At 39.5% G+C, this 57173-nt stretch overlaps 6 protein-coding genes and 1 long non-coding RNA gene across 8 annotated transcripts; 2 read left to right on the forward strand and 5 right to left on the reverse strand.

Moving 5' to 3' along the window:
• Positions 1 to 1073: 1073 nt before the first annotated feature.
• Positions 1074 to 3178, forward strand: LOC115674048 (aspartic proteinase PCS1-like). Its single transcript, XM_030596368.2, has 2 exons — positions 1074 to 2240; positions 2393 to 3178. Exons 1-2 carry the CDS (start codon positions 1233 to 1235, stop codon positions 2732 to 2734), a joined length of 1350 nt encoding a protein of 449 aa, XP_030452228.1. The 5' UTR covers positions 1074 to 1232; the 3' UTR covers positions 2735 to 3178.
• Positions 3179 to 16470: 13292 nt separating this feature from the next.
• LOC115674084 (peroxidase 5-like) lies at positions 16471 to 18041 on the reverse strand. Its single transcript, XM_030596414.2, has 2 exons — positions 17680 to 18041; positions 16471 to 17391 (listed from the first exon to the last, which is right to left on the reverse strand). Exons 1-2 carry the CDS (start codon positions 17890 to 17892, stop codon positions 16624 to 16626), a joined length of 981 nt encoding a protein of 326 aa, XP_030452274.1. The 5' UTR covers positions 17893 to 18041; the 3' UTR covers positions 16471 to 16623.
• Positions 18042 to 20781: 2740 nt separating this feature from the next.
• Positions 20782 to 22281, reverse strand: LOC115674090 (peroxidase 5-like). Its single transcript, XM_030596421.2, has 2 exons — positions 21952 to 22281; positions 20782 to 21657 (listed from the first exon to the last, which is right to left on the reverse strand). The coding sequence occupies exons 1-2, from the start codon at positions 22153 to 22155 to the stop codon at positions 20890 to 20892; spliced, it is 972 nt and encodes a 323-aa protein (XP_030452281.1). The 5' UTR covers positions 22156 to 22281; the 3' UTR covers positions 20782 to 20889.
• Positions 22282 to 27158: 4877 nt separating this feature from the next.
• On the reverse strand, positions 27159 to 28638 carry LOC115674086 (peroxidase 5-like). The gene is made up of 2 exons (XM_030596416.2): positions 28291 to 28638; positions 27159 to 28014 (listed from the first exon to the last, which is right to left on the reverse strand). The coding sequence occupies exons 1-2, from the start codon at positions 28504 to 28506 to the stop codon at positions 27247 to 27249; spliced, it is 984 nt and encodes a 327-aa protein (XP_030452276.1). The 5' UTR covers positions 28507 to 28638; the 3' UTR covers positions 27159 to 27246.
• Positions 28639 to 33475: 4837 nt separating this feature from the next.
• On the forward strand, positions 33476 to 38573 carry LOC115673987 (FACT complex subunit SPT16). 2 transcript variants are annotated; one of them, XM_030596258.2, is made up of 3 exons: positions 33476 to 33602; positions 34383 to 34489; positions 35084 to 38573. In XM_030596258.2, exon 3 carries the CDS (start codon positions 35110 to 35112, stop codon positions 38308 to 38310), a length of 3201 nt encoding a protein of 1066 aa, XP_030452118.1. In that variant the 5' UTR covers positions 33476 to 33602; positions 34383 to 34489; positions 35084 to 35109; the 3' UTR covers positions 38311 to 38573. The 2 variants fall into 2 exon arrangements, with proteins under 2 accessions (XP_030452118.1, XP_030452119.1); XM_030596259.2 differs by lacking the exon at positions 34383 to 34489.
• A 3180-nt stretch (positions 38574 to 41753) lies between these two features.
• On the reverse strand, positions 41754 to 45330 carry LOC115674040 (glutamine synthetase nodule isozyme). The gene is made up of 12 exons (XM_030596354.2): positions 45164 to 45330; positions 44258 to 44297; positions 44047 to 44150; positions 43829 to 43877; positions 43627 to 43733; positions 43445 to 43532; positions 43088 to 43216; positions 42904 to 42978; positions 42763 to 42816; positions 42639 to 42676; positions 42360 to 42519; positions 41754 to 42225 (listed from the first exon to the last, which is right to left on the reverse strand). Exons 1-12 carry the CDS (start codon positions 45235 to 45237, stop codon positions 42073 to 42075), a joined length of 1071 nt encoding a protein of 356 aa, XP_030452214.1. The 5' UTR covers positions 45238 to 45330; the 3' UTR covers positions 41754 to 42072.
• On the reverse strand, positions 44432 to 45135 carry LOC130140501 (uncharacterized). Its single transcript, XR_008818488.1, has 2 exons — positions 44628 to 45135; positions 44432 to 44548 (listed from the first exon to the last, which is right to left on the reverse strand). It is a non-coding gene; the product is annotated as an uncharacterized LOC130140501 (long non-coding RNA).
• Positions 45331 to 57173: the final 11843 nt, after the last annotated feature.

Genomic DNA, 57173 nt, shown 5'->3' on the forward strand with positions numbered 1-57173 from the left:
CATAAAAAGAATGCTGTTTCGAACATAAATGATTATACAAAAAAAGTTAAGCTGGTTTAAACTGGATCTCTTCGATGTCTATGTTTGTGTTGAATATTTTCAATTTGGACATCCCTCCTTCTTGTTCGGTCGTGTTCTGCATTAAAGACACTTGAAGATAGGCCTAATTCCCTAAAAAAACTCCCAACTTTGGATCAAGTCCCAAATCTACTATGAGCTTTTTTTTGTCTAAGAAAAAACACCAAACTTTAGGTTTAGTCCCAAATCTGCCCCGAATTTTTTTTGTCTCAGAAAAATCCTAAACTTTAAGTCCAGTTCCAAATTTACCCCGAATTTTGTTTTGTGCAAAAAAAATCACAAAAATTCAATTTATTTTCAAAAATATACTCCGATGATCCAGTCTCAACTTTACATGGCACTTCCACGTCGATAACAAATCCACATCAACAAAGTAATGGAATTTTTTTTAGCAAAAAAAAAGTTCGGAGCAAATTTGGACTGAACCTAAAAATTAGGTTTTTTTTAAATTAAAAAAAGTTTTTTGGGGTGGATTTATTATCATCCCTAACTTTCATATTCTAGAATTGTTTTATTTTGGAGAATTTCAATAATTTTTATTTGGTTTGATTTGTTATCGAAATGGAAATATGACATCGGTTTGTACCTATTGCCCCATTACTTTGCTGATGTGGATTTGTTATGACGTGGAAGTGTCATGTCAAGTTGGAACTGGATCACGGGGATATGTTTTTGAAAATAAATTGAAATTTTGCTGATTTTTTTTACATAAAATAAAGTTCGGAGTAGATTTCGGATTAAACCTAAAGTTTAGGAATTTTTTTAAGATGAAAAAAAAATTTAAAGTAGATTTAAAACTTGACCTAAAGTTTGGAATTTCGTGGGGAATTCACCTCTCGGAGATATGGAAATTTCTTTTCCGGGAGCCAAAAAGCAGAAGGAGAAAGAAAAGTATAATCGGGCAGAGAGAGGCGGATACGACACACAAATCTCACTAGCGGCTAAAACGAAAGATCCGACCCGTCATTAAAGCCTAACCGCTCCGATTCAAAGAAACCGCGTCTTCCTTTTCCCTTGCTCTGTTTTTTCCTCTCCTTTGTTCCTCTCCGCTCTGCTTCCCCCCACCCCTCCATTCACGAGACTGCATAAATACTCATCCTCCCCTGTTTCACCCCACCCACATCTCTCCCTCTCTCTGTCTCTCTCCGGAAGCCATGGCTGTCCGCAGAAGCTCCGTCGTCGTCACCCTACCCTTCTTCTTGTTCTGCTGCTTCTGCTCTGTTTCCCTCTCGAAGCAAGAACAGAGCCACCATAACCAGAACAAGTCGTCGTCGTTCTCTCTCTCTTTCCCTCTCCAATCCCACCCTCTCCCCCACCACAAGCTCCATTCTCTCCGCCCATCTCTCGCCTCCGCCGCCGTGGCCGTCAAGTCTCCGTTCAAGTTCTCCATGGTCCCGGTCGTGTCCATCCCCATCGGGACTCCCCCGCAGACCCAGGACATGATCCTCGACACCGGGAGCCAGCTCTCCTGGATCCAGTGCCACGGCAAGGGCAAGAAGGCGGCGGCGGGGGGGGCGGCTGGGCAGCCGCCGTCGCCGTCGACGGCGACGTTCGACCCGTCCCTGTCCTCCTCCTTCTCGGTCCTCCCCTGCAACCACCCGCTCTGCAAGCCGCGCACCCCCGACTTCACCCTCCCGACGTCGTGCGACCAGAACCGGCTCTGCCACTACTCCTACTTCTACGCCGACGGCACCCTCGCCGAGGGCAACCTCGTCCGCGAGAAGTTCACCTTCTCGACCACCCAGACCACCCCTCCCCTCATCCTCGGCTGCGCCACCAGCTCCGGCGACGACAAGGGCATTCTGGGGATGAACCTCGGCCGCCTCTCGTTCCCCTCGCAGGCCAAGGTGTCCAAGTTCTCGTACTGCGTGCCCGCCCGCGCCTCCCGATTCGGGCCGTCCCCGACCGGGTCGCTGTACCTCGGCGACAACCCGAACTCCGGGGCGTTCCAGTACATCGGCCTCATGACCTTCGGCCAAAGCCAACGGATGCCGAACCTGGACCCGCTCGCCTACACGGTGGCAATGCAGGGGATCAGGATCGGGACCCGGCGCCTCAGCATACCTCAGACGGCTTTCCGGCCCGACGCGAGCGGGTCGGGCCAGACCATGATCGACTCGGGCTCCGAGTTCACCTACCTGGTGGATGAGGCCTACGATAAGGTGAGTGAGAATATATTTCATGTACGAGCTATACTCGTGTCCTCAATCAAAGTTCACGTTTTCGAAATTCAACATTCATTATTCCATTCACTGCGACGCGTAATCGTCTCAATTTTAACTGACGTAACTGATGCACCGATTCACTTGATTAGGTAAGGGAGGAAGTGGTGAGGCTCGTGGGACCGCGAATGAAGAAGGGGTACGTGTACGGTGGAGTGGCGGACATGTGCTTCGACGGCGATGCCGCCGCGATCGGGCAGTCCATAGGCGACGTGGCCTTCGAGTTCGAGAAGGGGGTGGAGATCGTGGTGGCCAAGGAGAAGGTCCTGGCCGAGGTGGACGGCGGGGTCCACTGCATGGCCGTCGGGAGGTCCAGCATGCTCGGCGCCGCGAGCAACATCATTGGCAACTTCCACCAGCAGGACCTGTGGGTCGAGTTCGACCCGGGCAACCGCCGAGTCGGCTTTGGCAGGGCTGACTGCAGCAGATCATAGGACCCCGGAACCTCAGCCTCGACGGCAACTTTTATGTCACGTGACGTGCCCATTTGGGGTTTATCCACCACATGTCACGTGATATAAGCGATGCCTGAATGAGTTAATCCCTCTGGAGGAAGGCTCGGAGTACATGGAAATTGACATGGTTTGTGCAGCCTAGGAGTAAATAAAGGGAGTGGGGTTTGTGTTGGACAATGATATGGAGGAGGAGATGGATGTCGTGATTAAAGAGGTTTGTCCTACAATCTGCAGATGGAAATTAAGACAACATGGGCCATGCAAATTGGCAAGATTAGTGTTGGTCCCCGCCCTTTTTTTGGGGGTTTTTTGGTGTGTTCTGTAATTGTATGTGTATCTAGAGTGACCTAGAGAGGGCTTGTTACAGCATTATATATATATGTGAATATGACAGTGTACAAGTAAAGTACTAATCTTGAGTGACATTGTTGAGCCTTTGTTGAGACACGAGCAATCCTTTGTTTTAATTCCACGGACAGGGGCCTTGACGATGTCATTTTGCGAGACGACTAGACAATGGGTCCTCGCTATCTCCCAAGCTCATATTCCAATTTTTATCATGAGATAATTACATTGATGGTTCTTGAACTTCGGTCGAATCTGTAACATGATTTCTGAATTTTTAATTTATCCAATGTGATCTTTAAACTTTTAATTTGTTTAATTTTTTTTTTTGATGACCCAGGGAACCCCCGCACGGCCGACAACCGGGAGGTAAACCCTGGGGGCGACACGTGCTAGCCACCACACACGTGCACCGGTTAAGTTTTAATTTGTTTAATATGAATATGGTCTCTAAACTTTTGAAAAATGTTCAATCTAATCTCTAGATTATATTAAAATATTCAATAATATTCCTAAACTTGAATAAATTAAAAAATAACATTAAATATTTTCATATAAATTAATAAATAAATTAAATATATATTTAAAATTTAAAATTTATGAATCACGTCATATATTAAATTAAAATTCATCGATCATATTAAAAATTACATTATACATATTACCAACGAGAACCCTTTGATTGATTGATGGGCATGTTTAGAATGGTAAAACTGCGAGAAGAACACGCGTCAACGGATGATTTTTGCTTTCTTGTACAGCTTGCGTTGACAGAGTCAAGGTGTGCAGAGTGATGAAAACGACGCTTCATTGTCTTCAAAGAAGAGAACAGAGATGACTGATCTCGGCAATATCCTTTAATTTAAAGCCAAGCAGAACCTTCGGAATAAGCTTTGGTCCAATCGGGTAGAAATTTCTCCTGAAATCTCGATCGCTCTTTGAATAGGGATTATGAACATGCCCTTACCTAGGTCTTACCGTTCGATTGATAGTTCTAAAGTCGAAGTCGTTGTGTTAAGTCGAATTGAAAGGTGCGTTTTGTCGGTGATTAAAAGGAAAGGGCGAGCAATTCGGTCCTACTCTTGAACTTTTAGGCTAATTAAATGAAAAGCCGGGTTTGAATTTTGTGAACACCCTCGATCTTGATCTGGGTTTAAAGGAAGGAAGGAAGCGAATATAAGCGGGAGCTTCATCAACATGCGTGTCTATACTATATGGTGTTCGAACATTGCTTAGCATAGAGTATAATTCGGTCGTGCTTCAGAAGGTTTTGAGTTCGATACTCCCACCTGGCTGGTGCATGTTAAGCAAATGTGACATCTTATTTCGAAAGGTTAAGCCCCGTTTGTTTACTCTTAAGTAAAAATAAAACGCCCTCTATTTTACATTCCCATCGAAAATTAAAGTATTATTTAAACTTTAACAAACTATGGAACAGTTGAGTGCGAGTCTACATGTTAATGTTTGAGTGTTTTTGAAAGTTTGAGGAGCTTCGAACTTAAAAAAGAAGAAGAAGAAGAAGTCAAGTGTATGAGGTGTAAAATTTAGATTAAGTGAAAAATAATGAGCCAAAGTCAATCCAGATTTTTTTTTTTAAAGAGACGCTTGCAATTAATGGACAGTGCATATAATGGCAACGAAAATGGACCTAAGCAGCTCATTAAAAGGCTCAAAGGGAGACTGGGGAAGAAACCCCCGGTAGGGTGGAGATATCTCCGTATAAGTTCTCTTCGTCTCTAGGGAAGAAAAACAACTAAAGGGAACTTAGAGGCCTATGGGTGGAGAAGATAGACTCCACTTAAGCTTCGGAACAATTATTTAAACTTCAACAAATTATGGAACAATTGAGTGTAAGTCTACATGTTAATATTTGAGTGTTTTTGAAAGTTTGAGGAGCTTCGAACTTAAAAAAAAAAAAACGTCAAGTGTCTCAGGTGTGAGATTTAGATTAATTGAAAACTAATAAGCAAAATTCAATCCATATTTTTTTGGAAAAATGCCACCAAAAACCCTAAACTATGTCACTTGTGACAGATTTACTATGAACTTTTTTTTATAACACGAAAAACCTCAAACTATGCCACTTGTGACAAATTTACCCTAAACTTTTTTTTGTGACACGAAAAACCCCAAACTATGCCACCTGTGACACATTTACCCCACATTACTTTGGCCCATGGGTATTTTCGCCTTTTTCCTTGTTCATTTTTTTTCTTTTCTTCTCTCCGACAGAGGAAGCCGGCGAGGGCAGCCCTCGCCGGCGTCAAGCTCGCCGGATCTGGCGAGGGCGACCCTCGCCGGTGTCGGGCGAGGGTCGCCCTCGCCCGACGCCGACGAGGGCAACCCTCGCCAAATCCGACCCTCACCCGACGCCAGCGAGGGCAGCCTCGCCCGATGCCGACGAGGGTTGCCGTCGCCTGGGCAGGCGACGGCAGCCCTCGCCCAACGCCGGCGAGGGTTGCCCCCGCTTGGGCGAGCGAGGGCAGCCCTCGCTGGCTTCCTCCGCCGGAGAGAAGAAAAGAAAAAAACAGAAAAAGGAAAAAGACGAAAATGCCCATGGGCCAAAGTAATGTGGGGTAAATGTGTCACATGTGGCATAATTTGGGGTTTTTCGTGTTACAAAAAAAAGTTAAGGGTAAATCTGTCACAAGTGGTATAGTTTGGTGTTTTTCGTGTAACAAAAAAAAGTTCAAGGTAAATTTGTCACAAGTGACATAGTTTAGGATTTTTGGTGACATTTTCCCTATTTTTTTTTAAGAGTTGCTTGCAATTAATAGATAGTGCATACAATGGTAACGAAACGAACATGATTGACATACTCTAGTAAATTATCTTTTCTTAAGTTAAATACCAGGAAAAAGATAAAGCACTTTTGAAGTAAATAAAGCGGGAATTAAGCCTTATTAGGAGCATTTAAAGAATAAAATCCAAATGCACTGGGCTGATGAAGGAGAGTGCGCCCTTAAAATTGATCGATAATATGCACTAGTAAGAGTGCAGATATCGCCTAACTTTTAAACCAGAAAAAAGGAGGAGAAATACCAAAAATTTATTGCATATTTAACCCGTGACCACTTCCATATTTTGAAAATACCCCATAGATAGCCGAGCTTTATTTTTTTGGAGACTACTTTGCATCTTCACATCAATTATCCTTGCGTCTCTATTTATGACAATGGCATTTTCATTTCCAAAAGTGCCCATCGCAAATTCTAAATCACGCCTGACCAAAACACTCAAAACCAACTAAAAATCAGATCACCCAATCACTAAGCAAGATGTTAAAACAAATTTGCAAAGAGCGGCAATTCGATCATTCGAACGTAGAACTTTGTTTAGACATATGTGAATGATATGCAAAAACAGAGATATGCAAATGGTCTGCGGATCGAAGACGAGACATGTCTTTTGTATATTCTAAGAATAGAAAAAGATAATTATAAGAAGATGGGAATGCATGGGAATGTCGAGGGGAAACAAGACATGACCTTAACAACTGCCAAAATGGACTGCTCCGCAACCTTTGATAGCGTCCAAAGGGGCAACTACTATCAATTTCAACTTTGGACACCTCAACGGGGCTCTCGCGGAATCCCCCTCATTAAAGTATTTCTTCTTCGGCGGACTTAAATGAGAAAGGGGATAACTACATACGTATATATCGCACACATAGCTTGTAATCGTCTAGTGTTCTCAATATTGTGCCTTGAAGAGAACTCGAACCTCCACGCTCTTTAGCACGAAATCTAGAGTCTTGCGTTGGGTACTTGGATTTCACGTTACTTTACACAGATTTATGGTGAAATCATGTAAGTTATAAATGCGAAGATGGCAGATGTTATGTTACTAAACATGATTTTGAATATCGGTCTTTGTATGTTTTAGGGTATAACTCTCTCTCTCTCTACATAAACAAGCTTTTATACTTAGATTCCATTTGTTTAGCAAAAAATGAATGATCCGAAAAACATTTTAGTCGATGAAAAATGCTTCATTGTCGATAACAATTTATATTTAAATATTTTCGTGGACGATGAAAACTTTTTTCGTTTCATTCAATTTTGTAAGTGATAAAAGTCATTATTTTTAAGAAAATATTTTCCAAATCTAGAAAAATAAATGATTTGAAAAATATTTTCCTGAAAATGATCGCTTGTGTATTGTTTGAAATTATTAATCGATGAAACATATTTCATTATCGATAATGATTTATGTCTAATATTTTCGTGGACGATAAAAACTTTTTTCTTTCGTTTGTTTTTATAAGAGATATAATCGATTGTTTTTAAGAAAATATTTCTCGAATTATTTATATTCTATAAAACATACGCACCCTAAATATAAAACTTGGACATTTGAAGTCGTGTGACAAAGCTCAGAAGTCTGGTATCAATTCATTCAAACCGGCCATATGTCTTACAGGCTGGAACCTGAACTTGGCCGTATGCCCTGTCTTATGATAACTGAGGCTGCGGTCCATTCAAGACTCTGTATAGTCCTCTATGCGACTTCCTGACACTCGCCTTATTAAACACTACGTGCACAAATCGATTTGGTTGCGAATTGAATGGACTCTTACTAAGCAAATCTGACTAATGATGTGTAGCTACTAGTCAACACGTGCATTGTTTTAAATAACTACCTAATAATATTCATCCTTTTAAACACTTGTTAAGGATTTTCGTTGCGACATTCGCATTCAATGACCATTATTTCTTATTAAAAATATTTGACTATTATCTTTTGACAATTAGGACATTTAGATATTAATAAATACCTTCATTTAACAGCTCAAAGTTTTAGAGTAATTGATAATGATCTTACAAAATTTTTCGGGATATCAGAACAGGAGTTCCGACTTCGGATTTTTCTAGACCCTCTTATCTATCTCTCTTATTATATATTTTCACACTCGGTCCTGAACCAAAGTCCAACGTTCGTGCAAAATAGAGGATTGGAGTATCTAAATATTAAAACATGCGTACCCTTTTTCTTTTTCTGTTTTTTACACGAAAGTTACCACGAAAATCTGACTTAAAAGGAGAACCCAAACAAGATCCTAGGTTCCCAGACAGATAGATATGCAATAAATGTGTGGAGGAAGACGACATTAAAGACAAAAGAGGCTAGGTGTCAAATGAACAAAGGAGTAAGTGGCAAAAAGATCTTTGCTTTAACGAGGAAAAAGGCAGGGGCCTCCTCAAAAATCACATGAAATTAGCTTCGAGTGATGGAAAGGAGAGAGCGTGGTTTTGAGATTTTTTTGGAACCATTTATTCCCGACATACTCACATGATCTTTTTATAGTAGTGAAAACAACAAAGTTTAACCTTCGATGCGATCGCCACTTTTTGTTCTTTCTTCGTTTTCTTTCGCTTTTAGCCCTTGAGGGGTCGGCAATTGCTGATTGGAAGGAGGTGCGAGCGTCCCCTCGACGTTGGCAAATCGATTGAATATCACTTGATTAGTCAATGCGCCATCGCCTTCAACCCACGTGAAAGCTTTTGCCAAGCTCATCTCGGGATGAGTTTAGCATTATCAGTTGATAAATCATTTGTAAATCACCTTTAACACGTGAAAGTTTGCCATAATGATGTTTAGGACCACCGACGTGACTGTTCATGATCTAATCCTCTCTCGATATTTATTGCCTAAAATTTCTCCATTTTAAGGTTGTTAGATTTTGATGGATGCCCCTTTGAGGTTAAAGTAATTAAAGAGAAAAGGAAAAAGTTTGATTTTTAGCACTTCAAGCTCTTATCGCAAACTATGTAATGAAAGTTGAATCCCGACCCTTTTTTTTCCGATGTTGTGAATAGTTATCGATATGGCGCTTAGGAGTATGCCAAGGAATTGGGAACCGTCCAGACTACCCGAAAATCGGACGGGACCGGCCCAGAACCAGTGGATTTCGGTCCGGTTCTCGGTTTCATGTGTGGAACCACCCACTTGGACCGAACAAGTAATATAATTATATATTTTAAATTTTTAAAAAATAAAAATCCTAAACCTAATCTAAAACTCATTCGAGCCTCATCTTATTTCAGACTGTTTCACTCTCATCTCGATCTCTCTCTATCGTCTCAATGTCTCACTCTCACCTCGGTGACTCGGTCTCTCCGTCTCCGTCTCTCGAGTCTCAACACACGGCCTTGACTCTCATCGATTCACATGGCCTCGACTGTCAACTTCTGTCGAGACTCGAGACTGGTTATTCAGTAGTTTCAGCATGCATTGTTGTCCTTTGATGGAACGATAAGTAGGCAAATGAAAATTCTTCGAGATTGATTTCAAGCTAGCAAGAAGGTTTTCTTAGCCTTCTCATAGTTGCCTGCAGTGGTTTTGTTGCTGGACTATGGTATAGTGTCAACGCTCCACTTGTTTTTTCACTTGCTGCTGTCTTGTTGCTTTGCTTGCGTATGCTACTCTTCAATAGACCGACCCATTTTCTGATTTGTCTAGGAAAGCTTGGTTGCAACCAATGGACAATTCCCGGTTTCAATTTTACAGAACCGGTCCTTAGTGGGCGGTTCCCAATTCTAAAGTGGAAACCGCCCACTCGGACCATGCTCACCCCTAATGGCGCTCATTAACGTCATTCTTTTATTAGTGCAAAAGCAATGTCATTATTAGTGTTTGCATCTATTATGGCGGAATGAAATGAAATGGAAAGGAGTGGAACGATAATTGCAATGTCTTTGTTTGGTGAGTTATGGGAATGGAAATTTTTGTGCTTCATTGTAAAAAAAAATGTTGTGGGAACGGAATTGAATAAGAATTATCTAATAATTTAATTTACACTGCACTTGCCTTACCCTTTACTTTTATTGATATGTGTAAAATAATATAATAATTGCTTATAAGTATAATCTAATAATATTCTTTAATTTGGAATTATTTATTTATTCTGATCGTATTATTCATTAGTTGCAATTTACTAACATACTTTAAATAATTAAATATAGTTTATAATAGATTCTTAGCTATAATGTATAGTAATCTAAATCTAAACATTTAACAATAAATTAACATTAATTTGAAATTATTAATTTAATTATTGTCTAATAGGGTAACATTAAATATTTCTAAACATTATCTAAAATGATTAATTTTTTAATATTAATGATGATTTTCATAATTCATTAGCTATTATTTCAAATGCTTAATTATCTGTAAATAATTCATATTTCTCAATTTATTATTTCTAAATTAGTTGAACATTAATTTTTTTATCTTTTATGTAGGAATAAGGAAAGGAATCATGATTCCTCTACTGATTTTATCAATGGAATGCCCATTCCACCTCATGGACACCAACCAAACATGGGTTGGATGGAAGAAGAGCATTCCACAACCAAACATGCAACAAGAGATGTGAGTGCGGCTTTGGCTAGATCCATGAAAAAATCAAAAGTCAAAAGCACATTTTGACTTTCCAAATAAGACAAAACTCCTTCAATTTTATAATAAATCACTTTATATATCAACTCTTACACAATTCGAGAGACTCGAAACATTTAAAATCCAATTCCCAATGCCAAAATAAAATTACGTATAAATGAAAGAAAAGTTCAAATGGAGGAGAAAGACAGACCAAAATTAGATATAATATGTTTTGCCAAAAAAGAAGAGAAAGGACCTGATTGATTCTTTTTAGAGTGGTTTGACAGCCTCAAATGAAATTTGAAAACTGGCGGTTGTTGAGCAGAAAAGCAAGAAGAAATTCTTTTTTGGCCAAATAACGTGTTCACATAAATATGCCCAAAACAGATAAAACGAGACAGAAGTTACAAGGGGACAAGAGCTGTAGTAGTGTGCTGGCTTTGCAATCAACATGAGGTTTGAGGCGTGCTCTATCGCAGTGTGTGTGTGCTCAGAATGAATACCTTTTCTTCGTTTCGATTAGTTAAGTTGAAGACCTAAGAAATAAGCATGTTTCGCAGTTGCGAAGATTTTGTGAAGCCAGAGCAAGCGATTTTATTTTTTGGTAATCCAAGAACATGACGGTAAATATTTTTTTGGTCGAAAGAAAATTTCATTAATATATCATAAGCAAATATGAGAGGAGCATAGGAAGCTTTCGGGCAAAGCAAATCCCAAATGAGCGGCAAAACAAAACAAAACCCAGAAAACAAAAGAGTATAACTTCAGTTATAAGCACACTTTTAATCTAAAAAAACAAGCGGGGGCGATCACAAACCATCATTGATGGGCACACGCAGAGATCTTCCGCTCCAAAAACTACGACTTCCAGTACGCGCCTAGATTTGGCGTCCTCAACACCATCGTCATATGAAGACAACAACAATAACATGTTGAACCACCATTGCTCGAACGCCTCTAAGAAAATCTCAGATCTAGATTTAAATCGAAAGAGAAAAGCTCTTAGATTTAGATCTACACCTAAATCGGAAGAGGAGATCTTCTACCGAATTTCGGAGAAGTCATGGAACCACGTCCCGAGCATCCAGCTGCCTGGACTGATGACAACATTCTCACAAATTTTTCAGTTGCAAACAGATTTATTCACTACGATGAGCAAAGAAAAGCAACAACAATGAGTGAAAGAAAACGTTAAATGAACCGAAAAAAGGACTCCAATGTTAGATCCGAAGAGCATAAAAAAGGGGAATCAAGGCCTAGAAAAGAAAAGCAAAGCAAAGCAAAGCAGGCTCTCATCTTTGATGGAGGGTTTTTTCGGGAGAGAGAGGGTTGCTAATATAGAGATTAGGATTTTTTTTAGAATTTGGGGTTCAAAAACACGATTGCGATTAGCCGGCTACTACAATGGAATTAGCATGGTAACTCGCAGCCATGACCCCCACTTGAATATGGTTGGACACGAATGCAATACGATCATTGGTTGCGTCTCACAAATTGACACAAAATTGACCCGAACATGAATAGTCTCAACCCATAAACTGTTAACTTTGTATCCCGTTCGAGTCATGTTATCATGTCATGTCATACATCGCCACCCATGCTCCAAACGGTTGTCAAGAGCAGAATAAATCGCCATTCCACGAGGGCCAAAATCTCCAAATGATTACTTATCATTGAGAGAGGGTAATTAATAATAGGTAGGATCTGAAGACCCGCGGTCCATGTGTTCCAAATTACGCAAATCTTGTCTCTATATCTCCTATGCAAACCTAGTGATAACTCGTTAAGCAAAAAATAAAGAAACTAATGATGAATCAACCTTTCATTATCCGATGCAAGCAATGAATATTATATTCTTTATTTGTTGAATTAATATGTTAATTTATTCATAAACCAAAAGGATATATATATATATATATATATATATATATATATATATATGTATGTATGTATGTATGTATGTATGTATAAGTACGATTTCCAGAGGGTTGTTTTGAGACTAATGGGGTTCGGTTTTAGGATATAGGGTGGGTAATTCCAAATCAGCCCAGCTGCCCGTGCTTATGCATGCGACTGTTTTGCTAATTATAGTAAAGCAAAGCTGAAGGATTTTTTATTTTTTTTTTTGGTAACCGAGGTGTCCAAGTCAGCTTGCGCGCACCTCGACTATTCCTCGGGGGAGACTAGCACAGCAACCCACCGCCATGGCCCCCCACTTAAATAACAAGTGCTCAGCTGGGGAATCGAACCTGGGACCAGTGCGCCTAACCACAAAATCCCAAGTACGCCCTAACCAACTGAGCTACCCATGGGTGGGTGCAAAGCTTAAGGATTTCATCCTTAAATTTTCTAAAAGGTCCATAAACACCCTAATATAATAAGGCCAATATAATAATTACATTTTTCCTAAAATCTTTAGATATTTATATCTTTAATAACTATATATATTGGGGGTGATCGGTTCCCAGTTCAGTCTAGTCTCAACCAGAAGCCGAGAACCGGACCTGAAGGACCGGTCCAACGGAATTGGTGGACGCCGAGATTATCAGCCAAGTCGATGGTCTAGCCAAGGAAGAAGTCGGAAAGGATGGCCACGGGAGGATTGGGGTGGGAGGCTAACCACCAGGCGAAGTGGAGGCGAAGGGCTGGAGTATGGGGTGGGGAGGGAAGGGAAGGGGAGGAAGAGGGTCTGGACGGAGGGGTGTGTGGAGAGGAGGGTTAAGGAGGGGGAGGTTCTTAGGAGTGACCAACATGGTGAGGGCGAGTCTACGAAGGGAGAGCTGGTGGGTGAGGTCTAGGTGCGGAAGCATGTGGCCCTGTGTTGGATAGGGGAATAGCAGTACGTGTGGATGTGGAGAGTCCATGGAGATGAAGAGATGTTTATTTTGATTTATCTATAAAAAAAATGGATTCGGTCCGGGCGGTTCGGATCCCATCCTGAAACTGGGAATGGAATGCTCGTCACCGGTTCCATTTTTATGGAATCGAGAATCGAAAATGCAACCTCTAGCCGTCTAGAACCGGCCAGTCCATCCGATCTGGGCAGTTTTCGGTTCGGGTGGTTCCCGTTAAACACCCCTAATACAAATCTTCAAATTTCTTAATTTAGACACATAATTACCATCCTCTTTACTTTTTGATATTCCATTTTAGAAAGAGTAAAATTTTTACTTCAAATGAAAAATAAAAATCGCCCTAAACATTCTTTCCACATTGATACACAAATCCCAATTCGGGTGTTCCTTTTTATGTGATGAAGATGTTGACCTCACTATCATAATCATCATAATTGCCAGTTCATCTTTCCACGAGAGGGCAAGTGGTCATGAGGGAGAGCGGAAGAGAGGTTAAAAAAGTACTAATTACCCAATGAGTTCAAAGTGAAATCAATCCCCACTTTGAAAAGGACATACGGTAGAGCCAAGAGAAGAGAGAAGAAGCGTCATGATGGATGGAAGAAGCCAACAAAAGAAGAAAGTGAGTAACAAAGTGCTAGAGAACAGCTGTGGCCAGAAGGCAAGGCGTGTGCTGTTGGAAGAAGGCAGAACACATTGACCAGAATATACAAATGAATAAAGAGAGATGGAGACAGAGGAAGGGGAATGCAGTGAAGGTGTGGAATAAAGCCGGAGCCAGATACGCACGCTTGTGCAATCTGGACAGCAAAAGATTGACGACCCAATCAATCAATCAATCAATCTGTCCCCGCAGGCCATTCCTACCGACTTCTTTGACGACCGCAAGATAGTCCAAATCTGTGATTGAAGAGGCCTTGCATTGGGAAATTAGGGAAAACGAGAGGATTGAAAGGGTGGGTGGAATTTTAAATTCTGGGGCATCTTTTTTCTCCCTCCCTCTCCAACAAATTCAGACTTAAGGAATCGATTCTTCATTAGAGAGTACATAGGATTTCGTATTTAGTGAAATGTTCCATGGTTTCGAGACTTGCCCGCCAAAAGTGAGTTTCCACATCATGAAATAAAATGAGTCGCCATCCATTGTGATTCTTGTATTGCCTTTGTCATCCCTTGTCGCCATGCTTCCTTCGTCTCTCTCGCCCCATAACTTTTTCTGAGATCGCCGTCCTCTATTGCAACTCTTTATTGCTCATCCGCCCATCCCAACCCGGCTTGTTCATCGTCGCCCTTGCTACATTCTTTGTTGGCTTCAAACCCATGGGTCAATTGCATTGTGACCCAATGTATCAAAAGCAGTACCGAAGGGTCGACTAGTATGCAGTTTAACTGGTTCAATTGGTCAGATCGGTGAAACCAAGCGGTGTGGTTATTTAAAGTATTTCTAAAACTATTTAAGTTAATATAATATATATATACTACATGATTTACATAAGCGTGTCATGCAACCAAGTTGGCAAAGTCATTTACGCATTTCAGAGAACATAGGTGCAAATCTCCCATGGTCTTTCTTTGTGTTTTTAGAAAAAACAATGTAGAAGATATGTTATAAACAATGTAGGATATCCGTAGCCCAGGTAGAAAACCTTGAGGGTTTGACTCTCTCGCTTATTATCACAACTCACATTTTCGCCATCACCCACCGTGAGCCATTTCACTCTCACCATCACACTTTATGCTGCAGTTAGAGGTGATCAGTGGCGAGTCCTAGCCGAGCCCGCCTCATAGGTCAGGTCTAATTTGTTGCCTAGGCTTGCCGAATAGCCAAAAAGAAAATTGGTATCAGATTGGGCTTTATAAGTGGGTAGTCTCGTTTCAACCAAAAACAAAGAGTTGGTAGTCTCATCCAAACCAATCCAAAATTGCCCTTCACGCCTATGTGATTCGAAGGGCTTTGTGCATTGCCCGGACCATGATCACATCTAACTACATCTCCTCGCATCCTGTCGCTTCTCTTTCACCGCGGCTTTCTGGCGTTGGGAGCTTGCCGCCTCTCTTTCGCTATAGCTTCATGGCCATGCACTTAACTTACCCTTAACCGGTGCCCAGCTGCTCATTAGAGCTCACGTTGCCGTGGCCACCGTCCGAAGGGGCTGCGGTCATCGGCATTGCTAGATTTTCCTTGGCTGAAATCATAGGTTCTTCTGTCGGATCATTTACTCTCCCGCATGGGCCTCATGCTCCCCGTGCATATTTGGCCTTGGTCCTTATGGCCTTTGGTTGTTTTGGGCCTCCGTGGCCTTGTGCTTATGTTTGTATTCCTTTCGGCTAATGTAGCTGCATTGTCTATGTACGTATGAGTACTAGTGGTAAAGGCCCAAATTAGTTATGATTAAGCTTTTGAAAAGTTCTGTTTGGGCATAGCCGAAATTCACCCATTGGGCCAAAATGGACGAGTCCGTCAGACCAAGTCGCCGGGCCATGATTGAGCTACAATTTTTTTATGGATAATGACCTAAACAGTCGTTGAACTTTCCTGAATTTTTAATTTGCTCAATATAGTCTCTGAACTTTAATCAAATATTCAATGTGGTTCCTTAACTTTTAATTTGTTCAAGTAGTCTCTGAACGTTTGGTACGTGTTCATTGTAGTTCCCGAACTATATGAAATGTTCAACGTGATCCTGAACTAATGGAAGGACTACATTGTACATTTTCATATAATTCATAGACTAATTTGAATATTTACCAAATGTTCAAGGATGAGATTGAACAAATTAAAAGTCGAGGGACCACATTGCATATTGAGTTAAAGTTCAAGGATCACGTTGAGTAAATTAAAAATTCATGGATCACATTGCACATTGGATTAAAGTTCAGCGATTACATTAAACAACTTAAAAGTTTAGGGACCGTATTGCACATTGGGCTAAAATTCAGGGAATGTTTATGTCATTATCCCAAAAAAGAAGTCCATTTCTATCGGGATGATGCACAGAAAAAGATGAAAAAGAGCAATGAGTTGTTAAAGCATTTAATGGACAAGCAATCATAGTAAAATATCATGTCAAAACAACAGCCACCTCACATAGAATTACTTAAAATCTGCAATTATCCTTTAATTTGTTTCCTTTGGAATTCTTTCAACCAAATCAATGGCAGTCCATTAGAATTAATACACACTTCAAGTTGCGAACAAAGAAACGATAATACACACTTGAAACAGCAATGAAAGAACGAAACAATATCGGATGAAAAGTCAAAGTTAAACCCAATGGTCTGTATCTAGTTCACCACCGTGCACTTCCTCCTAATCTCACCCTGGCTCCCGGTGAGGACATCGATAAATCCCATCTTCACCATTGCTGCTGCGAACTTGTTAGCCCATGCCCCGCCGTTATTTGCGTTGCTCCTCACGATATTAGCCGTCGAGGGGCTGTTAAAAAGGGTCTGATCAGAAGTCAATAGGCCTCGGTGGTTCTTCAAATTACTGTAGTACTTGTTGTCTAGCCTGTTCGGCGTGACCAAGTCCAATGGCACCGTGGGATCGCTAGCGCCTACGTTGTTCGGACACTTAGCTTTCAGTTCACTAGCCAACTCGGTGTCCATTGAAGGGTCTTGGGTGTGAGTGGCATTAAAGGTGTACAAGCGGCTCGAGAAGGAGGAGCAATGCGACACACCAATCGAATGCGCACCGGATAGGGTCACCATTTCGTCCAGAGAGAGGCCTTTTCTTGCAAAATTAGCTTCTAATTGTTGCGCATTGAAGAAGAAAGGAGGAAGATTCTGGGAGGGCTCATCTTCGAGTGAGACTAGCCCATCGCGGCGACCGGCTGGTACTGCATAGTTGATGCTGCCGAGTTTGTAGGCACTGTCGCGGGCCGCGAATGCAAGAATGTCAGCGCACGAGACCTTCTGTGGGCATAGAGACTCTAGCTCAGCCTTTGCCTCGTCAATGACTTCAAAACCTCGCAAGCTCGGGTTGTTCGCGGGGTGTTCCTTCTCTGATGGGTTTCCTGGGGTTGAATCCAGCAAGATCGAAGCATCGCAACCCTATTGTTGGATCAAAGAACGGCAAATTAATTAGCAGGATAGCTGAAGTGCATCTGCATGAGAAAGATTATTTTGGGACCGTTCAGTCAGACAAAACTTAAAATTCGTGGACCTGTGATAGAAATGTGAAATGTACTCCACACTCTCCCATCTCATCCATTTCTTTTGTACTAACAAAAACATAGGCATACGGTTTTTGCTAAAAAAAATGGTTTTCCTCGCATTACTATTTTTCCGATAACGAGATTATAACCACTACTTGAAATGTGTAAAGAAGTTCTTGCATACCCGAACAAAGCAATCATGGAAGTGCATTCTGATAAGCCCAGCACCGATGCCGGGATTTCTGGCCACTGCTTTGTTCACGGCTTTCCGGACGACGGACTCCGCAGACGGGCAAGTGGAGCGGTAGAATCCCACTTGGAGAGTTGCTGAACCAGAGTTCAGAAAGGTGATGAACAAGAACATGGCACAGAAGAAAGAGGTTCTCATAGTTTTCATTTCCAAAAATGAACCACAGGATAGAACCTGACAAAAATGGGTACTAATATACTGGAAAATCGGAGCGAGAGTGATGAAAGTTTATCGAGATCACTTGAGAGTGAGAGCTGGAAAGCAGATGATAATGATAGAGAGACAGAGAGAACAAACGAACTGATGAGGATGGCGAGAAAATGAAATGCTCAATGTGGTATTTATAGATAGGCACCGGAAAGTGACAATCACATTCCTCTTAAGGATGGCGAGAAAATGAAATGCTCAATGTGGTATTTATAGATAGACACCGGAAAGTGACAATCACATTCCTCTTAATAAAATATTAGAGGTTGGCGCTGATTGATTCGAAAAAGAAACCGTGTCGTGCAGCTTTGCTTGAATGAAGCAAGCATGAAAAAGAAGAAGAGGAAGAAGAAGAAGAAAAGGAGGAAGGTGCGTGAGTTTTGGACTTTGAACAGTTCTTCGTGCATGGGGTTTCCTTCATAAGGACAGACAAGAAAAGGTCTGTCCGGTTGTGCTCTGACTTTCAAAGATGTCAACTTCACAATTCTTGACTTCTGGTTCTGTGCTTGTACTTTTATGCATAATTGTTGATTACGGGATTGTACGTTGGTCAATCATGTTGGCTTGAGTTCTTACCTAATCTATTGGAACTCACGCCGCACCCGTGGTGATCATTTTACTATAATAAAATTGCCATGCACACACGCGTGTACAAAGGATTATTGCTGTTACTTTTTCAGCGAAAATTTCACTTTTGCACCACAACTATTAGAATACTAATATTTTGCAATATGGGTATTTATTTATATGGATTATAGAAAACTAAACGAAGTCTATCGGTTCGTATATGAATTAAAACATCATCATTTCTTATTGTTTTTCCAAGATGTCCTCGAATCTATCAGGCATTTGAAAGAATGTCGATTTTCTTTAAAGGACGAAAAAAATCACGAAATACGATGATATTATTTTCACTATCAATTAGAGTGAAAAAAGATTACTAAAAAGTAATTCCAATAAAAACAACCCATGTTAATTTTACCAAAACGTCTGCTATTGGTGGCCCTTGTCGCCACGCTTCCTTCATCCACCCAACCCTATGCGGCTTATTTACCGTCACACTTACTACATTCTTTGTGGCCTTTCAATCCCATTGGTCAATTGCATTGTGGCCCAATGTTTTAAAAGTAGTATCGAACGGTCGACTAGTATGCAGCTTGATTGGTTCAACCAATCAAATCGATAAAATCTAGCGATTTGATAATTTAAAATACTTCTAAAACTATATAAGTTAATATAATATATACCGAAAAATTTACATAAGCGTGTCACACAGCCAAGTTGGCAAAATACGTTGCCTCGGTAGAAAATTTTAAAGGTTCGACTCTTTCGCTTATTATCACGGCCTAATACCCTAAAAACCCCCAACTTTAACTACTGTCCCAATCCTACCGTCCAATCTCAATTTTACCTTAATTTTTTTTAGTCTCATAAAAAACCACCATTTTTTACTTGAGTTACAAATCTACCCCCATTAACCCTCCGTCCAAAATTTCTCATTAACAACTGACAGATAGAAAACTCTCAAGCATGAGCTGCTAGAGCGTCCCAAGTGTCCCGAGCGCGAGCTCTCTGACCATGAGAGATGAAACACTCCCGAGCATGAGAAATTGAAGACCAAGCACAAAATCGAAGATTCCCGAGCGAGATCAAAGAAAGCCTTTCTTAAGAGTAAAAGCAATTGAATAGGGCAAGTTTTCCCACGGGGCATTTGGTATGGGGCAAGATCACTTAATCACCAGTATGTATATTTTTTAAAAGTACATATTAAGTACAAGTTGCATATCAAAATTAGATTGTTATATCATGTAATCTATTATAATTAGTTAATTCACTTAATTTAAAAAAGAGCACGTTGACCATGCCGACAAACAACCCACATCCTTAAATTGAAGAGCCATTATTGCATGACCCTAGTGCATATGAGCTCAATACACATGGACCGTTGGATCGAGTGGTGGGTTCCAGGTAGAGCCCACATAATTCGACGATACACCGAGATCATCTCATATTTTTTGAAATTGAAACGCACCTGATCGACGGACTAGATTTTCTTTTGCATTCCATATCCGATGGGCTTAATTGAACGTGCCAAATAATATGTTTAGGTAGGTGGTAGGATAGAATTTCCCTAGCACGATGAACGAGATTTGATGTTATGAGTGGTAACGACTTGATCCAAGGTTGTGAGAGCTCAGCGGCAACCTTTATCTGCCGGGCAAGCAGGGGGAGGGAGAGACAGACATAAGGGTGGTGCGGTTTTTAAAGTTTTTGGCGTGGCTATTTGATGAAATGAGCGAATGCGATGCTGGTAGATAGGGACTGAGCATGAGGACACAGTAGCCCTTCACACGATGGAACTAATATCTTGGTCGTACTAATCATTAAATACTTCTTTGTGCTGTTGCCCCGCTTTTGCTTGGGTTGAAAAAATATGTTCTTGATTTTCCCTTCGAAATTTTTGAAAACCTCAAATGAAAAGAACTTATAAAAGTTCCAAATAAAAGTATTAATAGTTCAATATCATTTAAGTTTCATGCAGTACAAGGAAAGCCAAAAATAGCAAAAGTCATTGAAAATTTGAAATAGGCCCTATAATACTTACTCGTGATAAAAAAGAAGATGTCTATTTCTATCAGGATGATGCATAGAAAAAGATGAAAAAGAGCAATGAGTTGATAGGGCATGAAATGGACAAGCAATCATAGTAAAATATCATGTCAAAACAATAGCTACTTCACATAGAATTACTTAAAATTTGCAAATATCCTTTTATCTCGTTCGTCAAGAATTCTTAAACCAGATCAATGTCATTCCATTAGAATTAATACACACTTGAAGTTGCGAACAAAGAAACGATAATACACACTTGAAACAGCAATGAAAGAACGAAACAATATCGGGTGAAAAGTCGAAGTTAAACCCAATGGTCTGTATCTAGTTCACCACCCTGCACTTCCTCCTAATCTCACCCTGGCTCCCGGTGAGGACATCGATAAATCCCATCTTCACCATTGCCGCCGCGAACTTGTTAGCCCATGCCCCGCCGTTATTTGCGTTGCTCCTCACGATATTAGCCGTCGAGGGGCTGTTAAAAAGGGTCTGATCAGAAGTCAATAGGCCTCGGTGGTTCTTCAAATTACTGTAGTACTTGTTGTCCAGCCTGTTCGGCGTGACCGAGTCCAATGGCACCGTGGGATCGCTAGCGCCTCCATTGTTCGGACACTTAGTTTTCAGTTCACTAGCCAACTTGGTGTCCATTGAAGGGTCTTGGGTGTGAGTGGCATTAAAGGTGTACAAGCGGCTCGAGAAGGAGGAGCAATGCGACACACCAATCGAATGCGCACCGGATAGGGTCACCATTTCATCCAGAGAGAGGCCTTTTCTTGCAAAATTAGCTTCTAATTGTTGCGCATTGAAGAAGAAAGGAGGAAGATTCTGGGAGGGCTCATCTTCGAGTGAGACTAGCCCATCACGGCGACCGGCTGGTACTGCATAGTTGATGCTGCCGAGTTTGTAGGCACTGTCGCGGGCCGCGAATGCAAGAATGTCAGCGCACGAGACCTTCTGCGGGCATAGAGACTCTAGCTCAGCCTTTGCCTCGTCAATGACTTCAAAACCTCGTAAGCTTGGGTTGTTCGCGGGATGTTCCTTCTCTGATGGGTTGCCTGGGGTTGAATCCAGCAAGATCGAAGCATCACAACCCTATTATTGGATCAAAGAACAACAAATTAATTATCAGGACAGCTGAAATGCATCTGCATGAGAAAAATACATTATTTTGGGACCGTTGAGTTAGACAAAACTTAAAAGTCCTGGACCTGTGATAGAAATGTGAAATGTACTCCACACACTCCCATCTCATCCATATCTTTTGTACTAACAAAAGATTAGGCATACGCTTTTTGCTAAAAAAAATGGTTTTCCTCGCATTATCATTTTCCTGAAAACGAGATTATAACCATTACTTCTGAAATGTGGAAAGAAGTTCTTGCTTACCCGAACAAAGCAATCGTGGAAGTGCATTCTAATAAGCCCAGCACCGATGCCAGGATTTCTGGCCACGGCTTTGTTCACGGCTTTCCGGACCACAGACTCCGCAGACGGGCAAGTGGAACGGTAGAATCCCACATGGAGAGTTGCTGAACCTGAGTTCAGAAAGGTGATGAACAAGAACATGGCACAGAAGAAAGAGGTTCTCATAGTTTTCACTCCCAAAAATGAACCACAGGATAGAAGCTGACAAAACTGGGTACTAGTATTGAGATCACTTGAGAGAGAAAGAGAGCTGGAAAGCAGATGAGAATGATATAGAGATAGAGAGAAGAAACCGAGTGATGGGGATGGAGAGAAAATGAAATGCTCAATGTGGCATTTATAGATAGGCACCGGAAAGTGACAATCACATTCCTCTTAATAAAATATCAAAGGTTGGTGCTGATTGAGTCGGACAAGAAACCGTGTCGTGCAGCTGTGCTTTTGCAAGCATGAAAAGAAGAAGAAGAAATGAAGAAGGTGCGTGAGTTTTGGACTTTGAACAGTTCTTCGTGCATGGGGGTTTTCATAAGAAAAGGTCTGCCCGGTTGTGCTCTGGCTTTCAAAGATGTCAACTGGGCGATGGAGAGGATTGTAGAGACCTCGTCACCTTCTCAGCTGTACTTTTATGCATAATTAGTGATTACGGATATGTACGTTGGTCAATCATTTTGGCTTGAGTTCTTACCTAATCTATTGGAACTCACCCCAGACCGCGTAGTGATTATTAAAATCTCTTTACTATAATATTGCTATGCACAGACACGCGTTTACAAAGGATAATTGCTGTTACTTTTTCAGTGAAAATTTTACTTTTGCACCACAAGAAGAATTACCAAAAAAATCTAAATTTATCGTAATTGTGTTAATTCAGTCATATTGTTTTTTGCTAATTGAGTCCAAACTCTTTGCATTTGTGCCAATTCAATCCATCCAGTCAATTTTGGCCGGAAATTACAACAATCATCTTATGTGACGCGGCTAGCGCCGATATAGAAATTTTTAAATAATATTTTAATAATTTTTCGAATTTTTTCTTTTTTCTTATCTTTCTCTTTCTTTTTTTTCTTCCCTTCTTCCTCTAGTTGGCGAGCTCAACCTCACCATCGCTAGGCCCGACCTCGCCAGTACCTCCCCCAATTTGGCGAGTTCAAGCCTTGCCCAACCATGGTGAGGCTTGCCCGATGGGTGGATCTAAAAGGGTATCAGCGACCACACTTTCCTTCAGAATCAGAAGATATCAAGAATCTCCACGATGAAGTTGCTGCAGAGAGGGCAGTTGCCCCTGCTCACCCAAAGCTTTCTTGAACACAGCCTGCAAAACGTGTGCCCACATGGTATGAACGCCGCTCCTTTGTGCCTCACCATTCACATGCAGCAATAACTCTGCTCACCGCGGCGACTGCCCCCTTCCTCCACGTCCTTGAGGGCAAGCCTCATCATAGCCGGGTGAGGCCGATCTAGCCTAGCGACAGCTTGCCGCTCTTCTCTGTTCAGAAGCAAAGAAGGAAGTGACCTAATCAATGGAATTCCACGGCTAGTCATGAGATCGGCAAATGACTAAGCTTGAGAAGCTTTTGGCCTAGTATGCCCGTAAAATTCACTAGGATAAGCGGTATTATTGAACTAGACGTACAAAGAACAAGCAAACCCTTTTGGGTTGTGTCCAAAAATATGGAAAGGGATGTTTTTATGTCTCGCAAGCCAGTTATTCTACCCTCGTGCTATAGCCATTTCAGTTCAAGCAAAATCGGGTAAAGAAGAGAAAGGCTTAAAGTCCTTCCCAGTGGATAGAGCTAGAGGAAGTCAACCCCGAATCACCAGCTAAGGCTCCTAAATGACCACTAAGTGATAAGTATTTTTTATAGAGAAATCTCTTACGAACAACAGAACAAGATCCATTTTGCATCATACCTAAGGGATTCCTTGGTTTGGGCCAAAGAAGCAATGTTACTCGATAATTATCAACTAACTATAATCTTTTTCTGTTCGACCCACTCATCGAGCGGGGATGGAAGTTGGCCTAAGTGATCCGACGATGTCAAGTGGAAGGGCTGTCACTTAGCGCGACTCCTTGGCCCACTTCAGCTGCTTTCGATTTCGAGCTTTCAAGTAGCGTTTGAAATGGCCGGATTCGATATATCATTTCCTATTTCTTTCCCTAAGATATTTGTTCCGAAACAGCTGGAGAAGCATGACTTATCCTTCTGGTTCATGAGCTGGGTCTTTGATCGATCGCCTCACTGCATTTCTACCGAATGGATTTGTTGCACACCTCAGTTGCTAAAGATAAAAATAGATCGGGGATAATCGAGAGGAAACTAAGCGAAGCCGATGAGTGATATGAACAAAGGGGCTCCAAAAGCAATTGGAGGGACCATTGAGTCTTCGGACTTCAGTTCCTTGCCTTTCTTTTAGGTAGTGTTCGAAACAAACGCGGAAAAACAAATACGGAACACAAGGATTTACGTGGTTCGATCACAAGGTGATCTACGACCATGGGCGAGGCAAAACAAGATTCCACTATAATCAAAGAGAGTACAGTTTTCAGAAGTCGACAAAACGACTTAACAAAACCTCACGGCTCACAAAACTCTGCCAAAACGAAAATCTCTCTTAATCAATGGAAAAACCTAGCCGCAATATAAATAGGGCTCCCCAAAAATTTCCTCGGGGGCTACGCCCCTGAAACATTTGTTCGCTTGCTCTAGCTTGGGCGGACCGCCATAGAGATTTGTTCGCTTGCTTTGGGTTGGGCCTATCGGCCCAACCCGACGCATCACGAACTAAATCTCAATTTTTCTCCACTTTTGGGTCGTACAAAAAATATGTCGGGTCAGGTGATGAACCGGACCAAGTACATAAAATTCAAGACATATTTTACGGGTAGCTTAGACCTTCAAGCAAGATCCTTAGTCCACTGGAGTCAAGTGAGGATACAAAACCCTTCAAATGTCACTTGGGTACAGGAAATCATGTTGTCGAGATCTATCTATTTCGAAATATCCTTGAAATTCCTCCATTGGATATTCGATTTAACTCCAAAAAGAAAAAAAAAAAAAAAAAGTCGAGCTTCGCCAAGGGTGGGTGAGGCTTGCCCTCAACAATGGCTGGCGAGGTTGAGCTTGCCAGCCCCCGTCTTTGGCTGGCGACCAACTAGAGGAAGAAGGGAAAAAAAAAAAGAAAGAAAAGAAAAAAAAACGAAAAAAATAAAATAAATTCGAAAAATTATTAAAATTTTATTGAAAAATGTCCGCGTCAGCATTAGTCGCGTCACATAGGATAGTTTGCATCTATGTTAGTGATTTCCAGCCAAAATTGATCAATGGACTGAATTGGCACAAATGCAAAAGGTTTAAGATTTAATTGACAAAAAAAAATTTGAACAGAATTAACATAATTGTAATAGGTTGATGACTTTTTTGGTTATTTTCCCCACCTATTACAATGCTAGTATTTTGCGATCTGGTTATTTATTTATATGGATTATAGAAATTTGAATGAAATCTATCAGTTTGCATACGATTTAAAACATATCATTTTTTTAATGTTTTCCCAAGATGTCCTCGAATTTAAGAGCCATTTGAAAGAATATCGATTTTCTCTATAAGGCGAGAGAAATCTCGAAATACGATAGGATTATTTTCACTGTTAATTAGAGCGAAAAAATATTACTCTAAAGCAGTTTCAATAAAAAACGACCCTCGTCAATTTTACTGAAACCTCCGTTAATTAATTAAGTAATCTAACATAATGTGGGCTAATTGAGTTTCGAGATGGCATGGCACAATTCTTGAATGACTACAATGCCTCATCTCCACTAATTATGTGGTTAAGTGAAGGTTGGTGGTGAAAGAAACAAATTATTCTTCAATGGCTATAGTGGCCTGACTTGTAGAAGATATTCATCGGCCTTATGCCTTCCAATGCATCCAAATGGATCGTTCAACACACATGCTACAGCTTGAGAAAGCTCATTTCGAAACAGACATCTTACCAATGAAACTTATCGATAATTTATCAACACTTTCGTGGAGCGGTCAATGTTGCAGTAAGTTACTAACTTTTATTTGCATAACTTACCGGCTCGAATTTACTATGGGTGTGCTTGTTTTTATAAGTTTGATCTTCATGAAATGATCTTTCAGAATTTCATTCGTTTGGTTTGCTGAAAGTGGTAATCAACGGAAAAAACTTTACGGTCGAGGAAAATAATTGTAATTAAAAAAAACGATTACCCGGTGCTAAAGAAAAGGAAATTGTTTTCTTAAGATCATTTTACACGCACACACTCGCACAGAACGGAGAACCATTCTCACGTGAAGTTTTATGAGCACCAAGAAATCAAGTTTGTTAGTTATTTGAATTTTCCATTCTTTCGGCATCTTTTTTTAGGTTGCTTTATTTTGATAATAAAAAAAATTCAAAAGTTATACTTCGTATATTAGTAATGTCATAGATAAAGATTTTGATACCACCTCAGTATCTTACATTAGGAACAAAATATAAATAAAATGGAGAGAATAATTTTTTAAAGTAAGATCTAATCATCAAAAAAGAAATTCGTCTCACTTTCAAATGCACCACCAAGCAGCTGAAAACTAGTCATTTTTATCGAATTGGTTTTCGCAGAAAATATTTTTTTTCACTAAAAAGATTTCCACGAGACAAACACACCCTAACTCTTATATGAAATTACCAACCTAAATTAGAATGATGTAGCAAATTTTGTCAAAGTAAATTACCGAGTTATCAACTCTCATTTGAGTTACTTATCATCGTTTAATTTTTTTTTAGTTATCAATTTATCTGTTAAGTTACTAACTTTGATACGCATCGGTTAGCAATCCCTTATATTTACTAACTCTTTTTAGAGATTATCAATCTAAATTCAAGTGAATCGCGGACTTTTTTCTCATTAAATAATCACATAGTATTGGATTACCAACATTCATTTAAGTTGCTTATTGATATATAATTTGTTCCATAATCTACCAACAAGTTATTGGAAATCAGGTGATTGGTAACTTTTTTTATCAGTAGTTTTTGACATGTACCGACTCTTTTAGAATCTACCGGCGCGAAAAATAAATCAAAATAAAGGAATGATTGGAACAGTAGAATTGGCACATGTATAGATAAATACACACTTTTTTTTTGTCAAAATAAATACACACTTGAAGTTCAGGAAAAAAAAAAACCAAATACACACTTGAAATAAAACCGTATACATGTTCTAATCAACCTTTGGAGCGTCTGCTAGTTCACAACTCTGCAACTCCTCCTAATCTCGCCCTGGCTCCCGGTGAGAATCTCGATCGATCCCATCTTCACCATTGCCGCTGCGAACTTGTTAGCCCATGCTCCACCGTTATGCGCGTTCTTCCTCACGATATTAGCCGTCGAAGAGCTTTCGAAAAGCGTCTGATCGGAAGTCAATAGGCCTCGGTGGTTCTTCAAATTAGTGTAGTACTTGTTGTCGATCCTGTTGGGTGTGACAATGTCCAAGGGGACTGTCGGATCGCTTGCGCCTCCATTGTTTGGACACCTTGCTTTCAGTCCATGGGCGAACTTGGGGTCCATGGAAGGGTCTTGCTTGTGCGTGTTATTGAAGGAGTACAAGCGGTTCGAGAAGGAGGAACAATGCGAGACTCCAATCGAATGCGCACCGGATAGTGTCACCATTTCGTCCAGAGAGAGGCCTTTTCTTGCGAAATTGGCTTCTAATTGTTGCGCATTGAAGAAGAAAGGAGGAAGATTCTGGGAGGGCTCGTCTCTGAGTGAGACTAGCCCATCACGGCGACCGGCCGGGACTGCATAGTTGATGCTGCCAAGCTTGTAGGTGCTGTCACGGGCCGCGAACGCGAGAATATCGGCACAAGAGACCGTCTGGGGGCATAAATACTCTAGCTCGGCCTTCGCCTCATCAACGACTTCAAAACCTTGTAAGCTCGGGTTGTTCGCAGGATGTTCCTTCTCTGATGGGTTGCCTGGGGTCGAATCCAGCAAGATCGAAGCATCACAACCCTATTAATGGTTCAAAAAATACAAAAATCATCAGGATAGCTGAAATGCATCTGCATGAGGAACGCAGACTATTATGTTACTATTACGTTGGAGTCCGCCTCATGGACCTGTGATAGAAACGTGAAACGTACTCTATACTCACATCTAGCTAATATGCTTTGTAATAACAAAATATCAAAGGAACGCTTTTTTGCTAGGAAAATTTTTTCGTCACTACTAATTGAAATCAAGATTGTTACTGCTACTTCTGAAATGAGGTAAGAAGTGTTTGCATACCCGAACAAAGCAATCATGGAAGTGCATTCTAATAAGGCCAGCGCCAATGCCGGGATTTCTGGCTACCGCCTTGTCCACGGCTTTTCGAACGATGGACTCTGCAGACGGGCAAGTGTAGCGGTAGAATCCCACTTGGAGAGTTGCCGAACCTGAGTTCAGCATGGGGATGAGCAAGAAAATGACACGGAAGCTGAAAGAGGTTTCCATAGTTTTCATTTCAAAAGATGAACCGGGATAGAAGCCAGCAAAAGGGTATTATATACCGGCAAACCGGGGAGAATATCGTATGCAAAATCGCTTGAGAGCGAGAGTTTGAAAGAAGATGATGATAATGATATGAAGGTGGAGAGAAACCAAGTGGGTGATGGAGAGAAGATGAAATGCGAAACGGGTTTTTATAGATCGGCATTGGAGGTGATTACAATCACATTAAGATAATATTGAGGTCGGTTTTGTTTGATTCGTAAAAGAAAGCGTGTCTTGCAGCTGTGCTTTTGCAGGCACTTATGAGAAGAAGAAGAAGAAGAAAACGAAGGAAGCTTCAACGTGCAGGTGGACGAGTGTGGACTTTTTGAACAGTTCTTCGTGAGCTGGTCTTCAGGGGAAGAAAAAACAAAGATCTCTCCTTATAGTATTGCAAGGGGAAGCATTTGGCTGTGATTTTCACGGGAAAATTTTTAAAACAATACGTGGTCAATTCAGTTTTAAATTTTTTAATTTTGTTAATTCAATTTAAATATTTTGATGATTGGTTAGTTTGGTCCCAAGCCTTTTGTCGGTTTGCCAATGTAGTCTTCTTAATCAATTTTGAGTGGAAATCGCTGACGTGGCGGTCGTGCCATATAGGATAGCCGACGTTCACGTAAGCGATTTTTTATCAAAATCGGCCGAAAGGACTACATTGGCAAATTGTCAAAAAGTTAAGGACTAAATTGACAAAATTGAAAAGTTCAGAATTGAATTGACCGCCTTTCAATAGGTTTAGGATTTTTTGAACAATTTTAACTTATTTTCATTAGGCGAAAAAGCAATAGGATGTGGAGCGTGTGAATCTCGCGTGCACGATTTTTACAAATCATAAAGGTATTTTCGTCTTAAAATTACAAATAATGCATGGACTCGAAAACAAAAAATAGAAAACTAGAAGTGCAAACCAAGGGGGGTACACAAGCGAGGGTCCGGCATCCTCGTCGGGCTCAGGCGAACCAGCAATAGCCGCCGCCGCGAATTACACTTATACAGAGGGAGCTCGTCGGGCAATACGCTTTCAACTGCGTCCGTGCGCAAATGAAGAGGTTGAGGTGCTCTCGTTCTCTTATTAGGACAAGAAAAACAATGGAAAACAATGTCAAATTGAAGATATTTAACCAGCCCTACAAAATAAGAGGGTTAATTCTAAAAAAAGCACCAACTTTAGGTCGATTGACAATTCTGGTCCGAACTTTTTTTTGTCCGGTAAAAAAGTATCAACTTTAGGTCGAGGGACAATTCTGACCCGAACTTCTTTTTGTCCCGTAAAAAAGCACAAACTTTAGGTCAAGTGACAATTCTGGCCCCAACTTTTTTTTGTCTCGTAAAAAAGCACCAATTATCACTTAAATCCCAAATCTTGCCTCCATTGACTTAGAAACATTGATTATTTAACTTGACTATTCCACCTTAGCAATAAATTCACATAGCTTGCTGACTGGATTTAAAGCAATATTCATTGTCTTATTCTCTGAGCCACAGCTTGAAGAATAATAGTGAAACTATTCGTCCCCTTCACTTCACCGGTAAGTCAAAAATATCTCCAGATTGAATCTATCTGGCCAGACGTAATCTGAAGCTGATCATCGCCTGTCGACAAACGCCATAGACGAGATTCGCTAAGCTCACCACCATAACCTTTTTTCTCAAACAAGGGTGACTTTAGACAGAAAGTCAACGAGAGGCCAGATTTGGGATCAGAGTGAAAGTTCGTGATTTTTTATGAAACAAAAAAAAATCGGGGCCAGAATTGTCACTCGACCTAAAGATGGTGCTTTTTTACAGGACAAAAAAACAATTTGGGTCAGAATTGTCCCTCGATCTAAAATTGATGCTTTTTTATGAGACAAAAAAAAAGTTTGGACCAAAATTGTCCATCGACCTAAAATTGGTGCTTTTTTTTGGAATTAGGCCCAAAATAAGAAGGACAAAAAGGAAATTGAGCACATCTTCACATGATAAGACCAGAATACTACCGTTAGTGAACGCACACTAAAGCCATCGGCCGAATTCAACTTCGGACATGACAAATTTTAAACTTGGGGCCGTGCACACTGATGTCGATCCGGCCATGCCTATGGGCCTCTATGTGGGTGTAATCCAAGGCTGCCGCCGCGTCGCACGATCGTCCTAGCTCGACAAGGACACCGGGCCCTAACCGGTGCATGGGCAACCCTCCCATTGCGGTCACTGCTGCCGCCGCCGCCCCCACCTCCTCTGCCTCTATTTTCCTCTCCCTCAATCTCTAAGGTTTGTGGTTTTTAATTAATTTTCTTTCTTTCTTTCTTCTGAATTTCATGCATTAATTTGTAATTTTAGGACGAGGATAACCTTTTGATTTGGGCAAAATTGTGCGCATGAGATTCACCTGCTATGATCGACCGATTTTTCATCCGCGATAAGCTCGAGGGGTTTGTTGAGACAAAGTTAGGAGTGTTATGGAACAAAATCCAATGAAAAGGAATTTTGAGAAATTGACATCACTTCAGAAGTATTTTTTAAATTATTTCCAAAATAGAATTGAAGTGTGCCATCTTAACTGATCGGAGAGACCTAGTCGTTACATATGACATAGCTGGTGGGAACATTGGAGGAGCACCCTTTTCTTTGCCATGGAAATCACTAGATCGAGTTCTCTATTTGAGGAGACGATCTATTGATGGAGAATGAGTTGAGAAGAGTAGATGGCGGCGGCGGCGGCGGCGGCGGCGACCAAAGTCATAATATTAATAAAAAAGAGTAAAAAGTAGAATAGTAATTTCGTTATGGATTAATGGTTGTATATAAGAGAGAGATGGTATAATTATTAAGACAACAATTCCCTTTTTTTTTTTTTGGCAGAAGACAAGAATTCATTTATGGGCAAAATTGCGCAATTTTCAACATAGATCATTAATATATAACAGCTACTAATTTGTACTCCAATGAGAAATTTAAAATTTATAAAAACATAAATATGTCTAGAGGAAATGAGAGTAGAAGAAAAAAAAAAGGGAAGTCGAAAGTTGGAAATGACGAGATTAGTTGTAGTTAGTTATATTCCATGTATTTGATATTTGTTTTTTGAAATTTTAACATTTAGATTTTTATATAGGTATAGCTTTTTCAAGGGCTAATTCCCAAAAATACTCCAAATTATAGGTCTAATTCCAATTCGTCCCCAAAATTTTTTTGTCTAAAAAAAAATCCCTAATTGCTACTCTAGTCCCAAATCTGCCCATGCGTCCGATAATCGCCATTGATTCCGTCAAGATTATCAACGTAAGAATATATATGGCCTTTTACAGGTCTTGATGAAGACGCGAGCTCTGATAATATTGAACTTCTAACTAGCTCTAATGTTGATAATCTTGAAAAAGTAATGGCTATATTTGGATGAGTGGGTAGATTGGGATTAGAATGAAAGTTGAGAATTTTTTTTTTAGATAAAGAAAAGTTCGGAGCAAAATTAAGATTGGATCTAAAGTGGGGGGGTTTTTTTAGGGAATTAGGCTCATTTTTTAATGTTGAGATGAAAGGGGTATTCCGAAAAAGAAAAGATAGAAATACCCATTTCCATTCTATAGGGAAAATTACCAAAGAAGTCATGAATTTATTAAACATTTTTTTTGCCAGTTGAGTCTTAAATTTTTTGCATTTTTTGCCAATTCAGTTCATTCGGATAATTTTAGCCAGAAATCCCTTATGTGGACTCCGATCGTCCTACGTGTCACGACCAACGCTAACATGTACATTTTCAATAATATTTTAATATAATTTTATTATTTTTTCTTTTTTTCTTTTCTTTCCTTTCCTTTTTTTCCCAACTCCCAACTGTGGGCTAGGATGCCCTCGCCCGTGGCCCTTGCCGGCCCACAATTGGGAGTTTGGAAAAAAAACAAAAAGGACAAAAAAGAAAATAAAGGAAAAATAAATAAATAAATTCAAAAAATATTAAAATATTATTAAAAGATATATCCACATCAGCGCCCGCTATGCCACATAAGATAGCCGGCGTCTACGTTAGCGATTTTCGGCTAAAGTTGGCTGGATAGACTTAATTGGTCAAACGTGAAAATGTTTATGACTCAATTAGCAAAAAAAAATAAGAAAGGTTTATGACCGAATTGACACAATTACAATGGGTTTATAACTATTTTGATAATTCTCCCCCATTCTTTACTGTAGATTAAGATAGGGATAATAATGACACAAATAGTCCCTGAACTTTAACTTAATGTGTAATTTGGTCCCTGAACTTTTAATTTGTTCAATGTAGTCCCTGAACTTTAACATAATGTTCAATTTGGTCCCTGAACTTTTGAATTGTTCAATGTGGTCCCTGAACTTTTTATATATGTTCAATTTAGTCCCTGAACTATATAAAAATGTTCAATATAGTCCCTGCACTTGAATTAATGGAAGGACTATATTGAACATTTTCAAATAGTTCAAGGACTAAATTGAACACATATTAAAAGTTCAAGGATCACATTGAACAAATCAAAAGTTCAGGGACCAAATTGAACATTATGTTAAAGTTCAGGGACTACATTGAACAAATTAAAAGTTCAAGGACCAAATTGCACATTGGGTCAAAGTTCAGGAACTATTTGTGTCATTTTCCCATTAAGATATGTTGAATCATTATCCGGTCTTAAAAAAACATGTTTTTTTAAGACAAATATCGATTATTTAGGTTATAATTCTTGTTCGTGTTTTATATTAATTTTGTAGGTTTTTTTTTTCTCTTATCTTTTTTTTTTATTTTAATATATTTATTTTCTTTTTTCCATTTTCTTTTTTTTTCATGACTTTTCATTTTATCGTATGACGTTTCCGACTTCCCTCGCTCCATTTCAGCTCCCCCCCCCCCTTAGGGCACACTTCTTCGTTCCACCCCTCTCACTGTCTCTCTCCCCTTCGCTCCCTCCCTCGCGAAATCTCTCCTCCTCCTCCTCCCCCCCCTCCCCCTCCTCCGCCTGCATCGGCAAATCGACGGTGGCGGGAGACGACGGTGCCGCCGACGCCATCTGCCCCTCCTCCTCCTCCTCCGCCGCAGCAGCAACGAGTCCCGGAGAACGGTGAGCGCTCCCCCCTCTCGCTCCCTCTCTCTCTCTCTCGCGATTCTCGCACTGTTGTTCTCCGTTGCCTCCCCCTCCCCCCGCCTGCGATTGGGAGTGGGTCTGATTCTTCGCTCGATCGACCGGAGCCGTTGGTCGTCGATCGCGTTCGCGTTTCACCGTTCCTTCGATTTTCTTCCCTGTTGTAGCTCGTTTCGTGTCGTTTCCGGTGGTGCTAGGGTTTGCTCGAATGGGAGATTTTGCCAGATTTTGACCGCCGGGGGAGATATTTCTTAGTGTCGATTGACTGCTGTTATTGCTTGAAGGGGAAAGAAAGAAGGTCCTCCGGACGATTTACTCAGTGTCGTCGGGTAGGGTGGCTGTCTTGAGGACCGACGAGTGTAATCGCCGAGCAGCCTGGTTTGGCGTTGATTTCTGGGGATTGTTTGCTCTTCGATAAGTAGGATTATTATGTTGACGGAGTAGAAGGCGTGTTTATCTGAATATGCTGGAGGAATGTATGGAAGACAATGCGGGGAGAAGCGGACCGACTGAAGATAATTAACAAGTTCGGGCTTGTTTTTTGTTTGAAAATTATGTTGGAGCAGTAGCCGACTTACTATTCCATGGACAAATATCGTCGGTAGTATTTTTGCTCGCCGAAGTTGTGGCCTCGCGGTTGAATTTTTATGTGCCTGCGATCTTAATCTTTCGTTCAATTAAACCATGCGAAGGGATGTAGATAAGTTGAGGTGCCACTTTAACTATAGCCTTGACTTCTTGATCTGTTCCATAATGTAGCAAAGCAGTGGCTGCCTGTCTGCCCGTGGATCTACAAATCGCTCATCTAGTGATTGAAAATGTGCTAGATCTGACTTGGGCTATGCCCGCCACTTGCGTCACATCAGGTTGGACGGTTACGCCCATTAGATTACACTTAATGAGCTATTGCCAAATGTGTCTTAATTTTGTGGGGGATATTTTGGACTTTGTAAAGAAGAGACAAAATTTACATCTAAACTCTCCTTTAAAAGATAGTATAGATGTAGATAGTTGTAGATTTGTATCTGTTTATGCTTTTTTAATTGCCATAAAATTGTTGACGTCATGACTATTTATTTATTACTGTAAAAGGCAGTTTGCATTAGCCTCAATACTGTTTCTTATTTGAGAAGGATTAACATGGGAAATAAAAAGGGAGAGTAGATCGGAATTTATGACGAATAATTTCTTTGCATGCGACACAAAAAATCCTTTGAAATACAGTGCCATGAGCCTGCTGACGTTATGGATAAATTGGCTCTAGATGTTTCAATCTCTAGACACTTGGATAAACCTGGACTCTCTTCTGCCACGAGTTTATTTTCATGTTTGATAAGGAAAATATCAGCTCGACTAAGAATTTTCTTCCTATACGTCCTGTGTTGTATGTCCGATTACTATGAAAAATAAGAAACTTTTATTGCTTTGTGTTGATTTGTATTTCATTTGCTTCTTATCAGGCTGGTGTTAAGTGTGGTGTTTGTAAATGGGCGATCATCGAAGTGGAAATGGTCAAAACGTTAATGGAAAGGCTGCAGCAGCTGGACCTGCGTATAAGATTCAGTTGGACAATTTTGCCAAGCGTTTGAAGACTCTTTATACTCACTGGAATGACCATAGGAATGACTTGTGGGGTTCTTCTGACGTTCTTGCAATAGCTGCGCCTCCTAATTCAGAGGACCTTCGGTATCTCAAATCTTCAGCTTTAAACATGTGGTTGATGGGTTATGAGTTCCCAGAGACTATAATGGTTTTCATGAAGAAGCAGATCCACTTTTTATGCAGCCAAAAGAAGGCGGATGTACTTAGACCTGTCGAAAAAACTGCCAAGGAAGCTGTGGGAGCCGAAGTTGTGATTCATGTGAAGGCGAGAAGTGATGATGGGACTGCGCTAATGGAGGCAATTTTCAGTGCCATCCACTCTCTTTCCAAGGCAGATGGTCAACAAGTACCTGTTGTCGGGTATATAGCAAGAGAGGTTCCTGAAGGTAAGCTTTTGGAGGCATGGGCTGAAAAGCTTAAGACTGCTGACTTTCAGCTTAGTGATGTGACCAATGGGTTGTCTGACTTGTTTGCTGTCAAGGACGACGCTGAGCTTTTAAATGTGAAAAAGGCAGCACATCTGACGGCTAACGTGTTGAAGAATTATGTGGTTCCGAAACTAGAGAATGTTATTGATGAGGAGAAGAAAGTGACTCATTCATCCTTGATGGATGAAACTGAGAAAGCCATATTGGATCCATCTAGAGCTAAGGTAAAGCTGAAGGTAGATAGCATTGATATTTGCTATCCTCCTATTTTCCAGAGTGGAGGAGAGTTTGATCTTAGGCCCAGTGCAGCCAGCAACGACGAATTGCTGTATTATGACTCTGCAAGCGTGATTATATGCGCAGTTGGGTCTCGTTATAACAGTTACTGCTCTAATTGCGCAAGGACATTCTTGATTGATGCCAATCCCCTGCAGAGTAAAGCATATGAAATGCTTCTAAAGGCCCATGAAGCAGCAATTAGCATGTTGAAGTCCGGGAACAAGCTCAATGCAGCCTATCAGGCAGCATTTTCAGTAGTTGAGAAGGATGCTCCTGAACTACTACCAAACTTGACGAAGTCAGCTGGGACAGGAATGGGTCTTGAATTTCGGGAGTCTGGGTTGAACATTAATGCCAAAAATGAGAGAATTGTCAAAGAAAACATGGTGTTTAATGTATCACTTGGTTTCCAGAATTTGCAGAACCAGACAAGCAACCCAAAGAATCAAAATTTCTCTATGCTGCTTGCTGATACAGTCATTGTTGGAAAAGAAAAATCAGATGTTGCCACTCATATGAGTTCTAAAGCTGTGAAGGACGTGGCTTACTCGTTCAATGAGGATGAGGAAGAAGAGGAAAGGCCAAAAGCCAAACCTGAGGCTAATGGTGTGGACGCATTCACATCCAAGACAACGCTCAGGTCAGACAACCAGGAATCAAAGGAGGAGCTAAGAAGGCAGCACCAGGCAGAATTGGCTCGTCAAAAAAATGAGGAAACTGCCCGGCGGCTTGCTGGTGGACGCTCTGGGGCTGGAGACAACAGAAATGCTGCCAAGACTTCAACGGACCTTGTTGCTTATAAGAGTGTGAATGATTTACCACCTCCTAGAGATTCCATGATTCAGGTTGACCAGAAGAATGAAGCTGTTCTTTTGCCTATATATGGGAGTATGGTCCCGTTCCACGTCGCAACCATAAGGACAGTCTCAAGCCAGCAGGACACCAATCGCAACTGCTACATTCGGATTATTTTTAATGTCCCTGGGACTCCGTTCAATCCTCATGACAGCAACACATCAAAGTTCCAGGGTGCTATTTATTTGAAGGAGGTAGCTTTCCGTTCCAAGGACTCCAGGCACATAAGCGAAGTCGTGCAGCAAATAAAAACTCTTAGACGACAAGTTATGGCTAGAGAGTCTGAGAGAGCTGAAAGGGCAACTTTAGTTACTCAAGAGAAACTCCAACTTGCAGGGAACAGAATGAAGCCTATAAAGTTGTCTGACCTTTGGATCCGTCCAGCTTTTGGCGGTCGTGGAAGAAAGATACCCGGTACACTTGAGGCTCATGTTAATGGTTTTCGGTATTCTACCACCAGGCAGGATGAGCGTGTAGACATCATGTTTGGGAATATTAAACATGCGTTTTTCCAGCCGGCAGAGAAGGAGATGATAACCCTTTTGCATTTTCACCTGCACAATCATATAATGGTTGGTAATCGGAAAACCAAGGATGTGCAGTTCTATGTTGAGGTGATGGATGTGGTTCAAACCTTAGGCGGTGGGAAGAGATCTGCCTATGACCCTGATGAGATTGAAGAGGAGCAACGGGAGAGAGATAGGAAGAACAAGATTAACATGGATTTCCAGAACTTTGTGAACCGGGTAAATGATCACTGGGGCCAGCCCCAGTTTGGTGGGCTGGACCTCGAATTCGATCAGCCTCTTAGAGAGCTTGGCTTTCATGGGGTTCCCTACAAGGCTTCAGCTTTCATTGTTCCAACTTCAACCTGCCTGGTGGAACTAATAGAGACTCCTTTCCTTGTGGTGACACTGAGCGAGATTGAGATTGTGAACTTGGAGAGAGTTGGTCTTGGACAGAAGAACTTTGACATGACTATAGTTTTCAAGGACTTCAAGCGGGATGTACTTAGAATTGATTCCATCCCTTCTACATCTCTCGATGGAATCAAGGAATGGCTTGACACAACAGACATCAAGTACTATGAAAGCAGATTGAATCTGAACTGGCGACAGATATTGAAGACCATAACTGATGATCCACAGAGCTTCATAGATGATGGGGGCTGGGAGTTTTTGAATTTGGAAGTCAGTGACTCAGATAGTGAAAAGTCGGAGGAATCAGACCAAGGTTATGAACCATCTGATGTGCAGTCCGAATCCGATTCGGAAGAAGAAGCCTCTGATAGTGAGTCGTTGGTGGAGTCTGAGGAGGATGACGACCAAGATTCAGAAGAAGATTCAGAGGAAGAGAAGGGGAAGACATGGGAGGAGTTGGAGAGAGAAGCAAGCAATGCAGATAGAGAGAAAGGTGATGAATCTGACAGTGAGGAGGAGAGAAAGAGGAGGAAGATGAAGGCCTTTGGGAAGCGTAGAGCTGGTCCCAGCAGTGGCATGCCTAAGCGAGCAAAGATGCGGTAGACGTTATTGGAGCTTTTGCTTAGAATCTTGGTTTTAGCTTTTGCTCAGTCAAGCTCTTTTTGGTTCTCAGCTCGTCCTGTCTTCTGTAAAATGCAGTTTGACTAACATATTATGAATGGCTTAGGTTTGATCATCGAGATGCATTGTTAGTTTTTATTTGGGCTTCTGCATGCAGTTAAGCGTCTGTTATGAGCGCATGTGAATGATACTGCTTAGAAAAGTAAACTATCTTCAATGTCAATGATTAAGGAGAAATCTCTCTATTCTCTCGACTGTTTAATTATCTTTTAACTGATTGTGTGAATGCTGCTTTTGCTTCCCACCCTTCCACCTATTTGTTGATTTGTGTCGTCCATGCTGATGGGCATAGTTAGTGCATAGTGACATATTCGTTTTCAAGGACCCTCTCTTCAACGTTCTTTTGAAGAAGCATGTACGTATGTGGTGGCGGTGGAGCACGAGGTTGAACCGATATAAACTATACAGCCAAGCAGGTCAATTTGTGAGTGATCGGAGCGGTTAATGAGGTCTTCTTTGAGAGAACTTGGAGGAGTCGGACAACCTTTACTCGATTGTTGATGATCGCCGTTTCAAATTGCAAATTGAAATTGCCGCCTTGTGCTGGTGGTGGATGGCAGCTTTTGTACTTGAAATTAGTCGAGAGCTCAGTTTTGGCGTGCTTGGTATAATGGAATAATGGAGACCGTCAAAGAGAGTGGCCGCCATTGCGCGCCTGATCGTGGCGTGTTATGATAGCATGGTTCTATAGGGAATACAGACTTCTGGAATTGAAGCAATAGTAACTCCTAATTGACTCATGTCCATGATACAAGTCCTTTATTTTTTCAAAAAAAATAGCTTATGTTTAATCGACTTCGTGAGTTTTCTTTTCTTGCACATTGTAAATACATTAGAAACCTTACCGTGCTTAAGTGAACTTTTTTACACGTTTACAGTAGGAATGGGATCGATCAGCCCAGCTACTGGATGTTTTGTAAAGATGGGGTTACTTAAGGTATGACTTCTTAGATTCACGTTTGAGCAGAGTTGAGGGATGGTTGAGAGAATTCTCATGCTAACCTAACCAGATCTTAAGTTTCATAAGCCAAACTGATTTTTTCTCTCTTATTTTTTGCCCTTTCGGAACGATATCTATCTACACATTTTAGGTTCATCACAAGCACAAGTACTTCATCACTGTCTGATGAGATGTATGGCTTGTTAGCAGCATGAGTTGCTCGATTAGATAACGAGGGAGCGACGAGATTTAGAAAACCCACACGAGAGCCGAATGACTTTCACTGATGAATGTATACTATTGTACAGTGCCCACAAGAAAAGATGTAAAAGTGTACTGAATCCTTAGCTATACAATGACCCAACAGATGAAGTAGAAGAAGGTCTAGGACGACGAGGCAGAGCTGGCTCGTGACACCCTGCGAGTCTTGAGAGTGATCGAGTCAATCACATCTTCAGGAGTCCCACACATCAACGCGTGCCTCTGCCAAAGCACCTTCCCTTTCCTCCCTAATTTGCTACCATCGTTACTTTTATCTTTCTGATGTTGATGATGATGAGCTCTGGCTCTAGAATAACCATCCCTTTCATGCTGACAGTATTCTATGAACTGATCCAATTGCCTGCATATAGCTTCTGTTTCATATGAGTCGAGCAGAGAATTCTCCTTCTTACGGATTCCTTGGCCATGTCCCTGAGTCTCAGTGGCGTCAGGCTCCGATTCGGCCATCTTCATGGCTTCCAGCTTGTAACAAGACAGTTTAGGACTAGGACTCGGACTTGATGCCGTCTCGCAATCTTCGCGGATAGGCTTCTGCTCCGACCTGGACCGATGCAAGTACCAGGCCCTTGCAGCTTCTTTGACTGCATCCATACCATCATCATCAATTTCTCTTGCTCTTCTACTGATCTCCATACGAATCGCAACGCTAATGGACAAGAGTGTTAGTTTTAGCTAGGAACGAAGGCGACGGCAAGTAATGGAAGATGTTGGAATGTGCTTCTACAATTTGATAAAGGCTTCGCAACTCTTCCTTTTTCTCATGAAAAGGTCATAGAATATTGCTCACACCTAATCGTGAATGTCCTTTCTGTTTTTGTTGTCTGCATTCAACCGATAGGCTGCTTCATTGGCGTTGGCCATGTAGGTATTCGTAAGCATTAGGTGAGATTTGGCGTTTTGGGACTATTCCCTTGTGCTGAAACTTCTCTCCTCCTGACGTGCACATTCGATTTAGATTAATCAATCCTGATCCGAATCGTCATTTTCATTGCAATATCTTGCACGGTCTTTGCCTTCTTCAGCCCACAGACTCGTTTAGAAAACGCGGATCCGAGCCCTTTGTTTGTTTGCTTTCTATTATTATAAGCCTCTCTTTTGTCAGTCCTTCTGATTAAGAAACAATATTGCAATTTGCTGATACAGCTTGTTGCAAACCACTACACGTCGGACGACCGACATGGGGTTACATCAAATTTTACGTAGTCCAACACGGACAGAATAGAGAAGCACATTGATCCATGTTGCGTATGTTCCATGTCCTGTCGATTGCATTCCTTGTGTGCTGTTGCGAGCTTTCTGGGCATTGTTGTGGTATGCACTCGAGGTAAATTGTTAGGACACACAGGAGAAATGCTGTCCATGACTACAAAGCTACCTCAAAGTCTGTTCAGGTAGGGTTCTACCTAGATCAGGAATTAGCAAAAGACGAGTCATGCGTTGCGGACCATAAAGATCTCATGCTTTTTTAGCATCTCCAGACACATTTCTTTCTTATTAAACCTTTCGATATACATCTACTTCCGCAAGCCGTGGATTCTTTCTTACTAAACCTTTCGATATACATCTGCTTCCGCAAGCCATGACAATCCATGTGACCGCATCGATATAGCAATAAAAACAAGCACCATCTCCATTCCCGACTGCACGTTACTAACCGGGATCAAACATCTCGAATAGAAGAATCCAGACCCCGACTGAAGTAATGCTTGCAGAGAAGGAATTTTCCCTTTTATTGTAAATGAAGCGGACGTGCTTTAAGCATAACGCTTTCTTCATTTTGTATTAGTTGATTACGTAGCCCGCAATGAAGCACGACATTGTCTTCTGCAATTTACGTTTGTTAATTGCGGATGTCTCTGACTTTGCATGTAACTTCGTCATGTAGGGTTTTCATCCAATGGTGAAGTTGCCTCCGCACAAATCCATTGGAAATGACAAGGGCGACTAACGCTCTTCTAGTTTGTGGGTACTTTTTGAAATTCAGAGATCTTTGTTGTTGCACGCACACGCACTAAGAGAAGATAACATGAATTTTGAAAGAAGTTGAGCTAACAGGAAGCCAGGCTGGCTGTACTTCCGGGCTTTAAATGGCATGAACATCAGAAAATACGCATCCAATGAAATCGAGTAAAATCGGAGAAACTTTGCCAAGAACATTAGTCACTTTCCAACAGTAAAATATCAGGCCCTGTCACCATTTATTTTTGATCAACTACAGCAGACTCAAATCAATACTGCAAGGAAGCAATATGCTGATCTTGCTGCATCGCCAATCAGCATATACTCTGAAGAAACCGGCAAATGTTGCAAGAAAATGAAGAGAGAGAAAAGCAAAGCTATTCTACTGGTAGAGACACCCGGCAATGAAGACGAAAGGAAATACTCCGAAGAGTCCTGTCGAAAGCAATATTTCCCTTGAACAAGATAGAAACACCGTGACCGTTCCCAAGCTGAGAGAAACTCTATGGTTTCCAGGTAATGGTGGTCTCTGCAATCATGGAAGTGACCACATATGGGTCCATGTTGGATGCAGGTCTCCTGTCCTCAAAGTAACCTTTTCCAGCTTTCTCAGTGTCTCTTCCAACTCTGATTGATGCGCCTCTATTTGCAACGCCCTGCCGAAAAACCCGGCATCAATCCACCAATCAATTAAGCATCTAAAGACAGCTAGCTTGCCAATCCGAATAGCGCTAAGAGAAACAATAACAATGCTAAATGTTTCAATATCAAGGCATTTGATTCTCCTTACCCATAGGAAGGTGTTGATGTCAGCTGTCTCGTGGCGCCCAGTGAGACGACGCTCGTTGCCTTCACCATATGCAGCAATGTGTTCCTTGTGCCTCAGTCGAAGCTTCTCTATTGCCTTTTTGATGACTTCATATCCACCGTCGCTCCTCATTGACTTGGTGCTGCAACCCAGCCATAAAATTCAGCAAAGATATGAGCGGTGAGTCTCCTCTGCTTGTGTGCAAGTGCAGAAACGTGTTAATTAGGAAAGCTTAGACAAGAATCGGTGATGTTCTGTTACCTGTAATTTGTGTGAGCACCTGCTCCATTCCAATCTCCCTGGTGATGATAAACGCCATGTGATGAACCTGAAGTACTCGTACATAAGCATGAACAACAATTAATATGAAGGGCAGTGGACTAACCTGAATAGGCTTGGGATCAAATGAAAGGACAACGCCAGCAATCTCCGTGATCCTCTGGTTACACCAACATGATTAAATAAGCAACCTTCCAATCAAATATTACTACGGCATGATAAGAAATAACGTAGGCTGTAGCATTACCTCCAAAATATAGCGGGCTACCCACAATTCATCTCCAGCTGAGATGCCCACGGAAGGACCGACTTGGAATTCCCACTACACAGGGATAAGATAAGAAAATGGTCGAGAATTGAATATATTATCTAGGAAATAAGAATTGATAATATGTAATGTGACTAATTTCCAGAAGGATATGTTTTCTAACCTGGCCCGGCATGACTTCCCCGTTGATGCCGCTGATGTTGATTCCAGCATACAAGCAGGCCTTGTAATGGGAGTCCACGATGTCTCTGCCAAAAGCCTTGTCTGCGCCAATACCACAGTAGTATGGTCCCTGTTGAACCATAATTATTTAGTATACAAGATCTGAAAGAACTGATGTCACATACAAAACATTGCAGACAAATCTGGTACATCATTATGCATCAATTGAGCAACTCCATGATCTGAATAAACTTGTAGGAAGAGTATAAGATGCGATGCACTTGCTCCCTTCTCGAATTTAAAGGGATGATGGTATATGGCAACAGAGACGGGGGTTTGAGCAACTGCGATGATATACCTGAGGACCAGGATAGCCACCAACAGGCCATCCAATTGGCCACTTGACATCTCGCTGCAAGAGGGTGTACTCTTGCTCAATCCCATACCTGTTTTCATGTATTAAATCCGTATGTCTGGCAAGTGAGCGAATAGGGAAAGAAATTAGAAATGAAAATGAGAAGGCCAGATGAATGAAATTACCAGGGCTCTTCAGCAACGACATCAGGATGGCTGAATATCTTGGCAGCCGCATGCCTCTTGTTTGTCGGGATTGGCTCTCCAGCTGGAGTATAGGCATCGCACATGACCTAAACCAACAATGTTTCGTTAATAACTATGCTGTAACATCAAATCTAAACTGATAAATGGAGAACCCATTCCACTAAATAGAAAAAGAACTCACCAGAATATTGTTGCCCCTCCTAAATGGATCCTTGAAAATTGCTTGGGGACTGTACATGTCATTGAATCAATACCAAGACAGGTAAGAAGCCATCGGTATTCAAGAAACACACAAGAGCTCTAAATAACCATCACTGATCTGACTAAATTTATAGCAAACAAGAGGAGACTTATGGCTTTAAACAAAAATCCATGTGGGGAAGTAGTACAAACACTTACTATAGGATCACTTCACTATCTTCCCCAGGGGCCTGATTAGTGCTCGAGCCGTCGTAGTTCCACTTGGGAAGCTTTGATGGATTGCTGACAGGGCCATTAAGAGTCTATGGATAAATTGAAAGAGGAGCCCACGTCAGGTTTCCAGAAATGAACATATTTACGAGCTACTGAACAACCGATTGCTCGATCATCTAAAGAGAGAGAAACTCACCCTCGCTTTGCTTCTGAGGTCCATGCCGGATCCCCCAATCCTTTTTCAAAATAGCCAAAAACATAAAGCATCATCAGATACAGAAAAAGACATGAGTTTGAAACTTAATGAACAAAACCTGAGGTAATTCTTTGTCAGAGTTCGAGCCTAAAACAAAAGCATCAAATTACTATCTTTCGGCACAAATCCGTTTAAAAGGGGAAAAAAGAGAGAGGTCACAGAGGAAACCCCATGAGCAGAGCAACCCCAAGGATTGCTCTGTTCTGGCGGCTAAAAGAACAAACAGTCAGCCTGCAAAGAAAACAGAGATCAAATCTGACTGTATCTGAAAGAACCACTCGGCTTAAACACATTAATTTATTGGTCTCACCAATCAAGGGCAACACCGAAGCAAAAAATGATTCTCCCTTTTCAAATCCAGTGGGAAAAAGGTCCAAAGAACACAAAACTAATGCATTTTAAGACACAAGAAGCCATATTCATGAACAAAAGGAGCTTAGAGTGCAAATATAACAAAACAACATGCCCAAGATCAGGAACTTCGAGAAGATGGAGAAATCAACCCGAACCAAATAGAACAAGAACACCCTTCTTTTGTCCGAGCGGATTTGCACGGAAAAACGAATGCAAATATCAGGAATCAAAAACTCGAATAACCATACTACAGCCCACAAGTACGCCGCGATCCACAAAAACACAGCACTCGAGTTCAAGAAACAGAGATCGCGATTCAAAAAAAAAAACCAGGACCAACGAGTACAGAAACGACCGAAACCCAACACGAGCAAAAGGGTAAGACACAGCGAAACGCCAAGATGGTATGCAGAGAAAACACGAAAGAGAAGACACGGTGCGGGCAAGTAGTGCAAAACAGAGGATCGGCGAGAAGCGAGGCGAGGGACAGACCATATGTACTCCGCGATCACCTTCTCGGTGGTGTCGGACAGGTTCAGGTTGACGAGATCTGAAAGCAGCGACATGATCACGGAAGACGAAGCAAAACGAAACGAAATCCCTCCCTCTCTCGCTCTCTCTCGGCCCTTCTTCCTCGTTCGATGTACACGATACAGAGGCGTGAACAGAGGCGAGCTCCGCTGCCCTTTTATGTATACAGTGCAGGCTGCTGAGTACGAGCTCGAACTAAGAAACTGGAAATCCGTACCTTTATTATTCTACTTTTATTTTTTATTTTTTGTTTTGTATTTCGGCCACAAATTTTTTTTTTGGATGATTCACTTAAAAAAAAAAGGAGAAGCCGTCGAGATTCGTGACGCGAGAGTACAGATTAATATTTTTTTTTTATTTGTCAAGTGTACTTATTATATTATATCTGTATTATGCGAAAAAAGCATATGGACCTAGAATTTCAATGCTCAAATATTTATTTATCCTAACATTTCATAAAATCGTCGTGTTTCCTGGTAAAAGATCGCGATTTCTTACCATCTTAATCGGCTTTTCTTTTTCAGGTGCGACGTCATGTACTATTCTTAAGTCGTAGCTTATGTATTTGTGGCCCCATCAACAATTCCTTTTTAAAATATATTCTAATGAGCTTATTTTTGAAAAAAAAAATAAGGGACGAGATCACTTAAAATAGGAGCATCTATTCCCGTAACGTAATAGATAGATAAAACAGATGGATACATTGACAATTAGATAAGATTCATCAGAATTATTGTTTAATATATAGAATGATTTTGCATCAAGGGTGATTTTTGGTAACCCAAATGAATTTCATAGAAGTCAACTATACTAAACTGTAATTTGCTACATTTAATTGCCTTTTGTGAATTTTCTATTGGAATAATATCGCGACGGATTTTGTGACAGCTTGATTATAAAAGTACGACGAGATGCAATAATTTGGGATATGTGCACTAGAAGTACTAAAGCATGTCAAGACAGTACAATTGAGTTCTAAAACTTACAAAAAATACAATCAAATCCTAAAACTTGTTAAATTAGTGCAACTGAGTCATTCCGTTAAAAGGTCAAGGGGTTAAGTGACTCTCTAAAGTTGTCCGTCCAACTTGGCTAACGAAAAATCCTAACCGGGCTTTTTACATATTTTGTCTTTCGTATGTGGCGACGACGTGGTTAAACACGAAACATAAAGCTAAAACGACGCCGTTTTGATCCAAACTTGATTTTAGATACAAATTTTATTTAATTTAAATTAAAAAAAAAGGAACGAAGCAACGATGGTAGCCCTTCTTGCCGCCGCCCCACCATCGTTGGGAAGGGCCAATGACCCTCACCTGATCTAGGAGAATTTAAGGCTTCGAGTGTTAGTCACCACTCATATGCCTTCGAGTGTCGTCTTTATCCATGTTACCACCGCCACTCTGAGGACCATTGGGACGCGGCCGAGCTTGAATGTAAGACTCCATTTATTTCGCGAAAATTAAGTAATTTGGAAAATAATGTCCAGAAAATAATTACTCGTATCGTTTGAAATAATTGGTTAATGAAAAAAATTTCATTATCAATAATAACTTATGTTTAAATATTTTCGTGGATGATGATAATATTTTTGTTATTCATTTTAATAAGCGATAAAAATGATCATTTTTTAAGAAATTTTTTTTAAATTATTTATTTTTCGCAAAATAAATGGAGCTTTAAGGCTTGTTTTTTTGTTTTGACTTATACAAGAATTGAGTTGGTGTTCGTTTATAGCCATTCACTTTTAAACTATTTATTATGCACATGGGCATTAAAGAGCGCATTTTTCAAAACGCATAAACATTTTGACAGAAAGTCATTTAAAGGAATTTGTAATATTTTTATAATTTTTTAAATAAATTAAAAAATAAGTTTATTTTGTTTCGATAATGTCAATAAATTGATTTTGACTTGTAAAAAAATCAGAAGCCTTATTATGGTCGAGATAAGTATGACTAACAAATTATTTTTTATTCTTCGAGAAAAATACCATTTTCCTATCATTTCTATCTTTATTTTTCTTTATTCCACGTGCATTAATACTTCAAGCGGTGAACTCGTGTTCAGTGGCTCAATTGAACCTCGTGAAAGAAATAAATTAGAGGTGGATGAGTTTTTGTAATTTCATAAAATTATTTCGATATAATCACAGTAGTCCCCCTTATTAAGTAGGGCTAAGATGCTCGCTTTTAGATTTAATAAACAGATTGCGTCAATCAAAACTAAATGCGATTGAGTTTTTATGATATTGTAAAACTACGAAAGGAAATCCCACTAACGAGAATTGCATACCCGCAGTTCCCTAAGGGTTTGGAGAAAACTCTCGGATCTAAATTAGAATCACCTAGTACACCGAACCCTTTATTAGGTATCAAGCTTTTTGGAGTGATTTCGACCTTAAGACAGATACTTTGCAGTTTTCAACATTATTCATTTAAATTCTGGTAAATTTGTGTCGAACCGATAATAGTTGTTACGACTCGCGAAATATAATCTTGATATGAAATCTTCCAGACCTTAGTGAAAAATATATGGAAATTCAAGTAGTGTTTGCGGGCGAGAGGATGATGGTCTTATCCAAATGTTTAATCAAGTCGGCACTCTTCCTCACAATTCTCTTGCTTGCAGCCTCCTTCTGTTTAAAGGGAAATTCCCTTTTTCCCTAATTGAGGAAAAAAAATTAGGTAAATATTTGACTAACGTCGAGAGAAATTTCCAATTTATCCGAGAGCAATGTGACAAATCATAAATTCCAAAATAACCCCCCCAACCCCCCGAAAAGAAAATTGGATTATATTAGCCGTGATTATTTATGGAATAACGACATAAATGGTTCCCGAACTTTGCTTTAAGTGTAATGTGGTTCCTGAACTTTTAATTTGTTCAATGTGGTCCCAAACTTCATTACAATGTGCAATGTCATCCTTCAACTTTTAAATTACTCAACATAGTCTCTAAATTTTTGTTACATGTTCAATTTAGTTCCTAAATTTTATGAAAATATTTAATGTTGCCCTTCCATTAATTCAAGTTCATGGACAATATTGTACATTTTCATATAACTAATGGATCAAGTTAAATATGTATCAAAAGTTCAGGAACCACATTGAATAATTAAAAAATTCAGACATTACATATTTGGATAAAGTTTAGGGATCATATTGAATAAATTAAAAATTCAGAAACGATAATAATTTGCGTCAATTTTTCTATTATTTATTGATTGGAAAACGATAATGGTTTGGTTTTAAAAAAAAAAAAAGTGAGAGATAAGAGGAAAAGATTTCCAAAGAAAAAGTTGGCCTTCGCCGATGCAACCGACCGACCGGTCATGCAGAAAGCTGATCGTACGTACGGTGAAGGTCTGTTGTTAACCGGGGATTTTGTCGGTTGCGGGTTTCTCTCTTTTCTCCTTGTTTGTTTTCTTTTTCCCCCAGCTCTGCATCGCATCCATCGCCACAAGTTCGTCGGCATCGATTCTGATCAAGAGCGAGTTCGCGTCACTCTGTCTCTCTCTCGTCGGCCATTGGTTTGGTCCCGAGTTACTGCATCGAAACTCCCAATCAGAACAGTCGATGGGGGAGTGTACCCAATCGATAAGATTTCCTTCTGCAACTTCTGATGAAACCAAGAACACATTGCTGCTCTCTTTGATGCCCCATCTCTCTCTCTCTCTCCATGGATGGAAAGATTTGACGGTTTGAGAGAGAGAGAATTCGGACGTATATAATATTCTATTTTTTTATTTTCGAAAACAGATTTGGAACAGAAATCAGTTTCTTAACGCAATTTCATTTTTCAATTTCTAGAATAAATTTTGATAATAAATAGGTTTGGAACAGAAATAAAAACTAGAAATTTTCTACTTTGAAAGATAAAAACTCTTTTTATTACTCGCAATCGCTACCTGTCGGCCACCCCTCGCCGGCCACCGTCCTCCGCCTCTGCCTGACACTAGCCGCCTCCCGTTGTCGACTGTTGACCGCCTCTCGCCGCCATCCACCCACCGTCCATCGCCGGTCGCCTCTTGCCGCCGCCCAACTCTAATCGCCTCCCGCCACCATCCGCTGTCGGTCGCCGTCTGCCTTCCTCCGCTACCGCCCACCACCTCCCATCGCCACTTGCCTCTTGCCTCCGCCGCCGCCCGAGAGGAAGAAATTTTGTTCTATTTCGGAAAAAGAAATTTTGTGTCGTTATCAAAGCGTATTTTGGCTCAGAAATTCGTTCAGGGAATAAAAATAGAAAAATTCAGAAATTGATTTCTGGAACAGAATGATTATCATTCGCTCCCTTGTAGGGCCAAATACCATAAGAAGTATGCTTGAGTTTGCGCTTATATGTCTGCTTAAATTGAGTTTGAGCTTGAGAAGTTGGGCAATCCTAGTTAACAGTTGGCTTTTAAAAAAATATATTGCATATGTATTTTTTTTAAAATATTTTAGTTTGAGAGTAACTCGGATCTGAAATGCGACTTATCTGCGCGTCGAGTCAAGCCCGGAATTGCAAAAGAAAAAATTATACAAGTTGTGCTCAAAGCGTGGGAGTTTATTTTATATGCAGTTAATGTAAGCGATAATGTAATTCTTTATGCAAAAAATTCTTAATTAAATAATCTTAAATTTTCATGATTTTTCATAATAAGAGGAATTGAGATGTACTCTTATCCATAGTAATAAACTTGAAAAGAACCATTGTTGAAGAAATAGAATAAATGAAGAAATTTGATTTCTCTCCCTTAACACACTTTTTCTTAAGGTATTTTATCTAATAGATGATAGAATTCAACTGTTCATTATCTTGGACGGAGAGAGGACCAGACTCTATTTATACAGGCTCTCAATAAGTGCCTTCATATATTAGTTCATTCAATAGGTGCCTTCATTAGTTCATTCAATATGTACTTTTCATTAAAGCACATTCTTTCTTAGTAAGAGTTGCATCTTTTCATAAAAACTCTAACTTCTCGTAAGAATTACACCTTTTTATAATAGTTTCATCTCTTCATAAGAACGGTAACTTCTCATAAGAATTGCACATTTTTTTTATAAGAGTTGCGTCTCTTCATAGCCAATACGTTTTATCATTTAAATAGTTATTAAATCATTAATTAATAATATCACATGGGCCACAATTATTTTTACAGTTAAAGCCGGAATTGAGAGGATGTTCACTTCCGTGTTTGTCATGTGGCAATTGTTTTACCGTGCGACCCAATAACTTTACCAGATATTTGATATGTCATCCTATGCTCCTATGTATTATTTCCAAATAATAGATAAAGTCGAGATTTAAATATCTTCATATGCGAGATGAAATTGAAATTTTCAGATAATTTTAATCCTTCATAGTAAGCTTTTATCTAGAGTTTAACTTAGCCAAAATTATTAAATTGAACTAAGAATAAAATAAGGAAGTACTTTTTTTGAAAAACAATATATCAAACTTACCTTTTTTTTGCGTTTGTAAAAAATAGTACATGGTATAATTACAGAGAACGCATTTCTCGTATTAAGTTTGAGTTAATATTCACTAAGTTTAAACTTTACAATAAAAGAATTTGTTTTATTTGAATCATGCATGTTTAAATATTATGTTAGTTTGGAAAAAAAAACTTATGATGGTAAACTTAGATGTAATTTGAGAATTTTATCTCTTCTGAATCAAAATGAAAAAAAAATCGATGAAGATAAAGTATCTTAAAATAAATTTTAATTGTATATATACTATAATAATATGTATATTATATCTTGAATCGTATTAAGTGTACCTATATATCCTTCTTTTATATACATCAATGTATTAGATAGGAAAAACAGGAAATAGATCAGTTTCAAAGCTAAATTACATTTTTTATTACAATTAATCAGAGAGAAGTTCATGACTTTTATCTAATCTTATTTAATCAATTCAATTTTTTGTAACAGAGAATTTCAGCATATGAAAAAATCCACTAAAAGATACATAAAGTAGAAAAATAAAATATACACGCTATTACAAAAATAAAACGAATTAAAATTATTTTGATATGTAGTACCTTAACTAAATTAAAATGAAAAAAATCCACTTAATTTAAACAAGAATAAGAAATCAATGAGTCGTAGCTATTATAAACATACCTTATTATGTTTCTTATTACTATTCTTAGGAACCAGTTTTCTTATTTTCTTTAATGTTCATGTATTTACTCTTACTTTGTACATTTACTAATCATCAATTAAGGATAAAGAAAGATAATCTTGAGTTTTAAATTAGTAATTGAAAAATAAAGAACTAAAATTTCATCTAAAGAATATAGCAATTGAGAAGCATATATCCAAATTCTAAAAAAAAAAATTAGATTTACAAAAAATGCTAATAGTTTTCTAACTTTTCTTTTCCAATTTTTTTTTATAATATGTGTAATTCAACTAAATTTCATTTCCAAAACTCTCCTGTCTCCTTTCGGATGTAAAACTTTATACGTATTCCAGTTTTGTACGTTCAACTTTCCTAACATGTTCTTTTTTAGTTTTTATACACAAATATATGTCCAACATATTTATAAAAATAACATAAGTGACAACATTCTCAAGATCATAATAGATGCAAATATACCGATCTACATTGATAAAACACATATATGAACGACTGAGAGCATGTCTCCTTCTATGCTTGCTACATGGCACTTCGTTTTGCCTCTATGCTTGCTACATGGCGAGACATCCGAAAATGGCTTTATCACATCTCTCACGTTCATCCGATAAGTATTGGTTTTATTAATTTGTAATCCCTAAACTTCATTTCTTATTAAGTTTCAAATTAAAAAAAGGAAATAAAGATAAAATATTTGAAATGCATTTTTTTAAGTTAATAGATTAAATGATAATTGTACTCATTGACTTTGCATGAGTTTTGACTAATTCACCAATGAAGATATAACTCAAAACATGATTAGTGGCCCTAGTGGGAAATGGGCAGGAACTGAATATTTGATTCTTAGCCACATATTTTGAAGCGAAAATGCGAGAAACTTGCACATCATTATATTTGGCCATCACAGATTGTCTATTATAATATAAATATTCCATCTGAAAGCAATTTGATTTTATTATATTCTTCAGGGGGGATGAATATTCCACTACCGAAAAGTTCACAATAAATTAGTGGGGTCACCTAACTCAATGCGATGCCCGGAATCTCTTATTTGGTCAGAATATACAGGCAAAATACTAGGGATGAATATTCCACTACCAAAAAATTCACAATAAATTATTGGCGTCACCTAATTAAATGTGATGCCCGGAATCTCCTTATACGGTCAGAATATACAGGACAAATACTTTTCTTATATTCAATGTCAAAGAGTCTTCTGGTTCTTTACAGGTGCCAGCTAAATAAGGTGACGAATGTAGACAAAAATCGTGGTGTTGGTCTGTGAATTCATACGCAGCTTTTGACCTAACTTTATTATTTGCTTTTCAAACTTTATGAATGAGAGATGGAAGTAAACGTAACGCAAGTGGAAACCGAAAAGGAGAAAAAGAAATTTAGATTTGGCGCCATTGGAAAAGAGAGTACATCACGGTATTTGCCTTTGTGGGACTACCACCGACTGTTTATAAAATTTAAGCTATTTGATATGAGCGTGATTTAATATAAATAACCTAATGTGATGGACATTATGATTTGTTTTATACGATTTTTTTAACTATGACAAAACTTATTTGGCGTTGCAACCAAAGGTAAGCATATAAATGTTTTTGTACCTTTATTTACGTTTAATTAAAGAGATTGTTATGACTGATTTTGATAAACCAAATCAATAAAATATAAAAAACTAGCAATGAGATTCATGCATAGTCCACATAAATTCACATACTTTTATGTAGTTTCTACAAGATGATTGACCTTGTCTATTATATTGTTCATCGAAAAGTCTCCTATATAAAATTTATTTTTTTAATTAAAAATGAAATTTTCCTCCTTCAACTTTGATTCGTCATCTAATGGTCCATTTCTTCTCAATGTTTTTGCTCTATTTCTTTAAAGAAAAAATATTAACTAATAACAAAAAATAAGGAAAAATTCTGATTCTTGAATGTAATAGTTTCCAATGTATCAATTCCCATTTATATTATTCAGAAATGAGAAGAGTTTTTGCTGATAAAAAAAGGGAAATCCTCCCTTTTGCGTTGTGCTGTTAGTGCGGCACGATTGAAGAAGACTTCCATTTGCCTATCCGATAGCTTGACGTAGTTTTCTTTTTCATTCGTTCAAATGAATAAAGAAAAACCAAAAGTCTCAGATTCCATTCCACACGTAATCTTTATTTACCAGAGCTCACCAGTTGACCTTCTTTTATACTATAAATGTTACACGTACTTAGAATTTACTAAAGAGATTTTTCTATGAAGCAATGCTACGTGTACTCAAGAGTTTATTAACAAGTTTTGACCATTTGATATCGTAATTATATTTATCAAGTAAACTATTATATACCTTTAAAAAAAAAAAACAAGGGGCTCTTCTTAGATCTTTGGATTTGTTTCCAAGGTTACTCACCAAAGAGAGGGGCAGCAAGCTTCCTTACAAGGACCTCTGTGACATGTCCACTTTCGCGAGAGGTGGCGGGCTCCACGGATGCATACCTTATTTTAACATACCGAGACGTGCACGCCTCTCATCTCCCACTTTCCCTTGTATCATTGTCTTCCCCAATATGAGATTATACCCTCTAATTGCTTTAAATCGTGGGGATCTCGAGATCTGGACGAGATCCAGGATGGGTATAGTTTAACGTCTTGCCTAGGACGTACAAGTAAACTATTATATACCTTAAAAATACTATTATATATCTTTAATTATAGGTGGCAATATGGGTCAGAAACCCATTTATTAACTCATTTTTAATGGGCCAAGGTTGAATATGGGTCACTTTTTTTTTTGGTCGGAAAATATGGGTCACTTGAAATTTTGAAAACAGGTCCAAATGAATTTACAACATTAAAGCCTAAGTTTATATGGATCGAACCCATATTTGACCCATTTAAGTTATTAATTTGTAGGTTAAATAGCTTAAGTGAATCATAACATATCATTTAAAAAATTATTTTCTTTTTTAAAAAAATCGATTTTTTTAATTATTTTTTCTTTTCTTTTTCCTTCTTCTTCGGCCGGTCACCGGCCACGCAACAACCAGCGATTGGCCATAGGCGAGCTCGAGCTCGTCCGGCGAACTTCGAGCATGAACTTTGAGCTTGAGCTCGTCCAATTCAACGAGCTTCGAGGTCGCCGATCTGGCTGATCTTGCTTGTGGCCAATCGTCGGCTGTTGCTGTGGCCGATCGAAGAAGAAGTGAAAATAAAAAAAAATTAAATTTAAAAAAATAAAAATTTCGATTTAAAAAAAAAGAAAAAGAAAAAGAAAAAGAAAATAAAGATATATAAAAATTATTTTTTTTTCAAATAAATATTATATAAAACTGTTTATTAATTTTGTATTGTGTTGAAGCATTTTAACAATATAAATATTTTAAAAAATTTATAAGAAACAAGTTTTCTTCTAAATTGGATTTTATATTAAAGTTTTTAGAATACGAGTGGAGTATGGGTTGGGTCGGGTATAGGTCACTAGATTTGTACTATATGAATATGGGTCAAAAGGGTTAAATGGGTTAATATGGGTTGGATCATTTTCGACCCGAACGAAACCCTACCTGACCCACTCATTTGATATCCCTACCTTCAATTCACGGTAACTAATTGTTTCGGAAAGGAAAAAGTGCTCATGTGATAGAACATACCAAATTATATCCTTCAATTAATTACATTCGAAACTATATCATACTTGCTGGGAAAACTCTATGTTTATTTTGAAGATGAAAAAATATTCCGCATGATCTAACATGAGTATTTGAGTGTGCAGACGAAATTATTCTCGAGATATACAAGTTCATGTGCAAATGATGTTAACACCAGGACGTCTGTGCTAGTAGACAACTTCCATTTTCTACAAATGGAGAATAGGACAGTAAGTTCAACGGGACCAAATAGAAGGAGAACATTTTGATAACATGAGTACAAAATATGCTTGGAAGTACCTAAGTGCAAGAGGTTAACGAGTAGGGGATTTAGTAAAATCGTCAAATCTAGATGGACCGCATCGTAAAGAAAGTTCATGTTACAAATAGCGTGGGCTATCCGAAAACGAAGACCCAACTCTATATCAATTTGATTCAAATTCAAATTGGTTTTTTGGAGCCAAGTTTTAGTCCTTGAAATCCACATAGAAACGTTCTGGAGAAGTCAGATAGTGTTTGCCATTTTTACCTAAGTAAAAGAAGTGTTGGGGAAGTCTATACAGACAATTTGGTCTATTTTGAGCAACGTTCATTAATTACCTCTAGGTGAACATTCTGAGCCAAAAAATAGCCCTTGCAACATGTACTTTGACTTACTTGAATTCTCCAACATGCCGAAGAAGTTTGGAGGGCTAGATATATGCGTCAAAGCGAGAGTTGAAAGGCGGCCGAGGAGAACAAGCTGCCCTCAAAACTTCTCCTTACTTCTTGTACTTTAAGAAAAACATTGTGATTCTGCTTGTAAATATCTGAGAGTAAACTTTGTCAAAGGTTTCAAGGATTACATTAATGGATTCCTATTTTCTAATTGGGCTATTAAAACTAGGAGGCTTGAGTAGGCCGAGTAGGCTAGAGTAGGCTGAGTGGGAAAAACCAAATCACTATAAATAAATTTGCAAACTGTTCTATCCCTTACTTCTTTTACATTTTTATTGCTAGAAAATATATTCCGTCTACAAATATTGTTCCATACTCCACATATCGATTTGCACCAAAAAATTTTATAATCCTACTGCAACAAAATCCGCCATCCTCTTGATTGTTAAGTTCAGTCAATTTCAGTACGCCAAACTAATAACAAATATGGATACTTGCTGGATCTCAAATTAACATGTCACGTAATGTATGAATTTCCCATGTATCATAAACTTACTCAATGGATAGGGAAGAGATGGCTTGTTCATGACTTCACGCCACGTTACAAGATTTGATCCGCACATTCATTTGTTTTCATATCGAACGCTATATACAGTACAAAAGCTTGACAATTGCAGGCCTTGCTATCATACTGACAAAAAGGTGACAATATCGATGCTTCTGCTTCAAAGGCGACCTTATGAGTTTTTGTGCGCTTCCCAAGACCACGAGGGTCGCCACAAAGTTCCATTTCGTTAGCGTTAAGATTATCTTGAGAGGCCAAAACCCTAGCTTTGGACTACTCAATGGAGTTACTGCATATTCTTAATACCATAGATAATCGAATGTTGGTCAGATTTTGCTTTGTCTAATCTTGGCATCACACCATTATCTGCGTGCTCCCTTGTTCAAGCGATGCAGCCATTTACCTCGAGACAAGATGCTTCATTAATTAACTAATCTATATCTATTGGCTAATTATGTTAGGGCTTTTTTTAGTATACTTTCAGGGAAAAAAATATTTTATTAAATGCTAGTCAACTATATGTTTGTGCACTTGAAGGTATCGATAGATGGATCCCAGATACTCTGCACATATGCAAATTAAATCAATCTTGTGACATACCCGTGCCTTCAGCACGAAAAGAATGGTATTGCATGTAACTGTTTCAAAGTTTTTTTGCCTTAAAATTGATTTACATCAAAATAATGCATGATTGTAGAACTAAAAAGGAAAGACAGTAGATGGATAAAAAATGTATTGAATAATTTTTTTCCAGAAATATGTTAGTTTCAATACGAAATATCTGTATAGGAAGGTGAATAGGTATGTATTAACAATGTTATCCTGTTCTGTTTTACTTTTGAAGTATAGAATATACTAAAATCTGAGACACCATTTGTTTAAGAAGAAAAATAACATCACAAAAAGAGTTAAAATAAAAAGTTCATATATCAAAATGAAGAAAATTTATAAGTTATCGTCCATATATC

The sequence above is a fragment of the Syzygium oleosum genome, unplaced genomic scaffold, assembly GCF_021117445.2.
Source record: "Syzygium oleosum isolate NSW1041296 unplaced genomic scaffold, Sole_v2.1 Sole_v2.19, whole genome shotgun sequence".
Taxonomy (NCBI): Eukaryota; Viridiplantae; Streptophyta; class Magnoliopsida; order Myrtales; family Myrtaceae; genus Syzygium; species Syzygium oleosum.

Excerpts from the sequence above, each read along its gene's own strand:
- LOC115674048 (XM_030596368.2), top strand. The coding sequence starts at position 1,233 with ATGGCTGTCCGCAGAAGCTCCGTCGTCGTCACCCTACCCTTCTTCTTG. Across the intron at positions 2,241-2,392 it reads TGGATGAGGCCTACGATAAG|GTAAGGGAGGAAGTGGTGAG; the intron begins GTGAGTGAGAAT and ends TCACTTGATTAG.
- LOC115673987 (XM_030596258.2), top strand. The coding sequence starts at position 35,110 with ATGGGCGATCATCGAAGTGGAAATGGTCAAAACGTTAATGGAAAGGCT.
- LOC115674086 (XM_030596416.2), bottom strand. The coding sequence starts at position 28,506 with ATGAAAACTATGGAAACCTCTTTCAGCTTCCGTGTCATTTTCTTGCTC. Across the intron at positions 28,015-28,290 it reads TCCATGATTGCTTTGTTCGG|GGTTGTGATGCTTCGATCTT; the intron begins GTATGCAAACAC and ends AACCATTAATAG.
- LOC115674090 (XM_030596421.2), bottom strand. The coding sequence starts at position 22,155 with ATGAGAACCTCTTTCTTCTGTGCCATGTTCTTGTTCATCACCTTTCTG. Across the intron at positions 21,658-21,951 it reads TCCACGATTGCTTTGTTCGG|GGTTGTGATGCTTCGATCTT; the intron begins GTAAGCAAGAAC and ends ATCCAATAATAG.
- LOC115674084 (XM_030596414.2), bottom strand. The coding sequence starts at position 17,892 with ATGAAAACTATGAGAACCTCTTTCTTCTGTGCCATGTTCTTGTTCATC. Across the intron at positions 17,392-17,679 it reads TCCATGATTGCTTTGTTCGG|GGTTGCGATGCTTCGATCTT; the intron begins GTATGCAAGAAC and ends ATCCAACAATAG.
- LOC115674040 (XM_030596354.2), bottom strand. The coding sequence starts at position 45,237 with ATGTCGCTGCTTTCAGATCTCGTCAACCTGAACCTGTCCGACACCACC. Across the intron at positions 43,533-43,626 it reads GTCGTTGCTGAAGAGCCCTG|GTATGGGATTGAGCAAGAGT; the intron begins GTAATTTCATTC and ends ACATGAAAACAG. Across the intron at positions 42,817-42,903 it reads TAGCCCGCTATATTTTGGAG|AGGATCACGGAGATTGCTGG; the intron begins GTAATGCTACAG and ends TGGTGTAACCAG.